The sequence below is a fragment of the Dasypus novemcinctus genome, chromosome 20, assembly GCF_030445035.2.
Source record: "Dasypus novemcinctus isolate mDasNov1 chromosome 20, mDasNov1.1.hap2, whole genome shotgun sequence".
Classification (NCBI taxonomy): Eukaryota; Metazoa; Chordata; class Mammalia; order Cingulata; family Dasypodidae; genus Dasypus; species Dasypus novemcinctus.
In genome coordinates, this window is record NC_080692.1 from 31,141,057 (window position 1) to 31,213,145 (window position 72,089).

The 72,089-nt window shown below is 34.9% G+C and overlaps 2 protein-coding genes across 2 annotated transcripts; one reads left to right on the forward strand and one right to left on the reverse strand.

Annotated features, from left to right (window-relative positions):
- The first annotated feature begins 14,846 nt into the window (after positions 1-14,846).
- Positions 14,847-25,037, forward strand: LOC101410961 (killer cell lectin-like receptor subfamily F member 1). The gene is made up of 6 exons (XM_004451188.4): positions 14,847-15,136; positions 18,673-18,771; positions 19,701-19,799; positions 23,057-23,196; positions 23,944-24,056; positions 24,402-25,037. The coding sequence occupies exons 1-6, from the start codon at positions 15,052-15,054 to the stop codon at positions 24,508-24,510; spliced, it is 645 nt and encodes a 214-aa protein (XP_004451245.2). The 5' UTR covers positions 14,847-15,051; the 3' UTR covers positions 24,511-25,037.
- Positions 25,038-27,589: 2,552 nt separating this feature from the next.
- Positions 27,590-51,559, reverse strand: CLEC2B (C-type lectin domain family 2 member B). The gene is made up of 5 exons (XM_004451186.3): positions 51,367-51,559; positions 42,121-42,201; positions 39,460-39,638; positions 31,987-32,090; positions 27,590-30,988 (listed from the first exon to the last, which is right to left on the reverse strand). The coding sequence occupies exons 1-5, from the start codon at positions 51,452-51,454 to the stop codon at positions 30,871-30,873; spliced, it is 570 nt and encodes a 189-aa protein (XP_004451243.1). The 5' UTR covers positions 51,455-51,559; the 3' UTR covers positions 27,590-30,870.
- Between the last annotated feature and the right edge of the window lie 20,530 nt (positions 51,560-72,089).

Genomic DNA, 72,089 nt, shown 5'->3' on the forward strand with positions numbered 1-72,089 from the left:
TAATAAATTTTTCTTCTTTTTTTTCAAATGTTTCCACCACACTTTGGAGGTGGCAGACACACATGCTTTTGTTTACAATTGGACAACTGTTTTAAAAGGGAGGGAACAGTTTATCAGTCTTTTGACTATCTTTGGTTGAACAAAAATGATTGGCTGCAATGAGCACTGATGATAATTCCATTATTTTGAGTTATGTTAAAAGGCCATTTCCTTCTCTATTTTCTTAATAGAATACTAAACAGGAAGCAAGGATCATTTTGGACAATTTCTCAGGAAAAAAATGAAAGCACCACATGTCTTATTTTTACAATTCTTTGGAATGTGACTTTTTTGCAACGGTTCATACAGATCTTAGTCTGATTTACTTCAATTTAATACATATCAAACATAATTAATTTCATTGTTTACTAGATAAAGAAATTCATTCATTTTACACAATTTCAGAGCCTTCAGATGACTCAAATGGGATTTGACATCATCTTCTAGAATAGACTTAGACATTGAGAACATTTCATCTGAAATCTCTATAAACAATAATTTATGTTTATAAAGCAATATGATTGTTTTATTTGTGGCATATACCATTTTCATATAGTAAAGCTGAAAAGAATATGCTTTAATTTCATTACTGGCTTGAGGGTAATTGACTTTAGCAAGACAAAATTACTAATCAGTTTATTATTTTCAGCCACAAACTAGAAATGTATATTCCGTTATCTTGTGTGGTAATCAATAATACAGAAAAATCCAAAATCTGAACTACTTTAATACATTTTATTTTAATAATTAACATTTTTGGTGGAAAAGGTAATCATAAAAACTAAGCTATACAACAGACCTTGTGGATGCAGACCAATGTTAAAAATCACTCGGTGGGAGTTTTAAGCAAATGACCAGATGGTTGCAGAAGGCCAGTAAATATTAAGCAAAAACTACTAGATTGATTCTATGCAAGCCTGAAGAAAATAATTAGGTAAATTAATGAAACCCACGGGATCAGTGAGTTAAAACATACCACATGATGATTTTTTACTCCAAATTACTAACTAGGAGTAAATGACCTTGTCAGGCTGATTTCTGACACAATTGCGTCTTTCAGCCTACTTTCCTGTATTCTAGGAAGGACTCTCACTTGCAGGTCTCCAGGTTTGCTAGTAAATTGGTGCCCTCTAGTGGTTGTACGGGGCTGGAGAAGAGCTGTCTCCTCCGAGATTGTGGGGTAGATTAATGTATGAAGAGGCTAGAAGGCAGGGCTCTCTGGCTGCTCTCGGAGTAACCGCCTCCCTCCCCCAACTGAATGCCTTCACCAAATCCTGTCTTCCCAATCATTAGCAAAACACCTACGTGGGACAAAATAGTGGGCTGGAGACTGAAAGACGTTGGGAATACAAAACTAAAATTTATAGACCCTTTTCTATTTAATGTGGCTCACAAATTATGGTATGCATAAAACATAGAGATAAGTGAGGGATAAACTCTTTCATCAATTTTTGGTACTTTCTTTCTTAATTATAAGCTTTATTCTTGAGTATTCATTGTACTTTCAGGTCTGGCACATCGTAGGTATTAAATTACTATTGAGTGAATGAATGAATGAATGCATATATGGCAGAAGCCATTTTAGGGAAAACATTCTCCAATGCTCCTGTCACTGAGTGCTTAGCTGTCTCCTCTTGACTTAGAAATAGGAGCAGAAACAGACTAAGAACACAAGACTTGGTGATTCATTTTCTAAACTTAGGAGTTTCATGCTTTATGTGAGTTTTCAATCCTATGGTTTTAATACATTTTCATTTTAGTGTTCTTGTATTATGTGAAGTCTTCCAATAATTTTATCATTTACTGCATTTAATTAAATGATTTCTATTGGTTCTTAACTCTAACAAAATCTAGAGTGTTCTTCCCTTTGGAGGCTATTGTTTGCATAGACAGAAAAAAAAAACTTAAATTAACCAGGTATTTAACGGATTCGTAGAGTACTGTGTTTGTGGTTGTCAGAATACGGTAAGTGGTTTAAGAGAGAGTGGCATCAAATGTACTACCTTGTTAGTGTAGGGAAAGCTTGTGGGTAGAAAAAGATCCATGAAGTCAGATTTGAGGGCCCTCCAAATTTCCACCCTCCCTGGGTGTCCTTGGGCAAGTGACGTAATCTGTCTTGAATTCCCGCCTTCCATTTGCTAAGTGGAATAACATTGCACAATCTAAGCTGGCACAAAAGTGTGGTCAGAAGTTCTAATGATAGCATGCATGTGAAGTACAGTCGGAGACATACCTCCAGGGGCAATGCTCAATCAGGTAAGCTGCAGTAATTCCCACCTGGGTTCTGCCCTCTGATGTCCCCTATAGCTGTCTTCTTTTCTGTGTTCTTGAACTTATCATCTATTAGAAGTATGAAATCTTTTGAGACACCTCCAGATTTTATTTATCTCTTTATTCCCAGTACCTAGAGGTATCTAGCATCCTACCTGACAAAGAATATGTGTTTACTATTTTTCAAATAATTGGAGCGTAAATAAATAAATAAATACACAGTATATATTCATTGAGGGTTTATCGGCAAAAATAGATTTAAGGAAAAGGCTCCCGTAATTATTTTTAAAATTTATTATAACATATTTTATATTTTTATGACTCCAGAATATATTTTTGCTGTTAATATATTTTTATAGATGCCACGATGAAAGTAAACCTGGTGCTAAAATAGGTATGTAGAGTGGTCTAGGAAGACCTGCTTGGGTAAATGGTGCTTAAAATGATACTTTGAGGCCTATTGTTTATATTACAATATAAGTCAAATAGGTACATTCTTCTGTCTGTTAATTTACTACAAGTTTAATGAACATATTTGAGTTTAATAGCAACAAAATCCTTCACTTGTTTCCTGTATTACAAAGGGATGGTAGAAAAAATTTTTGACATGAATATGATTATTTGCATGAGTAAGTTCTGCTATTATACATCAAATTTCAAAAAAGAAGAGGCACAAAAATAGTTTCTTACTTGTATATTTTGGTCGCAAACTTCAGTTTTGAATTTTTAAGCATTTAATAAATCAAAATCTTATTTTCTTGTACATTGTTTTGAGCTCAATGATAAAATATTAATAAAATAATGCCTTCATAATTTTATGTATTTTTATAGATTCTTATTCATTTGAAGTCCTGAAAAATATACTGACAATATAATAGGACTGCCAAAGAGTTGTGATTGGAACTGTGGCTAAGTAATTTTATGCTACTTATTTTTAAACAACTTTATTGAGATATAGTTTACATACCATAAAATGTACCCATGTAACGTCCACAATTCAATGTTTTTTAGTAAGTTCACATTGTCATGCAACCACACAATCTAATATTAGAACACTCCAAAAAGAAAATCTGTACCCATGAGTGGTCTCTTCCCTTACATCCAATTCTCCTTTGTCCAAGATGACATAAAATCAAAAATAAAATTAAGGCATCAGTAATTGCAGAGGGTAAATGGTGGAATAATATCAGAACTATTTGTAAAAACTTCTGACCTTCTTGATCCTTTTTTGAACACATCTTTTATAACTAGTGTGGCAAAGCTGCAAAGAACATGAATTGCAAACTCAGGTAATTCAAAATCCCCACTAAATTAGACATTGATCTTTGTCTCATAGAGATAAATTTGTCATGTTCATCTATTACAATATGAAGAGTATTGAGATTAACATACAGTTACATAGACCTTATTATAGTTAAACTAAAACAATTTGACAACTTAGATGAAATGGACAATTCCTAAAATTATACAAAAAACCTACACTGACTTTAGAAGAAACAGAAGATAACAACAGTCCAGTCATAAGCAGAGAGATTGAGTCAGTCATAAAAAAAAAACTCCCAGTGAAAAACAGCCCAGGACCAGATGGCTTCACAGGTAAATTCTATCAAATATTCCAAGAAGAACTAATACTGGTTCTAATCAAATTTCTCCAAAAATTGAAAGAGAAGGGAACACTACCTAAGTCATACTATAAGGACAACATCACCATAATACTAAAGCCAGATAAAGGTACTGCAAGAAAAGAAAATTACAGACTAATATACCTTATTAACATAGATGTAAAAGTCCTCAACAAAATACTAGCAAACCAAATCCAGTACCACATTTAAAGAATTATATACCATAAAAAAGTGGGATTAATTCCAGATATGTAAGGATGGATCAACATCAGAAAATCAGTTAATGTAATATTCCATCTTAATTGAAGGAAAAATAACACATGATTATCTCAGTTGACACAAATATGATATTTGACAAGATACAGAATTCCTTCTTAATAAAAAACTTAGAAGACTAGGAATAGAAGGTAAATTTCTCAACGTGATACTGGTTATTTATGAAAAACCCACTGCTAACATCATATTCAATGGTGAAAGACTGAAGACTTTCTTCTAAGAATGGGAACAAGACAAGGATGCCCACTGTCACCACTATTATTCAACATTGTAATGGAAGTTCTAGCCAAAGCAATTAGGCAAGAAAAAGAAATAAAAGGCATTCAAACTGGGAAGAAAAGTAACATTTTCCCTATTTGCTGACAGCATATTTATATATAGACAGTTCCAAAAAATCGACAACAAACATATGAAAACTAATAAATGAATTCAGTAAAGTGTCAGGGTATAAGATTAACATGTAAAATCAGTAGTGTTTCTGTACATTAATAGTGAAGCATCTAAAGATGAAATTAAGAAGAAAATTCACAAGAGTAAAAAAGAAAGAATCATATATCTAGTAATAAATTTAACCCAAAAATATAAAGGACTTATACACAGAACACTACAAAACATTGGTAAAAGAATTTAAAAAGACATAAATAAATGGAAGGACATTCCATGCTCATGGACTTGAAGACTAAATATTGTCAAGATGTCAGTTCTACCCAGAGTGATTTATAGATTCAAAGCAATTCCACTAAAAATTCCAACAACTTTCTTTGCAGAAGTGGGAAGGTCAATCATCAAATTTATTTGGAAAGGTAAGAGGTCACAATGCCAAAACTATCTTTAAAAAGAAGAATGTATTTGGAGGTCTCACACTTTCCCATTTTAAATCTTATTTTAAAGCTATAGTGGTCAAAGTAGAATGGTACTGACATAAGGACAGATATATAGAACAATGGAATCAAATTGAGAGTTAAAAAATAAACCCTCATATCTACTGTCAGCTAAATTTTTTTACAAGCATGTCAAGTCCACTAAATAGTTAAAAAATCATCTCTTCATTGAATGGTGTTGGGAAAACTGGATATTCAGGTACAAAGGAATTAAGGTGACCTCTATCTCACACCACATACAAAGGTAAACATACAAAAAAATAGGTGAATGGGACCACATCAACATTAAAAACTTATGTCTATCAGTGGACTTCATCACAATAGTAAAAGAAACCTACAAAATGGAAGAAAATATTTGAAAACCACATATCTGATAAGAGTTAAGTATCCAGAATTTATTTAAAAATCCTACAAATTACCAACAAAAAAGACAAACAACCCAATTTTTAAAATGGGCAAAAGACTTGAACAGGCATTTCTCCAAAGAAGATATACAAGGGGCAAGAAGTATATGGGAAGATGCTCACATCATTAGTCATTAGGGAAATCAAAACCACAATGAGATACCATTTCACACCCACCAGAATGACTATTATTAAAACAGCAAGAAGTATTGGAGAGGATTGTTGACAGGGCTGTAAAATGGTGACAGTGCTAAGGAAAAAAAATTAGTGGTTCCTTAGAAAGTTAAGTATAAAATGACCAAATGGCCCAGTAATATCAGTTCTAGGTATATAGTCTAAAGAATTGAAAGCAGGAACTCAAACAGATATTTACACACCAATGTTCATAGTGGCATTATTCAAATTACCAGAGATGGAAGCAACCAAATTGCTCATCAATCAATGAATGGATAAACAAAATGCGGTATATATATGCCCAGGAATATTATGCAGCTGTGAAAAGGAGCAAAGTTCTGATGCATGCAACAACATGGATGAAACGTGACAATATCATGTTGAGTGAAAAAAATTCAGACACAAAAGGAAAAGAAATTGTTTGATCTCACTGGTATAAAATAATTATAATAAACAAATTCATTGAGGCAGAAACTAGAGTACTGGTTACAAGGGAATGTGGAGGGATAGAGGTAAAGAATATTTTGTGTTAAAGCTTATTTGGTACAGAATATCCATTTGTGGTAATGGAAAAGTTTTGGTAATGGAGGATGGTGGTTCTTGAACAACATTATGAATGTAATTAATTGCAATAAATGATATATCTGAATGTGGTTAAAGAAGGAAATTTTAGATTGTTTAATAAGTTACTAAAATTTTTTAAAAAACTAAATATTTTCCTTCCATTTTTTCTACTCCCATCCCACCTTTCAGCATTTTATCTCATTTTATTTTCATGGAGTAGTTCAAATTATTAAATATAATCAAAGGTCATGATGCAGACATAAATAACAGTAATTCTTTTCTGAGGAACATCATATTTCCCGTTTTTTTCCTGAAGCAAAATAGTCTTCCAGTGTCTTTGAGATTACAAGATGGAAGAAGAAATGGTTGTAGTTTATCTCCTTTTTGTAAAAATAAAAAACTCTATAGTGTGGGTTTTTCTTCCCAAGAGAAATTACTAAATAGAGATGCTTTACTTGGTTTGCTGAATTTGAAAATTTGTTTTTGCTTAGGAAGATAATAAGAAAAAAAGATGGACACACTCTTCTTCCCTTGATTTTCATGGCTTAAAAACTTGATATTTCACACTCTTATCCTAACAGCTCTTTCTCTAACTTTCACACAAGAAACACTTTATGATAGTGTTATTGAGATTTTTGTGCTAAAAAATCTTCTATACATTCCACATCCTTTAATGACTGATTCCTTGAATGTCCTTAAACATTCATTAAAATGAAATAATATATGTTTTCTTATTTCTAACAGTGTTTTTCTATATCCTGAGGTAACTTAAAAATCATCTATTTGTTCAAGGTATTTCATTAACAGATAGGGCATACTTCTTGTCAAAATTTCCTTTCTTAAAGTACATTTGTGTGTAAAAATGTATGGCATATCCGTATAGCTATTATTATTATCACTACTCTTTCATTTTTTATTTTGCATAACTTTTGAACTTGATGAAAGCTGCTAAAATAAAATATTGCTGCAATTCAGAATTCAAACTCTGGGAGAAATTTAGAGCTTAGTGATTAAGAAAATAACTGAAGCAGTAGTCATGTGAGACAATAAGAATGGGCAGGAAGGCTCCAAGCATAAGAAAGAAACCAGGGGTGGGAACTGTCTGGGTGGGGGAGGATCTAAGCAGCAAGCAGAAGGAGCAAAAAGCTGACTCTGTCACACTCAGGATTGTGGTTTTACAATGTAGTGTTGAAAGGTAACTGGAATTTCTTTTTTTTTTTTTTAAAGATGTATTTATTTCTTTTTCCCCCTTCCCTTCCTCCTGCCCTGCTGTTTTTTGTGTCTATGTTGTCTTCTTATATTCTCTCCTCTAGGATTCACCAGGATTCCATCCTGGAGACCTCCAACGTGGAGAGAGGTTTTCTGTCAATTGCACCACCTCAGTTCCTGTGTTTCTGCTGCACTTCACCTCGACTCTCCCCTTGTCTCTCATTTGATGTGTCACCATCTTGCTGCATGACTCACTTTCATGGGCACTGCCTCACCACATGGGCACTTGCTTGGTCCCTGGCTCACCACCTGGGCACTTGTGCTCACTATGTGGGCACTCCCTCACCATGCGGGCACTGGTGCGGGCATGCTGTCTCTTATTTTTCACCAGGAGGTCCCAGGGATCAAATGCAGGTCCTCCTATATGGTAGGCAGAAGCTCTATCACTTGAGCCACATCTGCTTCCCTGGAATTTCTTGAAGTGCATCTAAAGCTGAATCATGCATCTGTAGCTAGAGGTTCCTGTTTCCACCAAGGTGATACTCTGATGTCAGGGATAATCTGGGATAGAATTCCGCAAACAAGTTTGATCGAGAGGAAAACATTAAGTTATGATGACAAGCTTAGAAGAAATCTTAAAAATCAAATGTAGTTGACAGTCATCTATTGTTGAAGTGTTCTCTACAGGAGGTCAGAGCAAATATAACATAATTTTGAAGTTGAGAGGTTTAGGCAACAATAGACAGAGTGTATTACTGAAAATATAGTTGAAGACTGTAAATAAAGTGTCATGTGCATAGTGGGAATAGACAAGTCACACCATAATGGTATTGAATGGATTATTACTTTGTTGATTCAGGAATACACTGAAAATTTAGTTTGTGTGGTTTCTGTTGAGATGTATGATAAAGTCTGTCATTCTACACTGCATGAAATAAAGCTGTATGGGCTAATGAGGTTCATGTGTCTTGCATAGATGCAAGAATATTATATTATTACTACTAACCACAGTCCATAGGTCACTTCAGCTGCATTTTTCCCCATGCTTCTCCACATTCCCAACATCCTGCAGTAGTGATATTCACTTGTTTTAGCTAACAAAGGACACTCTGGCATCTGTACAATCAACCACAATTCTCACCCATCTCTTGGTTTACTGTGCTATCCAGTTCCTAGATTATTCTCAAGCATTCAGTCAATTGGCATTTACATAACTAGACTACCATTTTCAGTCACATCCCCATTTATAAACTAGCTGTTACTCACTGTGTGTTACCACCCACTCTATACATTTCCACACTTTTACAGTAAAGCTAATTAAAACTTCTACACACATTAAACATCAGTAGTCCACTCAGTCCTTCTCTTATCTCCTTTAAGAATCCACCACCTACCACCAGGTCTTGAAGATATTTTCCAATCATTTCTTCTAGAAGTTTTATGGTTCTTGCTTTTATTTTTAGTTTTTTTTTTTTTAATCCATTTTGAGTTAGTTTTTAGATACAGTATGAAATAGGGGTCCTCTTTTCTTCTTTCAGCTATGGATGTCCAATTCTTTCAGCACGATTTGTTGAATGGATTGTTCTGCCTGAGCTGTGTGAGTTTGACAGGCTAGTCAAAAATCACTTGACCATACCTGTTAGGGTCTGTTTCTGAACCATAAATTTTGTTCCGTTGGTCTATTGTGTCTGTCTTTAGGCGAGTACCATGTTGTTTTACCACTATAGGTAGGTATTATGATTTAAAGTCTGGAGATGAGGGTTCACTTTTCCTTTTTATGATGTTTCTGGCTAATTGGTACTCCTTACCCTTCGAAATAAATTTAATGATCGTGCTTTCAATTTTTTCTTTAATGCTGGTGGAATTTTTATCAGGATTGCATTAAATCTGTATATCAATTTGAGTAGAACTGACAACTTAATGATATTTAGTCTTCCAATCCATGAGCATGGAATGTTCTTCCAGTTATTTAGGCCTTCTTTGATTTGTTTTAACACTGAGTCGCAGTTTTCTGAATATGTGCTTTACATCATTGGTTAAGTTCATTACTGACTATTTGAGCTTTATCTGTCATATTTTACTTTCACCACTCTTTTGACACTTTTAGTTACTTTTACTGATATAATCTTTATTTCTAGACTCTTTTCCAGGCCTCTCTCTCTTGTCTTTTCTTTTCAGTCTCTAGCATACCCTTTAGAATTTCCTGAAAATCTGGTCTCTTGCTTAGAAATTCTCAGTTTCTGTTTATCTGTGGATATTCTAATCTCGCCCTCATTTTTGAAAGACAGTCTTGCTGGATAAAAAATTCTTGGCTGGAAGCTTTTCTCTCATAGTATCTTAAATATATCAGACCACTGTCTTCTTGCCTCCATGGTTTCTGGTGAGATATCAGCACTTAACCTTATTGGGGATCCCTTATATGTTATGCATTGCTTTTCTCTTGCTGTTCTCAGAATTCTCTCTTTATCTTTGGCATTTGATATTTTTCAGATGGGAATACGTTGTGCTTCTTGGACATGGATATATATCTATGTCCTTCAATAGGGTTGGAATAAATTTTCTAACATTACTTCTTTAAATATTTTTCTTCCCCTTTTCCCTTCTCTTCTCTTTCTGGGACACCCATGACATGTATGTTTGCACATCTCTGACTATTGTTTAGTTCCCTGACATCTTGTTCAATTTTTTCCATTCTTTTCTTCATTTGTTCTTTTGTATGTTCACTTCAGAGGCCATTGTTTTCAAGCTCACCAATCCTTTCTTCTGCCTCCTCAAATCTGCTATTATATGATTCCAGTGTTTTTTAATTGCATTTATTGTGCCTTTCATTCCCATAAGATCTGCTATTTTTCTATGCATGCTTTCAAATTCTTCTTTTTGCTCATCCAGTGTCTTCTTAATATCCTTAATCTCTTTAGCCATCTTATTGAATTTATTAAGGAGATTCGTTTGAACATCTATGATTAGTTGTCTCAACTCCTTTATGTCATCCAGAGGCTTATCTTGTTCCTTTAACTGGACCATAGCTTCCTGTTTCTTGTTGTGGATTGTAATTTTTGGCTGGTGTCTTGGTATCTGTATTACTAGAGTACTTATTCTGAGTGCAGGTTTTCTCTTTAGTTTAGGGCTTCCTGCCCTTTCTCCCTTGCTGGTTGTGTAGTAGGAGCCAAGGATGTAATTGGTGCTATAAACTGTGGAAGCTCAGTCTGCTCTCATTCCCCCGGGGACAGAAGAAGCTTCTCCCAATTTTCTCCTTTCCCAGAGGAAGGAAGGAACAGAGTCACAGTTGTGTGGAATAATCCAAGTCATGCAGGCCTAGACTGTAGTTGTCCAGAGAGACTGATGAAGTTTCACACCCTTTTCTCCCTTGCCTGGGGTATGGATGGAACTGCAGTTGTGGGCAGCTATCTATGCAGCGCAGGTCCAAGATGACTGTAGCTGCCCCAGTAGACTTTTAATTATTCTGTTTGTGTCAGCCAAAAATACCCTCAGGTACCTGGGTAGACTGGTGCTGAGCTAGCCAGTGCCCTCCCTGCCAGAGGTGGGACTGAAGCCTAGGTTAGGGCTGCAGGCTGATCCAGGTGAAAGAAACCAGTTCCTACCATCACTGTGATATCTGATTCAGGCCGGCTTCCCCCCAGGCTGGGGATGGAGTCTAAATGGAGGCCACCTGCCTTTTTCTGACTTGGACAAATTCACACCCCAGCTGTTCCTAGGATTATTCCTTAGCCATGAGTCTACCAATCAGTAGTTGAAATCAGGAGCCAACCGTCTCTCCTCCCCTGTTTTTGGGAAATGGAGCTTTCAATTCTGGTCACAGAACAGCTCCTGGGGTGGCCTACACCACAAGAGTAGGACAATCACTGGCTTCCACAGCTTGGCTGGCAATTTCCCAGAGAGGTTGGTGCAGGTCCCTGCAGCTTCCTCCCTGTTGGAGATGGCACTGAGTCTTAGGCTAAACCTGCAGTCTGACCTGGATGGAAAGAAGCCAGCCTCCACCAGCACTGGGATTTTCAGTCCATGCTGCTTCCCTTCATGCCAGGCATGGAGTTAAGAAGGCAGCTCCTGGGCTCTTTCTGCCTTGGACAGGCTCAAACTTTAGCTGTTCTCAGGATTATACTTTAGCTCACTGAATTTTACTCATCAGTAGCTGAAGTTGGTGCCCAACTGTCTCTTTCTCCCCCATTTTTGGAGTGGAGCTTTCAAATCCAGCCATGGAGCAGCTCCCAAGGCAGCTTGTGCCTCCGGTGAAGGATGGGTACCGGCCTCCAGGGCGTGGAGAGGTCTACTTATGTGTCTTCTCTGCAGATGGGCAGCCTTCTTCTTCCATTCTTTCAAGGGTGTTGCAGGATTCCCTTCTGGCTTCCTGGAGCCCCCAAACAGGTGCTTCAGCTAGCTCCAGATAGCTCTGGGTGTTTACTAACTGCCCTGTAGCAGGAGCTGACTCTAGGAGTTCCTTACTCTGCCACCATCTTACTGTCTCTCTCTCCCTCTTACGGTTTTTAATGTAACATTTTGTATGATCTATTTAAAAAAAAAAAAAGACAATAAAAAAATTGGCTAAAAAGAACCACATTAGGGCTTTGATTCAACCACATCAGTAGGGTGTAACTCAGATCAGGTTCCTGCCCTCTTGGTGGGTATATAAACAGACACTCAAGAAGATACATAGAAGAGGTGAGAACTTGGTCATTTCAGTCCTGCCTTGTGACAGAAAGGAGAAGTTTCAAGCAGCTAAAGCCCTGGGGAAAGCTGAACCATTTGTCTGGTAGTTTACAGATGAAAAGACCAGAGCCTAGAGCAGTTGAGAAGGCCAGAAAGAAATAAGAACTCAAGCCTACAGCTGAGATTGGAAACAGCTGGGCCCACAGAGCTTTAAGAGGAAGAGGAAGGCTGAACCCTTGTAGAGATCGGCAACCATCTTGCTTCAACATGTGGCAACAGACTTTGGTGAGAAAATACCTCTTACAGTGCCTTGAGTTGGGCTCTTTAGGGTCTGGTAAGAGTAAGCTTTTACCCTAAATAAATACCCTTTATAAAAGCCAACAGATTTCTGATACTTTGCATCAGTACCTCTTTGGCTGTCTAATACAGGTGGGCTTCTCTGATCTTTGCCAAGTCAAATATTTGTCAAATAAACTACACAAGGTCTTTGGTTCATGCGATAATCCAGATTATGATTACTGTGGGAGCCGAACTCTTGGGGAATGTGATATCAGAGGCTATTCCTGTCAATCTCCTGAGTTCCAGGCTCAGTTCTCCTTACCACATAGCACAGCAGTAAGCCAATTTCACCCTGTACCATGATTCTCTTCTCTGCCAGTTGATTCAGTGATCAAGGTGGCAAAAATGTCATAGGGAAGTGTCAGCTGTAAATGTACCAGGAACACAGCAATACTCCTTATTAGAACAGCCTTCCTTGGGCACTAGGACCTCTAAACCCAAGAAAACCAAGTGTGGAGTACAGAGATCAATTTTCTTCAAGTGGATTATTAGGTGTAAGAGTGGGGGTCACTATTAAATTTGAATCCTAACTCCATGGTTTGGTTCACAAGGCAGTTCATTCTGGTTATGGCAGAGACGGCAACATACATAGGTAAGGCAAATAGAACCTCTTGTAGCATCCTGTCCCAATTTGCAAAGTGTTTTATCCCAGGTGGTACCATGTAAACCATCAGAAAGTCATTTCAACATCCTACTATGGGTAAGAAAATGAACTTCAATAGGTGTGAACTGATCGCCAAACTTTCTTTTATGCATAAAGCTATCAACAATGTTGTTTGGGAAACCATGATTATAAATAAGACATTCTGTACGCCTATGCATGGCAGTGCTGGCAGAAGCACTGCAGGCAGAGGAAGCAAATATGTTCCTAAAGCATTAATATGCGACTATCCCTGTGAAGACAAAGCACATTCCAGTCCATGATGCAAGAGGCTGAAGTAATCAAACCACCCTCAGGCTGTGGTGGGCTGGTGTCTCTGGGAAAGTGTGTTCTGCTTTGGTCTCTGATCTTGACAGGTGGGGCGTTCAGCAGAAGAGAGAGCAAGATCAGCCTTCATGAGGAAAGACCAAAGAATTGAGTCCCTGCATAGCTTCCATCCTTGTCATCCTGGACATTTTTTACAGCGGCCCATTTAACAAGCTCCAGGGTGGCTGAGAAAGAGGCTGACTGACATCTTCAGGGTAAGTCATTTTGTCCACCTGATTATTGATAAATATACCAAAAGTTGAAGATAAATGGTGGTAAAATAAATAACAGGGAAGCAGAAACCCAAATAATGGCACTCTGACTGTGATAATGTAGAAGAGATCTTTAAGTCACTATAAAAGTAAAGGGGATGAGTGTGAAGGTATCATTAGTTTCTCTCTTCAATTATGCTGACCTCCTTCTAGATACTTTTTGCCTTGGGACAAGAACTGGTACAGACAACTTTCCCTCTGGCTTCCACACACCTTTGGCCAGTTGGTGCTTGGCAGGTGATCAGAGGAGTGAAGAGAAGGGATCAGGGCCCCTGGCCCCTCTCTGAGACCAGCACTGCCTGAGCTCCTCTCAGGGCTGCCTGCTCTACCCAGCTCTCTCTCTTTCAAGATTATGCCAGACCAGTGAAGTCTTTGGGACAATGGTTAAAGACTTTGAGCTCGCTTTCTAGATTTGCTACAATTGACAGAGATTTGGAATTTGGTTGCCCAAATTTTAAACTCTTTTCTTTCAATTTATCCAATCAATGTTTCCAGAATTGCATTTCTTTTTTCTGTTTGGGCTTGAGGGAAATTTTGGGGATAATAGAAAAGTTCTAAAACTGGATTGTGATATTTGCACATATAAATTTGTTAAAAATCATAGAATTGTACACCTGCATTGATTTTTATATTATGCAAATTATACTGCAATAAAGCTGAGAAAAAAAATCTCCAATTTTTGCCCTGCCTCTTGAATATCAAGCATTGTTCTCAAATATCAGAAAAGGTACTTGGAAAATACAGTTTCTTTCCTCAAAATTAAACCTTAAATTTTGAATTTTTCATATTTGGGATGAGTCTTCAGAATGCCAAAAATTGCCAGTATTTTTTCCCTCAAATTATATTATTAAAGTTTTAGCATGATTTATAGTCAAATTTGTTTCAGGATCAGGTAATTGCAGGTAATTACTGTTAGGTAATTGCAAATTAGTATATTAAGTCAAATAGGAGTTTATTAGGGACTATAATTCAACATTCACATAAATATCTAGGCTAAGACATCCTTTACCTCATTTACACATCATTTACCTTAACCCTTAAGGTGTTCAATTTTCATTCCTGTGACTTTAGGGCTATATCAGGAGGAATTTTAAAAGCATCAAATATAATATTAAATTCAATATGTGATGGATAATTGAGAACTTTTGTGTTATCTAGGCCACGGGAAATGAATTTAAAAAAAAAGAAAACACATTTCCTCTGAGGTTTTCACCAAAAATCAAACTGTGAACATTTTTTGTGTACCCCAAGAGGGCAATTTGAAGACAATCTCTGTTACAGAACAGTTTTTCAAGACATTTCTGTGTACATATCATACTTATAAGACCAAAATGTATCATATATAAACACACACTTACATATGTGAAGATGCAAGATGAAGAAAGATACATGACATTGAACGTACAATCACAGAAAAGGAATTCCATCCAAACGCCCCAACTGAAATCTAAAGGTATGGAGTTCAATTTTGTTTTGCTTTGTTTTTACTGACTTGTGTGGATTAATGTTGCCAATATAATGTTCTATTCTGTTCTTGGACTCTAATTTTCTTGGAGCTCCTCTCTCATTTTCTCTCTCTTTCTTGTATATAAACGTGAGACAAACATTTATTTTCCTTTAAAATAATATTTTGTCTAATATAAATTTTTTTCTCTCCCCGTCCTTGCAGCTTTTTGCTTGCTGTCTTCTCTCTGTGTCCATTCGCTGCGTACTTGTCTGCATTTTTGCTTGTTTCCTATTTTGTTGTATCACCTTGCCTAGTCAGCTCTGCGCGGCACTTGCAGGCCAGGTGGCACTCCAAAGCATGCGGGCAAACCTGGGATGTGAACCCTGGGCCTCCCATATGGTAGACAGGAGCCCAACTGATTGAGCCACAGCCGCTCCCCCCCACCCCCGTCTAATATACATTTTAAGGATTTTCTCAGAAAAATATACTTTCAATTAAAATTATTAATTAAAAATTAATATTTCACAATAGTCATCAACTGCCCTATCACTCATAAAAATAAGGCAAATTTAGGGCTACTTTTCTAACTTAACTTTAAAATATATTCTTCACTAGAAGGTTGCCTCAAAATGAAGTTTGCACACCTCCAACCTATGTTTTAATCTAATGCCTCAAGCACACCCTCCATACATGATATTAATCCACCCAACTTTTATGTGAGCTGACAAAAAGGAGTAAAAGATACAAATAAAGAATCACAATCGAGATGGTATGTTCTGTGCTACAGTGAGGCTGTTCTTTTCTAAATATTTCTTTTCATCTTGCCTCAGAATTTTCACTGATATAGTACTCGGCAGAATACATTTTCCTACTTCTCCACCTGTGAAAATCCTACTTAAATTTTGAGTCCTTCTTCAAGTATCATCTGTCATTAAAAATCCATTAATATCCCCAGAGAAATATTTGTTCTTACCATTGTCATCCCTTCCCTTAGCCTTCTGTTGTAGAACTCATTACACTTTGATTCTATTAGAGTTATGTGTAGGCCTGTTAATAAGGTATTTATTGCTGCTTTCATGGAGATTTTTTACAGATTCTCACAGTTTCTAGTTTTTTCAACAGTTCTTACATACAATTTGCATTTTGTTTTGGGAAATAGAGGTATTAAAGCCGAGAGACCACAAAACCTAGATGCGCCTCTTTGTAAGATTTGTTCACACTCAGCTCATAGGGGACATCCTGAAACCAAAAGGTGTTTTGATACAGAAAAAGGAGCTCAGATAGCTGTAAAAAAATAGATTCACAGTTCCCAAATATTTAACTAATGTATGCTATTATTTTTATCTGCTAACTTTGCTAATAATTAGTAAATCCTAGGGTGGGTAAGATTTATACTTCATGTGAAATTGATTGAAAATTTAGTCTCTGTGATGATGTATGGGATTTACCTAACTTTATGACTTTATATTTGTATTTCTTTCTCATAAGATGAAAACCTTGTTTGCAAATAAATGATAATAAGAAATTACATTTTTGCTTTGTCCTAATATATATGTATAATAGTTTCAGAATCACTATAGAAATATTATTACTAATTATATAACAACTTAAAACAGATTAAAATTTTTGTCAGTTCTTTTGTCCTCAGTAGATACCATGCTGGACTTACAGGTTAAATTTTTATGTGGTAAAATCACTTGAAATAATTCTTCTCATTACAGTTAAGCCACTAACTGAATACCCAGTAAGTTTCTTTGCTTTGCTTTACATTCTAGTTTAGGGATCTTTTTTATTTTTTCTCTCTCTCTCTTTTTTAAATTTTTGGGTTAGTTTACTTCATATATATGTAAAACATTTGCATGTGTTCAAAGCTGTACCCATATAACAAGGTACTTCCAGTAAAAATCCAACTCCCGTAAATTCAGCTGCTACACTGTTTCTTCCGTCTTGTTCCCCCACCTCTCCTTTAGCAAATCATTTCTTTTAGTTTAGGGCTTGTTCTTTCCCAGATATGTACTTAAAAATAAATTTAAATGTACAGTTATATATGAATGCTCATCTATGTAGATACGTATATATACTTTTTCCTCTTTGATTTGAAAAAAATTAGGATAGCAAATGATATTTTGCATCTTTTATTGCTTATCAGTATAGCCTGGATATTATTCTATAGCACCAAAGTGTTATCTTTTTTTATAGCTAAATATGTCCTCACCATGTAGATGTACTGTATTTTATTTAGGTAGTGCTCTTCTTGATGGATATTTAAAATATTTCTATTATTACACTATGATAAATAGTATTGCAATGAAAAGCCTTGTCATGTCTTCTCATATTTTCCAAAGTGTCAGCAGTCTGAGTGACAGTGTAAATGCAGATATAATTTTGCTAGGTCTTTCCAAATTGGACTGCACAGGATTATACCATTTTGTGTTTAAATCTTTTCCAGTGTTTGTTTGGTTATTCTCATTTGTTTGTTCTTCCAAATAACTTCATAATAAAATTTTCAGGCTCATCAGCCACAAGGAAACAGACAAAAAAAAATTATGTTGGTTTTACTGTATCCTAAATTACTCCCTTCTTCATTAATTAATTTACAGAGATTTCTATCTTTTTGGCACTTAGCCTTCTTATCTAAGAACACAGCTGATGTCCAATAATTCAGGTTCACATTGTGTTTTTCAAGATTTTTCTTTTTGTTTTCCTAATGTAGGTCTTTTTATTTTTTGATTACTTCAGTGGTCTTACTATTTCCTTTTTAAAAATTTAATCCGAGAAAATACCTAGTTTTATTTTAACTTAAAAAAATTTTGTTAGGTATCCATAATCAGTGTTTTTCCTTCATTTCTATTTTCTAAATGATTATGGAATATATGAAGACAATTGACTTTAGTATTTTAATTTTATGACGATATCTACTAAATAATTTTATTATTTAAAAGTTATGGTAATATTTCCCTTTTTAGTTTTTTCCAAATACATACTCATATCATCTACAAATAATTGTAATTCTTATTTTATAATACTTTCACTTTTAATTTGATTATCATATCTGATTGCATTGCATAATACCTCCCACATTATATTAAATGGTAATGGAGATTTGGGACATATTTGGTTCTGATTTGTATTAAGTCCTTAGTAAATGAAACATGTTTGAATGACTTGTGACTATTACATCAAAACTAATGATTAATTGGAAAGTGTAAAGTTCTGTAATTATGCATGTGTGTATCTGTGTATAGGTGTAAATTTTAATTCACATTAAAATTCTTATTTCCATAAGTCAAAAATATCAAACATTAACAATTTTTAAAAAATTCAGTATAGCATGTATCATTGCTTCTGACTACTTGAAGTTCTAGCATCATGAATGAAAGACAACAATTGTATATATTTTTCTATTTAATTAGACTTTTTGCTTTTGATTGTCTAATACCTCCTTTGGAATAGAAAATAATCTCGTATAATCCTATTATTAAAATCATTATCACTCTTGGAAATATGCTTTTCTAAGTTAATTAATGTGTTTAATCTTTCAGATTATTCAGTGATTTTGACATGGTATAAAATCGTGTTGGGATTATCTGGAACAGCAAATTGTATTCTGGCCTTGACGTTGCTCATCCTGATATTGCTGGGTAAGTAAGATCTTAATAAAATAAAAATACAAAGTTATTTATTTTTTTCTTGTGACTCTTTTTTTCTTGTTCATTCATTCGTCATTATACATTAACAAAAATTTAATAAAGAGCTGTTTCATATAACATTCTGTATTATACACCACAATTATGCATTTAGCACTGCATTTAGCCAAATAAGTTTGGTTTCTTGTCTTCAAGTGGCTTATAAAATACTGGCAGTAAAGTATTGCATATGTGTGAAAAAATACATTTAATGCTAGAAAACAGATGCATGTATAGATTAAAGAAATTTTGTGTTACTGTATTTTGAAAATGTTGAAGACAATGATGATGATGATGTGTGTGTGTGTGTGGTGTGTATTTGGCAACCACATTTCTGGATTGCTTATGAATAGATAAGATTCCATTTTCTTAAATATTTTTATACGTTGTATCTAAGGTTATGTTTAGTTTACTCTTTTTTTATCAAACAAATATTTAGCAACTACTATATGCCAAACATTATTGCAAATTCCCCAAATTAAATAAAAGAAGGAATAGCTACATTGAGTACTCATATTCTATTGAGAGAAACAGGTCTTAACAAAAAATCATGATAAAATGTGCTAAATTTGATATCAGGGATTTCAGCAAAAGAAAGGGCATTTATACTTCTTAGAACAGGAATTTTACAGCTGTATCACTAGTTCTTAGGACAACATCTGGCACAGAGTAAATCATCAGCTAATATATATTCAGTAAATGAACTAATCATGTAATATTTGAAATTATTTTTTCTTAAGTAGACATGCAAACGTAAAAGAAACTTCCTAGCAATCCCCCCCGTTATTTCTTGCTCCAGTCATCAGAATCATCTCCCCAAATTTGTCACTGAGACATTGTACAGAGAAGATATTTACTTAACCTAAAATAATCCTATTTTCAAGTTTCTCAGGGAGTGTTGCTAAAATGCCAAAAAGGAAATGTCATCCAGCATGATGAGTTTGGAGAACAGAAAGTCAAGAGTGAAGCAGGAGGAAATACAGGTAAAGGGGATGCACACCAAATGTGTTTTAAGAACTACATATCACACAGGAACCTCTCTGGTCTTTGGTCTGTTTGGAGTCTCTTAAATTTTAAAACAGATAGATCAAACTAATCATTAAATATATGATATACATCTACTTTGCAACCAAAACCTGATTGATTTCTTTTCCCTCTCTCCTTCTCTCTCTCACTCCCTTTCTTTTCTTCCCTTCCTTCCTTCCTTCCTTCCTTCCTTCCTTCCTTCCTTCCTTCCTTCCTTCCTTCCTTCCTTCCTTCCTTCCTTCCTTCCTTCCTTCCTTCCTTCCTTCCTTTTCTGTCTTCTTTCTTTCTTTCTATGCAGAAGTAAGGGGAGATATAAAATCTACCCTCAGGGAATTTAAATTCAAGTTGAGACATACACATTTGGAAAGTTGTAAGCATTATAAGGCAACATGTAAATACATCTTTTCTAGTTTCCATCAATTTGTCCTTTTCTGAAAGAAAGAATGCTAAAGAGTAGTTATAGCAAACAATTTATTCACTATGATTTTGTGATCAGATTTTAAGCTTAGAAATTGGTATCAAACAGAATTTTTAAAAACATTCACTTTTACTTTCAATTTTTTATACTTTAGCATTTGGACACAATTCTTTGAGACCTTTGACATATTTTATGTATGAGAGAAAGATACAAATTAATATATTGTATAATTATTTGTCAAATGATTATTCTCTAGTCCACTAGATTATGTTGCCTCCTTTAATCACATAAAATAATTTTATATCCTTTATTGTTTATTTATTGACATGCTCTTGTTTTGGATTACCTGTCTGTTTTCACATGTCCAAGTCTCCACCAATTGAACTATTTTAGCTTTAACACATATTTTACTGCCTGACAAACTAAAGGTCTAATTCACCTTTAACTTGTCAGACCTCTTCAAAGGTAAGGCAGCTTTGGTGGGTAAAATGTGGAATCATATAGACACCATTAAACATTCTTTAAAATAGTTCTAATTACTGCATATCAAATGATAAGCTATTTAATTCCTTTTACTTTTTAAAAAATTGAGGTGAAAATTATATAAAATAAAATTAACCATTTTAAAGAGTGCAATCCAGTGGCATTTAGTAAATTCACAATGTTGTACAACCACTGCTTTCGTCTAGTTTCAATATATTTTCAGCACTCCAAAAGTAAATACCGTACCCACTAAGTAAGCAGTTACTTCCCATTTCTACCTCCTGCCCTGAAAACCACTAATCTGCTTTTTGTCTCTTTGAATTTATCTATTCTTCATTTCATATAAATGGGGTCTTACAATATGTGATCTTTTGTCTGGCTTTTTCACTTAGCTTAATGTTCATCCAGCTTGAAGCATGTATCAGTTTATTTGTTCATTTCTATGGCTAATAATATTCCATTGTATTACTATGCAATATTTTGTTTATTCTTTTATCAGTTGATGGACAGTTGGGTTGTTTATACTTTGGGACTATTACGAATAGTATTGTTAATAAATATTTGTGGGAAAATTTGTACAAGGACATATGATTTTATTTCTCTTGGGTATATTCCTAGGAGTGGAAATACTGGGTCACATTGTATTTCTATGTTTAAGGATTTTAGGGACTGCCAAACTGTTTTTCACAGGTAAATTATAAAACTCTTCAAACTTAAACACATTTTTATGCATCAAAGGACACCACCAAGAATGAAAAGACAAGTCAAATGGGTGAAAATATTTACATCTAATAAGAATCTAGGATCCAGAATATATTTAAAAAACTGTTACCACTCAACAACAAAAAAACAATTTAAAAATGAGCAAAAACCTTGATATTTATCTAGAGAACATGTATGAGTAGCCAATAAATAAATGAAAAGATGCTCATCATATTAGTTGGGGAAATGGCAATGAAAACCTCAATGTGATACCACTTCATGCTTTTTAGGATGGCAATAATCTAACCAAAAATAATTGTTGTAGAGGATGTGGACAAATCAACATCCAAAAACTTAGCTGGTGGTAATGTAAAATAGTGCAGAGCTGTGAAAAACAATTCAAGCTGTCTTGCAAAAGTTAAATATAGAAATACCAGGTGACCCAGAAATTCCACTCCTACATTTGTACCTAAGAGAATAGAAAACCTATGTCCACACAAAAATTTTTACACAACTGTTCATAGCAACATTATACATAATAACCCCAAAGCAGAAACAACTCAAATATCAGCTGATGAATGGATGAACAAAGTGTGACATAGCCATACAGTGGAATATCATTCATATTCAGATGTAGAAACTAATGAATAATGGATACATATTAGCAGCTGAATGAATGTTGAAAACATAATAGTAAGTGAAAAAGCAAGATACAAAACCACATATTATAAGATTCCATTTATATACGATGTAAAGCATAGGTGTATATCCATAGAGACAAAAAGCAGGTTAGAGGTGTCAGGGCTGGGGAGCAGGGAAAATGGTGAATAACTTTTATGGGTATATTTCTTTTGGGGATGATGAAAATATTCTGTAATTAGATAATGGTGATGGTTGCACAACATTGTGGATGTACTAGAAGTCATTTAAATTGTACATTTTAAAATGGTTAAGATGATGAATTTTTCGTTATGTGAATTTTACCTTGATAGAAAAGAAGATGTTGGAATGGCTGAAAAGTGGAATAGAGATTAGAATATTTATATTGGCTTGTACATGTATTTGTTATGCTAAAGTCTCAGATATTTTCAATTTGAGAAGACCTAAATTTAGTTATAATTTAACAAATTCATTGAACTTGGTGCTGTTGCAATTACAAAGACTCTAAGAAAACCAGTTACTAATCTCAATACTTTTTAATATTAAGAGCAAGAAGGGATATACCCCACAAAACAAAAGAATAATCACAGAGATTCTTAAACCTTATTTGTATAACTTCTAAGTTAAGTGGTTTAGATATCTAATCTCTCAAATAACATGAACATAATCTTCAGCCTAATTGGTTCATGTTATTTTAGTTAATATACCAATTCACGGTGTGAAAAAAAATCCCTGATATCTGGGTATTGCTTTACCTTACTAATTTAATTTTCTTACTTTCCATGGATTGTCATTTGTATTTTGAGCACCTTATGAATCAGAGCACTTTCTTAATGATTTTTATCATTGCTCCATCCTTATTTATAAAGTACATAAGAATTATTCTCACTGTTGATTTTTAGAGATGCAAATGTAATTTAATTTTTCTTTGTTTTTCTCCTCTCTATATAGGACTGTGTCAGTCAAATTGGCTCAAATATCAAGAAAAGTGTTATTGGTTCTCTAGTGAATTGAAAAGTTGGAAGGATAGTTATGAATATTGTTTGGAAAGACAATCTCATCTACTAATAATTCAGAACCAACTTGAAATGGTAGGTGGTTTAATTTCATGGTGAGGGCATTAGCCTCTTTTTTTTTTTTTAAGATTTATTTATTTATTTATTTATCCCCCTCCCCCCACCCCGTTGTCTCTTCTCTGTGTCTATTTGCTGCATCGTCTTCTTTGTCCGCTTCTGTTGCTGTCAGCTGCATGGGAATCTGTGTTTCTTTTTGTTGCATCATCTTGTTGTGCCAGCTCTTCATGTGTGCAGTGCCATTCCTGGGCAGGCTGCACTTTCTTTTGCGCTGGGTGGCTCTCCTTACGGGGTGCACTTCTTGCGTGTGGGGCTCCCCTGAACGGGCCAGCTGCACACGGGTCAAGGAGATCCCGGGTTTGAACCACCGTCCTCCCATGTGGTAGACGGACGCCCTAACCACTGGGCTAAGTCCGCCACCTGGCATTAGCCTCTTGGCAGTTAAAAATTTCTTTCCTTTCATCCAACCCTTCCATTAAATTGCTATCTGTTTTGATTACTGAGTTTTTAGCAACTTCTTAAATTTTGTGCTGGTTAAGAGTGCTTCTCTTGACACATGCTAGTCTTGGCCCTAAATAGCTTATACTCAACTTACAAGTATTGTATACATATTTTTTGTTTTGTTTTTAAATAAGTTTATTAGTTGATTAGTATAAGAATCCCCAGGCAGAGTGATAGCTTTCTAATAAAATTCTAAAGTCTTACTTGACATACTTGAATTAAAGTATTCTGTTCATTTATTTACTTGTTACCCATTTTTTTAAGGATTTTATACAGAAAAGCCTAAGACAATCAAATTATGTATGGATTGGACTTAACTTTACCTCTTCGAAGAGAACATGGACCTGGGTGAACGGTTCTCCACTAGATCCAAAGCTGTGAGTTTTTCCTTAAGTAGCAATCTGATTTGATTATTTGTGTATTGTAGGATTTGTCTTATAAAGCATCTCCAAGTTCACCATATTTAACTGTGGATTGGTGCTTGGTACCATCACATTCAAATGAATGAAAAATAACTTAATGTTCACTGGATACAGGATGAGTGCTTGGCTTTATTTTTAATTGAGTTGTAGGATTTCTTCTTTATATTAAACCCATATCAGATAAATGGTTTCCATATGTTTTCTATCATTTTGCCAGTTGTCTCTATTTTTTAAGAGAGGATAGTAGCTAACAACACAAATGGACATCTTCAGCAGTGATGATTATCCTTTCCTCTGCAGATTCCTCTTAAAGGGACCAGGCAAAGAAAACAACTGTGCTGCCACCTACAAAAACAAAATTTACTCTGAATCTTGCAGCAGCATTTTCAAATGGATTTGCCAATATTAAGATTTTTTTTGTTTGTTTTTAATCGATAGCAGAATAATCAACAAAGTTTTTGGCCCATCCAGTTCTAATATTAATCTTGCCAGAGCAACATTTTAAGAATTCATTTAAACACCAAAATCCCTACTCTTTCCATCATTTATGTTGGCCCTAACCTCAGAGTAACCCATTTTAACAAACTAATCTAAAGCCTTTCAATTTTTGTATGTGAAAATATACTCCAATATGAACTCATTTATTTATATCCAAAATTTGTTTTCATTGTTTATTTTACAACATTATGAGCAATTTATGTCTGTTTTTCTGTATCTTGCTTTTTTACTCAGCAATATCTTATATAAAGTCTCATAGTTCTAAGAGTTGCATTACAGTGTGGATTTATAAAGTTTTCACCCTTTTCTTGATGAACACGTACTTTGTTCGCATGTTTTTACTACTGTAAATTGCACTGCAGTGAACAGGTGAAATATATTTTATTAGGTAGCAGTGCTTTTATTTCTATGATAAAAACAATAAAAAATGGATACTGAGAAAAAGTGTTAAATGTATTGTGTATTTGTTTATATGTTGCTTTATTCCATTTAGAAACGACCACAAATTGATAAGATACTTTCAGGTACAGAACAGTGAACTTTTTCCTTTTAGAGAATTCGTTGCCAACTTGATGAACCATCACCCCTTGATGCTTTAATATGTATTTCCTATAAAGATCATCTCCTACATAACCACAATACAACAATCAAAATCAGGAAATTAGTGTCAACGCAGGACTTCCACCTAAGTTCAGACTCCCTTCAAGTTTTACCAGTTGTAGTATTAATGTTCTTTAAAATACAGGTATCATGTTCAGAATCTATTTCTGCATTTATTTATCTGCCTCTTTAGTCTAATTCAGTCTGAAAGAGTTCCTCATTCTTCCATGACATTCATAACCTTGACACTTTGGAATACAGGCCAGTTATTTTGAAAATGTGTCTCAGTTTGAATTTAATTTTTTTCTCATTATTACATTAAAACTACTCCTCTTTGGCAGCAATAGCATAGAAGTGATCCAGTGATGCTTTTTTCGTCTCATGCATCCTTTCAGGTGGCATAAGGTTTTATTCATTCCATTATTGATGAACTTGATATTGATATTCAGTTTGGTCTATCACTTGATTAATGGAGTGCATGCTAGACTTCTCCAATGCATGCTTACTCTTTTTTTTTTTTGTAATTAACTAGCATTTTGTGGGGAGGTACTTTCAAATTCTGTAAGTATCCTAAGCAACATCAAAATTTCATTTTTTTTCATTTTTTGAATTTACATCTTAATTGATATTGCCTTCTTCCTCATATACCATTTTCAATCATTCAAGTAATGTTTATATTTCTATAATCAATTTGCTTCTTTTTATCTCTGGGGTTTCCATACTAGTCCATCACATCTTGCCTAGAGTTACTGAAATAGCCACCTGAATGGATTCCAAGTATCCACGTTGCTGTATTTCACTCAGTGGGTTATGATCTATTTTAATACTCAAATTGTTCCAAATTTGGTCATGAGAGCCACTTCAAGGGGACATCTGTGTCCTGATTTCCTATAAATACATTGCTGATTTGTAGTTTTAAAAATTGGTAATTATCTCAACAGAATATAAGTAACCATTCTTGACAATGTTTGAACTAGGCTTTATGTTCCAGCCTGATTCATAAAAAAAGTTAATTAATCAGCAAATATAAAATATAACTTTATTTCTTTTTAAAATAATGCTCTTTTCTTTTTATCATATTAATTTGCATTTTTGTCTCCCCTCTAGGCTTTAAATTCAGTGAGCATAGGGATTTTTATGTATTTGGATCACTGTGGTATTCCAATTACCTAAACTAATCCTTGGCACATAATAGGTGCTTATTAAATGTTGGTCAAATATACTGTGATAGAAGCTATGAAGGAAAGTTGTATGGTGTTTGTGGGGATATAAGGTAGGGGGATCTGACTTTATCACGGAATTCAGGTAACACTTCCTTAGAAGCGATGAATGAATTGATATCTGAAGTGAGTAGCATTAGATAGGGAAAGGCAAAAATACCCCCCGGGAGGACCCAAATACAAAATACGATGAAAAAAATAAACTTTCTGTGTCCAGGGAGAGTGTTATTCTAAGAAAAACACAAAGAAGGCTACTATTGCCAGAGGTCATTAAAGGGGAGAGTGGGCATGAAATATGATTGGAAAACATGTCATATAAGTATTTTAGTTTTCATTACAACAACAATTAAGAGCCCATGAGAGACTTACATTAGCATAGTAACCTAATCGGTTTTGAGTTTTGGAAACATTACCCTAGCTAAATTGTGAGAAAATCTGGAGTAGATATTTGGATATTCGGGTATGCCAGTTTGGATACCTGGAGTCCATTCAGGTGACTATTTCAGTAAGGCTAAGCAAGATGGGAAGGTATGGATGTCTCAGAGATAAATATAAGTGAATTGATTAGAGAAATATAAACATTAGTCGATTGATTAAAAATTGTAGATGAGGAAGAATGGAATATCAAGGATAACACCAGTCTTCTTTTTCTTTAAAAATCAGGCTTCTACTTTTATTTACCTGGCTGGTTGGGTGGTTTACTGATGAGGATCACATTTTGGGGGAAGTTATAAACCATATTCAAAAGAAGATCTCTTTGAGACATTAGACAAAGGCAGATAGATATAGAATCTGGAACTCAGAGAAAGCTTCATGGTTAAATATGTAAAGTTGGGAACTATTGGAATAGGTAATCTCCCATGTAATTTCCTTATACCCCAAATGTATAAAGGAGATTACATAGGGAGGATTATAAAGGCGAAAGAAAAGAGGGCCTAAAATTATAGGAAGGCTAACATACATGGCAGAGAGAAAGGATGTTTTCAAATAAGTGTAAGTAGTCAGTGAGTAAGGAGGAATATCAGGGAAATGTGCTGTCACAGAATTCGTGGAAGACAGTAATTTCTAGAAGAGGGAAATAGGAAAAATTGCTAAATACTACTTGAGAAGTCTTGAGCAATGGGAACTGGAGCAAGTCCACTAGACATAGAAACACAAGGTGGGGTGATTTAGTGATTTATTTACTTTGGTGGAGCAATAAATGAAGCCAAAAGGATTGGACAACAGAGATGATTGGAGAATATCTTTTCTTTATTTTGCAGAAGGATGTTGAAATGAGAAAGGGACATTCTAGCTCCAGCTTGTATATGAGAAAGATGGGACACAGAAATGAAAATAAGCAGGTCTTGATAAGACAAGAAGAATCAAAATTATACATTTTTAAAAAATCTATACATATCTAGACAGTTACAGAATATTACTACTAGCATGGGAATAGAATTAATAGTTTTCCATATTAAAACATGCACAAAATAACTATTTAATAAACTCTGTTATTCTCTACTGCAAAGAACCCATGTGATTATTGGTAGACATTTGATCCTGTGCAAACCTGTCACTAGGTTTGAGAGGTCCTAGGCAAATATTTTCCATGGTACCTCTGGGTTCATAAACAATTTGATTAAGATGCATTACAGAACCAATGTGCCCATGAGAGGAATCATAATTTATGAATAAAGATTCAAAATAATCAATAGAGAAGAATGATTATACATTTGTTTATTGTCCAGTCAATGTGCATGATCATTCTTCATAGTGTCCAGACATCATTTCTTCCTCTTCAGATAAAGGAACCATTTTGCCCACAAATGTCTTTTGTAGCTAATTTCATTTATCACACCTTTGAGAAGAAGTTAGCAATTTTGTTATTACTCACAACACCATGGTTCTTAGGAGCGTCTTTGCCTGAAAACAACATAGATTTTCTTGTTTCTACAGTTTCCCGGTACCATTTACTTTAAGCTGATTACATCAGTATCATTATAATTTTCCCCCAAAGCATACTGGCTTCCAGGGAGTCTCTCAGAGGTCATCACTATGCCACAATGATGATGACACAAATGCCAATCTAGCCTAAAGTATGCAGAAAACGGGAATAATTCCTTTTCTGGTCATGTTAAACTTGCCATTCAAACTTTTGAATTATAAAAGTAAAACAACACAATTTCCAACCATGTCTTCTCTTGGATTCTTTCAGGTATAAACCTTGCCCTCTTGGAGAAAATTTTAGGGCAATCACATTCAAGAATTTAGATGTAGGAATACAAAAATTTTTATTAAAATGACATTACCAAGCTGAATTTTATTTAAGAAAACAAAGTTATTTAACATCAGAAAATGTATAAATGCCAGTAACCACATTAAAAGATCAAGGAAGAGAACATTAAAAAACATCTAAATAGATGTAGTAATCAAAAGTATTGAGTAAAATTCAAAATCTCTTCCTATAAAAAGTCCCTTAGTAAAATAGGAGTAGAAAGGAAATAACCTAAGTTAAAAAGAATATATAGGGAAGTGGATTTGGTTCAGTGGATCGAGCATTTGCCTGCCACTTGGGAGGTCCAGAGTTCAAACCCAGAGCCTCCTGACCCGTGTGGTGAGCTGGCCCACACACAGTGCAGATGCACGCAAGGAGTGCCCTGTTACTCAGGGGTATGCCCTATGTAAGAGAATTCCACGCGCAAGGAGTGCACCCCATAAAGAGAGCCGCCCGGTGCAATAAAAGTGCAGCCTCCCCAGGAGTTGCACCATATACATGGAGAGCTGAAGCATCAAGATGACACAACAAAAAGAGACACAGATCCCCGAGCCGCTGACAAGAATGAAAGCAGACACACAAGAACACACAGCGAATGGACAGAGAGCAGACAACTAGGGGGGGTGAAGGGGGAGGGGAAGGGAAGGGGAGAGAAATACATTTGAAAAAATTAAATTAAATTAGAAAGAGTATATACAAGAAAAAAATAGATGAAACACAATTAATGTCAAAATGTTAGCAGCATTTTCAATAGAATAAAAACTTAATGATCTCCTCTATTAATAGTGCTCTGGTAATGCTGCCGATTTTAATTAGATAAGAAAGAAGTGAACGTTGTAATTCAGGAGTTAATAAAAGTGTTATTCTTAGACATTATAGTCTACAACATTAAAAAAACACACACACAATCTATCAAAGACTTTTCAGGATGAGAGTTGAACAGGAGGAGAATATATAAAACAGTTACATTTCTACACAGAAGCACCTATTTTAAAAGGCAATAAGATGACAATTTCAATAGCAAAAACAGATAGAAGGGGATTAATATAATAAATAAAATACAATAGCCATGGACGTTGTTTTATTTAATAAATAAAAAATATATATAATATGCATAAATAAAATTGTGTTGTGAATGATTGAATTATGCATCCTTATTTAGATGTGCTCTTGGACCTGATTTCTTTTCCTGTCAGTGTGAATCCCTTGCAAATAGGATCTCTTGTAGCTGTTATTTTAGTTAAAGTGTGGTTCAGTTGAATTGTTGCAGCAAAGCCAGGAGTTCTGAATGGCAGAGAAATCCAAATGGCACTTGGAGAGGCGGGGAAAAAGATTTATTACATGTGGGCCCAGAGGAGAGTCAATTTCCAAATTCTGAGCTCTGTTTTTCAGTTTTCATAGGTTTATGTAGGATTTTATGTGGGATCAGCATGACCTTTGCTCATTGGATAATGTGTTGCTAGGCGAAATTTTGCAAGCGGGGTTACAGAAGTAGAAGGCAGGTGCAAGGTTGTGCTTTTGTGGGCTGATTTGAAGTGGGGGGCAGGAGTCATTCATTTGATATTCTCCAGCAAGGCCATGTTCTCACAGGCTGATTTACAGAAGTGGGGGCAGGAGTGGCTCATTAGATAGTTTTTTCTGCAAGGTTATGCTTTTTATTTCTCAACAGAATGAGAGTGTGTTTTAATTGGGATTATTGGAGGCTTTATACAAAGAAGGACTGCAGACACAGACAGAAAGCCACAGGGAGGAGTCAACAGGAACCTGGAAGAGAAAGGAGGGGACATGGCCAAGCAATGGAAAGGCTGAGGAACCAATCAAGAAGGGTGGCCAGCCAGAATGCTCTGTCCCCTTGGAGGAAGCAAGCCTCCCAGAAATCGAGACCATGAGCCAATAAATCCCCCTTGTTTACACTAACTCAGTGTATGGTATTTGTAATAACTGCCTGGAAACTCAGACTATTTTTAAAGGTAACTCCCAAAATCTACCTATAGATGAAAAGAAGTAACAAGATTTTTCTAAAATTCATATAGAAGAGCCAAGACTCAAGGTTTACCCCACCATGTGAAAAGTATAAGTTGAGGGACATTGCTTATCAATTAAAAGATTGTTTTTACATTATAATATTAAAACAGTACAATTTTGTAAGTTAAGTTACACAGAGGGGACAAAAGAAGGTTGAGGTATTGGCTCATCATTCTAAGTGGTGCGCATTTTTCCTGCAAATCCATTTTCTTTCTGCATAACACCTAGCTGAAGCCACACCACCATCGCTGAGGTAAGCACATTCTTCATTCCCACTCACATTAAACCTACAATAGAGAAATTAGACATTATGTACGAGGAGTCCTATAATTTCTCCCTGATCCAATGACACCTTCAAAAAAATCTTATTTTTCCAGAGTTTTGAGAGGGTGTACTGTGACGCAGTCCTCTCTTGCTAGGGTTAAGATACCAAGGTGCACCCAGAGTCTCTCTTCCAAGGATGTGTAATTGTTACACTGACATTAATGGCAGGTAGATGTGATCAGTGGAGCCACCTCACCAGCTTAGGTAAACCAATGATTCTCAACTGGGGTGATGTTGCCCTGCTCCCTCCGCCCAGGGGACACTTGATAATGTAATATCTGGAGGTATTTTTGATTGTCACGACTCAGGGTAGGAGGTGCTACCGCCATCTAATGGGTAGAGCCCAGGGATGCTGCTAACACCCTACAACCCACAGGAAAGCCCCCTTCCCAAAACAAAGAAGTATTCAGTCCAAAATGTCAGACGTCGCTGTGGAGAAATTCTAATAAAAACTAAGGGGCTGAGGGGATCACCATGGAGGTAGTTTTGCTGAGGGCTGTGGACGTGGAACTCAGGTCTTTAGAGCCATGCTTTGCATTGCAGAACCAAAGATATGAATGGATCCCAGGACAAATCGCACTATGAATGCAAATAAAATCAGGTTAAAAAGAACACTGAGCTGGGCTTGAACATGAGAAAACAGCATGAAGCTTGAAGAACAGATATTAAATTGAGTAAGATAGGTTAAAATTGGGCAAAAATGTAGTATTTTTGCCAGTGTATAAGAACTTCAGGTTTTTATTTTCAAGATCACCAATAAGATCTGCCTCCTTATATCTGGGATTTCCAAATTCTCCGGTTGCTTCTTGGAATTAATCTCAATAAATGATACAACCTTCCCCACTCCATTTTTTCAATATGTACACAGGTCTTGGGTTGTAGAAAAATTTATCTAATTCATAGATCCTAGAGAAGTTTGCACTGTCAGAATTTAAATAATCCCAGAAAGAAAGAGACTTACCATTTGCTAAATGTGGCTCCATTTACCCATTTTCCTATTTGAATTCCTGTCAACTTTAGTCCAATCCAGTGATCAGAACTTCCTTTATGGCGCATAAGAAAATCCTTCAGAGACAAAATAAATTTCATTATTTTACTTGCCAGTTTGTGCTACCACCTGTTGTGCCCCTCTTACTTTGCAGGTTGAGAGAAACATGATGACAAATGTTCAACTACTAATTCCATTATAATTAACTATGTGATCTAGAAAATAGTACCTTGATCACTTTGACCCTTAGTTTTCTGATTTGTAAAGCAATGATAGGGATAAATTTTCTTTAAAATATCTTCACTGAAAAATAAATGAGGGAAGCAGCTGTGGCTCAATTAGTTTGGGCTCCCATCTACCATATGGGAGGCTCTGGGTTCTTGTCCCAGGGCCTACTTGTGAAGGCAGGCTCATCCTCATGCTGCAGAGAGCCGCCAGCCTACAAGTGCTGCAGAGAGCCAACTCAGCAAGGTGTCGCGACAAAAAGGGAGATAAGTAAAAACACAGAAGAGCGCGCAAGGAATGGACACAGAGAGCAGACAAAAAGCATGCTGCAAGGGTGGGGGGGGAATAGATAAAAATAAATAAATACAGACACACAGAAGAACGCAGAGCAAATGGACACAGAGAGCAGACAGCAAGCAAGCCTTGGGGGGGGGGATAAAAAATAAATAAATAAAATAAATTGATACATATTTATTTTGAAAATCTATTTGTCTAAGAATTTCAGACTGTAAACTCCTAGAAGACAAAGGTTTGTGCTTGAGCATTCCTAATTAACATATTTATTTGTGTCTTTTACTTCCCAATAAACACTAGAATATTTCATTTATTGCTATTTATTTCAAATTCTCTACTTTCCCAGGCTATTGGTGTTTGCAAGTATGTGTTCTTTAGCATCTAATCATCAAATTTTATTTTTCTAACAAACATTTAGATTTCTAAAGGCATCATTTAACAATTAATATAATGCTATTGTTTCCTATTTCTCCTTTTATCCTTCTTTCTTCAATGTTGAAAATTTCTTGCTATCTTTTTATCATAGAATATATAAAGAAAATCATCGGGTTTACTCTGCTACTAAGTGGCTAGAAAGCAAAGAGCTTGACTTTATATTACTCTATCTTCCAATTCTGATAACTAAAAGGGAGTCATAGCACATCATAAAATTGTGGTGAAATTCTACATGATAACAGTAACACTCATAATAACCTTTGTCATTTTACCATCCCAGCTCTGGACTAAGTTTTAGATAGACTACAAAGGGACTGATTAACAAAACATTATCACTGGACTTAAAGGACTTCATTTTGTAGAAAGGAAAATTACATAAACGTAGAGTTAGAAAATATGCTACTAGATAAAGAGAAAATAGGAGTGTAATAAATAGTAGGTAAAATCAGAGTTTAAAGGAAGAAAAGCTTGCATTTATCAGGGAGACTTCTTCATGTGCTGTGAAGGGTGAATCTGAAAGGGAAGAAAAATGATTCTATAGAAAATACAGAGGGCTAGGGTGAAGAGGGAAATCCATGTTCTAAGCTTAAGAAAGAGCTTGATTATAGGAAAATATAAATCATGATAACCTGAATTGGAAACCAATAGGATATATATTATTGGGTAACTGGGAAATTTGGATGAAAACTCAGTGATTGTGGTCTTGGAGACTGAAAATTAGGAGCTGTGTTTTCAAAATCAGTCCTATGAAACTTGTCAATCATTATTGCCTCAATAAAGTGGTTCTTGCATAGACCCTTGCTAAAGTCCAAGAAACTCTTAAATAGGTGGAAGCAAGTTTCATCTCATAATAGCTAAGGAAAATTTTTTTTGTATTAAAGAAATATTTTAATATTTAAATTAAACTATTTTAAATAAAAAACCCATTTAAGTTTATTCTATATTACTTTTACCACTATTTCACAGTTTTACTTCATTCTGTCACTTAATTTTTTGCCAGTTTATGAAGCACATAGTAAACTTTTATGATCTTCAAAATATATCAGGAAATTGTACAACCAGTCTTTTTCTTTTCTCTAAATAATATAACTATTGTTACCTAATTGTTTAATGATTTCTCTTCAGTTCAAAACTAATTATTTTAGGGTACTTCTGTCTCTTTTGTGCCATGATTTGGGCTCTTTTTGTCAGTGTTTGCTGGCAAGATTCCTATAGAAGGAATATTTTAAAATATTGAGTCTTAACAACCAGCAAGATGGCAGCAGAGTAAAGAGCTCCTAGAGTCAGCTCCTGCTACAGGGCAGTTAAAAAACACCCAGAGCTATCTGCAGCTAGCTGAAGAACTTCTTTGGGGGTTCCAGGAGACCAGAAGAGCATCCTGCAATGTCCTTGGAGGAATGGAAGGAGGAGACTGCCCATTTGCAGAGAAGACTCCTGAGTAGAGCACTCCATGTCCGGGAGGCTGGTTCCTATCCTTCACTAGAGGCACAAGCTGCCTTAAGGGCTGTTCTGTGGGTGGAATTGAAAGCTTCACTTCCCAAAAATAAAAAATAGGAGAGGAAGAGGGGGTTGGGTGCCAACTTCAGCTACTGATGAGAAAATTCAGCGGACTAAATTATAATCCAGAGAACAGCTAGAGTTTGAGTCTGTCCACGTCAGAAAGAGGCCAGGAGTCGCCATCTTAACACCGTGCCTGGCACTAGGGGAAGTGAGTGGCCTGAAAATCACAGTGCTGGTGGGGACCAGCTTCTTTCCATCCAGGTCAGATTGCAGTTCTTGCCTAGGCCCCAAAGCCACCTCCAGCAGGAAGGAAGCTGTGGTAACCTGCACCAGCCTATCTGGGAAATTACCAGCCAAGCAGTTTAGGCCAGTGATTATCCTACTCTGGTGGCAAGACCCACCCCAGGAGCTATTCTGTGGCTGGAATTGGAGCTCCATTTCTCAAAAACAGGGGAGGAGGAGAAGGTTGGCTGCCAATTTTGGCTACTGATTGGTATACTCAGCTGGCTAAGGTATAACCCTGGGAACAGCTGGGATGTGAATCTGCCCAAGTTGGAAAGAGGCCAGTTTTCACCATTTTGATTCTGTCCCTAGCCTGAGGGGAAGCCAGGCTGACCTAAGATCACAGTGATGGCACGAACCAGTTTCTTTCACCCAGATCAGCCTGCAGCCCTAACATAGGCTTCAGCCCTGCCTCTGGCATGGAGGAGGCTGGTGGGCCCTGCACCAGCCTATCCAGGTAACTTCAGGTACTATTGGCTGGCACAGACTGAAAATTGGAAGTGTGCTGGGGCAACTGCAGTCATCTTGGACCCACACTGCATAGATTGCTGCCCACACCTGCAGCTCCATAGCCACCCCAGGCAGGGGAGAAAGGGGCGTGAAGCTTCATCAGTCTCTCTGGGCAACTACAGTTTAGGCCTGCATGACTTGGATTATTCCACACAGCTGTGACTCTGTCCCTACCCCTGGCAAAGAAGAGAGTTAGGAGATGTTTTATTGGTCCCTGGCACAATGAGGGCAGCTTGAACCTCCACAACTCATGCACAAATTACAACCTTGGCTCCTACTGCACAACCAGCAAGGGAGAAAGGGCAGGAAACCCTTAACTAAAGAGAAATCTGTACCCAGAATAAACATTCTAGTAATCCAGATGCTAAGACATCAACAAAATTTACAATCCACACCAAGAAACAGGAAGCTATGGCCCAGTTAAAAGAATAAGATAAGCCTCCAAATGACATAAAGGAGTTGAGACAACTAATCATCAAAGTTCAAATGAATCTCCTTAATAAATTCAGTGAGATGCCTAAAGAGATTAAGGATGTTAAGAAGACACTGGATGAGCACAAAGAAGAATTTGAAATCATACATAGAAAAATACCAGATCTTATGGGAATGAAAGGTGCAATAAATGAAACTGAAAAAAGCATTGGAATCATATAATAGCAGATTTAAGGAGGCGGAAGAAAGGATTGGTGAGCGTGAAGAAATGGCCTCTGAAAGGGAACATAACAAAAGAACAGATGAAGAAAAGAATGGAAAAAAGTGAAAAAGGTCTCAGAGAACTAAATGACAGCAAAAGGCATGCAAATATACATGCCATGGATGTCTGAGAAGGATAAGAACAGGGAAAAGGGCAGAAAAATATTTGAAGAAATTTTGATAGAAAATTTCCCAACCCTATTGAAGGACATAGATATCACTGTCCAAGAAGCACAACATAACTTCCATCTGAAAAAATCCAAATAGATACAAGAAACATACTCATCAGAATGTCAAATGCCAAAGACAGAGAATTCTGAGAACAGCAAAAGAAAAGCAATGCATAACCAACCTATAAGGGATACCCAATAAGATTAAATGCTGATTACTCACCAGAAACCATGGAGGTGAGAGGACAGTGGTCTGATAAATCTAAGATACTACAAGAGAAAGACTTCCAGCAAGAATCTTACATCCAGCAAGACTGTCTTTCAAAAATGAGGGTGAGATTAGAATATTCACAGATAAACAGAAACTGAGAGAAATTTTAAGCAAGAGACCAGATTTTCAGGAAATTCTAAAGGGTGTGCTAGAGCCTGAAAAGAAAAGACAGGAGAGAGAAGCCTGGAAGGGAGTATAGAAATGATGACTATATTAATAGAAGTAATTAAAAGTGTCAAAAGAGTGGTGAAAATAAAATATGACAGATAAAACTCAAATAGTCAGGAATAAACTTAACCAATGATGTAAAGCACTTGTATTCAGAAAACTGCAACTCATTGTTAAAAGAAATTAAAAAAGTCCTAAATAACTGGAAGCACATTCCATACTCATAGATTGGAAGACTAAATATCATTAAGATGTCAATTCTACTCAAATTGATATATAGATTCAATGCAATCCTGATAAATATTCCACCAGCATTAAAAAAAAATTTGAAAACACCATCATCAAATTTATTTGGAAAGGTAAGGGTTCCTGAATAGCCAGAAACCTCATAAAAAGGAAAAGCAAACCCTCATCTCCAGACTTTAAATCATATTACCTAGCTACAGCATGGTACTGGCATAAAGACAGACACATAGACCAATGGAACCAATTTTATGGTTCAGAAACAGACCCTCACATGTAAGTTAAAGTGATTTTTGACTAGCCTTTCAAACTCACACAGCTTGGGCAGAACAGTCCATTCAACAAATGGTGATGAAAGAATTGGATATCCATAGTTGAAAGAAGGAAAGAGGACCCTATTTCACATCGTATCCAAAAATTAACTCAAAATAGATCAAAAACCTAAAATAGAAGCAAGAATCAAAGAACTTCTAGAAGAAATTGTAGGAATATCTTCAAGACCTGGTGGTAGGCGGTAGATTCTTAAAGGAGATAAGAGAAGGACTAAGATGGACTAATGTTTAATGTATGTAGAAGTTTTAATTAGCCTGCTGTAAAAGTGTGGAAATGTATAGAGTAGATGGTAACACATAGTGAGTAACAGCTAGTTTATAAATGGGGATGTGGTTGAAAATGGTAGTCTACGTATGCAAATGCCAATTGACCGAATGTGAGAGAATAATCTAAGAACTGAATAGCACAGTAAACCAAGAGGTGAATGAGAATTGTGGTTGATGGTACAGATGCAAGAGTGTCCTTTGTGAGCTAGAGCAAATGTATATCACTACTGCAGGGTGTTGGGAATGTGGAGAAGCATAAGAAAAATACAGCTTGAGTGACTATGGACTGTGGTGAGCAGCAATAATATAATGTTTTTGCATGTATGCAAAAGATGTACTGTGCTGATAATGAGGCAGTATGGAAAATATGTGCCAAATATACACAATGGACATGGTAACAATCAGATGATTTCTTATTTGTAGCAAATGTTCCACCACAGTGTGGTGAGTTTATTGAGGAGTGTTTGGGAATTCTGCACATGTGCATGATTATTTTATAAGTTTACAACTTCTGTCATAAAAAATATATTTAAAAAATAACAATAGGGTTGTTGAGGAAAATACTTTGGTTAGTAATAAATTTTGACAATGCTCTTTAATCATTAGTTAAAAAGGTTTAACAACAATGTAAGTTACTGATGGTAGGATGAGTTATGAGAGTCCTGTATGATGTTATATATGTTTGTTTTTTAAGTTCACAGCTATTATTATACACTTATTGTTTATGTATGTTTATGTATGAGTGATATTCTTCAATAAACTAATTTTTTAAAAATTGAGTCTTGTTATTTTCTTTAACCCTCAAATGTTTTATTAACACTCATTTTCCCATTTTGCTGCTAATTTAACCTTTTTATATATTAAAAAAGAACTGTGAAGAATAGCCAAAGAATTTTTCAGAACATTGGTTTTCAAAATTCTTACAGAATTCAGCACTAAAACTATTGAACTCAAGAAGCCAAACTTACTAAATTGCATCTGCAGCTTATTTCTTGATTTGCTGTATCTACTCTTAACATATAGTTTTCCATGTTTTCATCAACTTTCCATACCTTTTATTGGTCGCAAAATAGTTTAGTCTAGTTTCTTTGCACTGATCAATACATTGGTCCATCCTGTTTCACAGTTATTTAAATTTGACCCAATCTCTTTATTGCATAAATATAACTTGTAGACCACAGAAGCAGCACACAATGCTCTTTTAAGAATATTTACTGCTCTTTTGTGCTTTGAGTTTGAAACATTTCTCAAGTGTACATTGTTCTAAAAAATTTATTTTAAATCAGGTTACATTATCTCATACTTTCATTCTTGAAAAAACCTAAACAAAAATAAACACTGATGTTTATCAAACAGGTGACTGGGAGAATAGAGAATGAATAGACTCCATAAATCCAGCGGTGAAGAGATTCACAAGCCCTTGTTAAAATTTCTAGGGATTCTCTTTCGTTATGGGAATTTTATCATGTAAATCAATGTGTATTCAACAAGACTCAATTAAGCTTTTAATTTGTACCTGGCTGGAAGGATACAATTTCAAAGAATACGTGATCTCTACTCATGAGAAGCTCCTACTCTGGTCTGGGAGAACATTATCAACACACCAACGCTTTTAGTTCATGTTCTCATAGAAGCTGCCTTGGGACCTGAGGGACAGGTGGCAAAGCAGGAGGGAGAAGTCAGAGGAAAATTCCTCAAAGAGAATCCCATTCTTCCTGAGGCAATTGTCCTTTCTTCAGTGGCTACTAGCTTTTAAAAGCTTTCCAAGTATCATCAAGCACATCTATTCATACTACTTGAGGCAAGAAGACACCACTTTACAAGTTTGTACAAGTCTTACATCCTTCCTATAAAATGTCCCCAGGTTTTTCATCTCTCAAAGGACATGTTCCAAACATTCTCAATATTCTGGATACATATATCCAGAATACCCACACATCTCTACATAGGACTATGTGAAATGTGTTACAGAATTGTGTGGCATTTTAGTATTTCCAGTGCTATTGGGATATCCCAAAGCAATAAATTCCTAAGCAAATGTATAAAAATCACTTACTCTTTCTTTCATGGTGTCCATAATAGTTAGGTCAGCATGTTCACTGATACAGCTGTCTCTACTTGAATTCCAATCTCTTTCTTCTTCAGAGAAATAATAGCAATTATTGTAGAATCCAATCCAATCATCTGGGCAAAACCTCTGAGAACACTTGCATGGAAGACTTGTTTTAACACAACCTGAAATAAATAAATGGGTATTTTAAGGACCAAACGAAAAAAATGTGCCTTTCTCTTTTGAGCTCTTTGGGGAAACAATGTGATATAAAAGATTATGGTCATAACCAGAATTGGATATCCAGCACATAACTGGTTGAGAAAAACTCCATGCTGGGTCAAAAGACAATAGTTCAGTATTTAACAAGATACTCCTATTCCTACCCATTTCAACCTTCATTATCTATAGGTCTTCTCAAAGCAACTAGTGCCCTTTTCTGGATAAATGAAGTATGAAGAGATATTAGCATTATCTAGAAGTAATAAAAATGCTAATTTATGACAGTAATAAGTCTAGTGTTTTAATCTCTAAGAAAACAATGAAAATAATAGAACAGAATTTATAACTAACATACTATATTGGATTGCCTATTGCCAACTAGGTACACCATCAAGACTTCTCCCTTGAATATGTAAGAATTCCTCAGGGAGGTAGCCCAAGTCCTTAGGAACGGATGGAGGACAGAGGCTCATGGGAACTTGAAAAAGTAAAGGAGAAATTCTCTTTAATTCAAAAAGACCTGAGAGACAGCATAGTGTCTCTGACATTAAGGGAGATGAGATTTGCTCCAAAAGCTGACTCAAAAATTGTGATATTTTGAGCACAGTGGATGCTTTGGGGTGACTTTTATTAATCCCAAACTAATGAAAGTGTTGTTAATGGGGGAAAGTGTGGGAGGTGGAGGGGATGAGATACATGGGAATCCCCTATATTTTTAATGTCACATTTATGTATTCTAATGCTTTTTTAAAAATAAAAAAAACCTAGGAATTTCAAAAAAAACAAAAGAAAAATCTTCTTTGTGGTCATTTAAAATGAGCAGTTTCATCTTAGAAAACTGAGTAGCAGCCAAGAATAGTGTAGAAATTTACTTTGCTCATAATTTTTGAGCGGTTGCAATATCTAGTTATTTATTTGGTTGCTACAGGGAAAGTCTTACTTGTAATCGAAGGTTGTGGCTGTAATAGTATATTGCCTGTATTTCTACCTCTAGCAAAGGGCTTTGTGCTCTAGATTTTAATAACCTTGAGCCTGGGCAAGTACACAAGTCTTTTTAAAAAGAAACGTTGTTTACTTGCACAAAACTGATCCAATTTGAGAGACCATTAACATCTTGAAGTGGTTGTGGTGACTGTGAAACAAGTGGTAAGAATTTGAATCAGTCCCTCTTGTTACAGTACTGAAACTGTCCACTTAACTCAACAAGTCATGTTCATTCACTGATTTTATATACTCGTGTGTATCAATAAAACATTGTGATACTTGAAAAGAAGGAAAAAGAATACAGGGAAAAGAGAAATAACTCAATAAAAATATGGGCAAACTATTTAAACATGCCTGCCACAAAAATAGTATGGCCAAATGACCAGTATATGTGAAAAGGTGCTTAAAAGAATTGATCATCAGGAAAATGTCAATTAAAGCCACAATAAGGGCCCAATACACATTCATTAGAATGGCAAAAATAGGTAAAACATACAGCAAAGGATTGCCAGGATGTGGAGCAAATGGTGTACTTAAAAACAAAAATGATACTTTGGAAAACTTTATTGCATTATCTACTACAGCTGACCTATGCATACTCCATGGATTCTATCCACAATTACATTTCAAATGATATCCATAGACAGTCACTGAAAGACATGTATAAAGATGATCCAAAGCAGCAGCACTGTTTGCAGTGATTTAAATTCACATTTCCATCAAAAGCAGAATGATTAATAAAAAATACCCTACAGCAGAGGTTCACAAACGAGTACAGCCTGAAGTCAAATACAATCCACTTTCTGTTTTTGGGACAGCCCAGCAGATAAGAATGATTTTACATTTTTTAAATAGTAGGAATAAATAAAAGGAGGAATAATATTGCATGGACATGTGAAAATTATATAAAATTCAAATTCAGTGTTCAGTTTATTGACACATGTATTTTCTATGGCTGTTATTATGTTACAAACACAGAGCTGACAAATTGCAACAGAGATTATCTGGTTAGCAGATAATCTATAAAAAGTTTTCCAACATTCTTCTACAACCAGGAGAGTCAATGAACACTAGATACATATTTTGAAATGGAAAAATCACACAAGCATAATATGGAACATAAGGAAAAAGACAAAAAGAGTACATGTAATTTGTCATGATTTTATTTATATACAGATTTTTAACTGGGCAAAGCCAATCTATGGCAATAGAAATCCCAAGAATGGGATGTGAGATTATGAGGATGAAGGGCTTTTTCTTAATCATTTTTGCTTCTCCAAAAGCCTTACATATGTCATGGTAATCATAGATTAAATAAATCATGAGAATTGGAAAAGAATGGGTATAATGAAAAAATAATGGAAAAAAGGCATAATTGAGACAGAAAGAAAAGTGTCATAATGCCTCAAGAAAACATATCATAAAGTATCAAAGTCCTGCAAAAAGTTATAGTTTACTCACTTTGTACAACGAAATAAATAATAATAGCAACAACTATAAAAACAGCCATTATACTGCACTTCTTTAATTTGTCCCGAAAACCTGAAAAAGAAAACAAATATATTTAGCTAAGGACTCAAGGGGGAAAAAAAAGACTAAATTAGCATTTATAACCAGTGCCTAAAAAATCTTTAGGTATTATATTCTGCTTTCTCCAAGGAGATTACAAAAAATATACTTTTTTTCTTTATCATATAGTTAAAATAGGTAGGCTGAAATTTCACAAGACAATCCTAGGAAATGTTAGAACATCATCATGGATCACTCTTAGGGCCAAGTTCAAGGAGCCCATCAGCAAGTATGGCTCATCAGGGTAGCAGTACTTAGAGCCACCCCAGGCATGTCACCTTTTTCATCTTTCTTCCATGACTATATATCAGTGTGTCATAACAGTCTCAGAATGTTTCTAAAATAATCTCTTTTTTAACTAATGGAAAAGTTTATTTTATAGAAGAGACAGTGTAGCAAAGTTCAAAGTTCACAGAACAATTAATCAAAAGATTTGGATTTAGGATTTCTACCACACACAAGCAAAGGGAAATTGGACAGGTTAGTTTTTTGCTCTGGTCCTGCCTGTCCCTATCTGCAAAATTAATAGAATAAAGTTTTGAGGAATTATTATTAAATTATGGGATGCATTTGTAAGTGAAATATTTATTTTACATGGTTATAAAATAGTTACATGTATTATAAATTTTATGAAATCTCAAATATTGCAGAATGTATTTTAAGATAGACTATAAAATTATCAAGAGCATATCTATCTCTTTTACCTTGTGAAGAACTAGTTATCATTTTGATGAATAAGCTTTTTCCTTAGTGGATATATGAGCAAAATAAAACTTGAACCATACATAAATGTATACTACTCAGAGATAATTAGCATTATCATTTAGGTTAACATCCTTTCATCCATAAATTACAATAATCTTATTTTCAAACATATAACTTCCCTCTCCATTACAAAAAATTTTAAATGAATGCAATCATAATGCTATTTTTTAACCTAATGTTTTCAATGAATAATATTTGTTTTCCCTATGTGTTTCCTATGGTTAAAAATAGCTCCAATGACTACCTCACTGTGTCCACTCTTCCCTTGTTACGTGACCTTGCTTTTCCTCTGATCAAGAAGTATACTGCTGCTGGGGCCAAGCTGGGGCAGCCAGCAGCCTTCTGGTCCAACATTCTTGGGGACCAAATATATTTAATGGTTCAGGGACTTGTCCCAAGTCTGCCAGCCAGACCGTCAGAGGGCCAGTGGCCCTCCCACGTGACCTTACACTACTCTAGGCTGGCGCCCACGGCTAGTGTATCTGCACGCTGACTCAGCATGGTCTCAAGACCCGTCATCTGCACAGATATATTTTGAAAGTTAAAAAAAAAAAGAAGTATACTCATTTGCCCACTCTTGAAGATGACTTAGACTAGTTCCTTGCTTTGACCAATACATTGTGGAAGAAATGACACTCTGGAACTTTTGAGCCCAGGCCAGAAGAAGTATTGTAGTTTCTAATTTCACTCAGTACTACCTTCATCAAAAAGAAGTCCAGAGAAGAAAGGCTTCCTGATAGAGAGAAGCCTCCAGAGGTTGATCTGAGAGAAAGAAGAGCTACAGAGCAGCCCAAAGCTGAAGACAACATGGCTGGAGGAGGAAGGAACAGATTGCCATTGTGCCCTCCCTGATCACCCACAGCTGGAGGTTGGTGAGGAAGAATCTTTGATGATGTCTCGATCTGTAAACTTTCACCGCCACAAAACTGTAAGCTATTAACTTAATAAATTCCCATTGCAAAAGCCAATCCATTTCTGATAAATTTAGGTTTTAGTAACTCTAACAGCACTTTTATTAAATTTCAAATAATGTCACTATATCAGTCACCTTGTTTGTTCCTTCTTTTAATAATAAAGCTCTACTTTTCATCATGGAGTAAACTAAATTTAATTTATATACTGAGTCATTAGTGAAATATTAGGTGACTTAATGGCCCAAAAAATGAGTATTATTTTAAAAGAAGGCAAGAAGTTTAACCTTAACAGATGACCTTCAGATGTTTTTCAATAATTTTCATTTATTTTACATTTAAAGTAGAAAAATTTCTTAATATCTTCTTTTTTGGCATCCAAAACTTTAATTGGATATTGTGAATTATTTTTTCAATTACCATTTTAAGAAGGATTTGTGGGGTATTTGCCAGTTAATTTTAGAGGAGAAGAATGCAGGCAAATGCTTTCCAAAAATGGGGAGATACAATACCAATGAAGAAATGAGGATCATTTAATAGTCAAGAAATTACTATAAGAAGTTTTTAGTGATGCAAGATAAATCTGAAAAGATAGACAAGATTACTGCTTAAGCTATTTTGATAGTTTTAAAGTTTAAACTTGCAATCCAGTCCTTATTTTTGGTGTCATCTTTCATTTAATTTTTATAACCCATCTCTTAGCTATAACTTTTAATTTACTGCTAGTTTTTAATAGACCAAAAGTTAAAGGCACTTGTTAAACAGAAAAATAATTTAAACCTATGATTTAAATGGGCTAAAAGAGACTCCTCAAAGCAAAATGATGTTATACATAATTATGTAAACTAAATTAAATGACATGTAGTCAGTGCATTTTAGCAGACACAAATCACTACAAAATGAAACTACAAATTTCAATTTATGGTATCTCTCAAAATCTCCTACATGAAGTTTACAAGCTAAATAAGTAGCTAATGTGATTAAATATGGCAGAATGTTCTGTAATGAGGCCAGAGTTCAAGAATAATCATAACAATTATGATCAGGAAAGAACATTGATAGTTATGATGATATTAATTAAAACTAAATGAATTGTGGTTCCAGGAATGAAGAAAAATAAGAAAAATAAAACCATAGTTTGTCTCTCTCCAATCCTGATTCTTTAAGTTCTGTTATCATAAGGTAGCATCTTTGTCTTCTTAAAGCTTGAATCATCCTTTTAAAAAATATTTTTTTTCACCTTCAGTCTAGAACAAGAGTAGGATATTAGAAATAAGCACTGAATAAATTGTCAGTGTCAAAATGCAGTTTAAATATATCTTTAGAAGACAAAATCTGCTGATTTCTTTTTCTTAATATTTTTCTAAGAAAGGAAATGCCCCTTTCTTAGAAAAGCCTGAGATATCTGCAGCTTGTGGTGCCTTCAAGTGAAGTCGTACGCCACATATGCAATTTTCATGCCCAGGATCCCAGAAAAATGTCCTGCTCATGTGAAATTATTTGCAGAGAAGAAAGGGAGAGTACTAATTCTACAGCTCACAATGAAGAGGTCTGATAATCTATGAATATATATTCATACCTCTGGATATAGACGAGGTGAAACCTGGATGCTCAATTTATACCAGACCAGATGAAATGCCTTTTAGGGAAATCACAGACACCCGTTAAGCAGCATTCACTCAGATCTCACCTAGCCAGGCTACCTTCTCTAGGGAAGTCACAAACACAGACTAAGTGGCCATCCTCCAACCTCAGCTAACCCACCTCATTTTCTCTGTGTGCCATTCTACCACATGGGGGTATGAAAGGGTCAAGTTAGACCTCAAATCTAAACCAGGGATAAGGGGCCCTAGATGTTTACCAGAAGAGGAATTCTCAGTGGCAGGGCCCCGCCTTCTTTAACTGAAAAATCAAAGTAAAAATTCAAAATAACTTATGAAATTTTATTATTTTTGTTTGGAAAACACTGTGGTGATGTAGAAATATAGGAAACTGAACATATGAGATGGCTGGGATATAGGGTGGTAAACCAAGTTGAGGGGAATATATCAGCAAAAGAGTAGAAAGCAGTAGTGAGCCCTAAACTTTTATGGAACATGTCCTGAAAGATCAGAGAGCAAAGAAAGGTCTATTGAAAAACTGGAATAGAAATCACTGGGGGAAGCAGATTTGGCTCAACTGATAGAGCGTCTGTCTACCACATGGGAGGTCCAGGGTTCAAACCCAGGGCCTCCGACCCATGTGGTGAGCTGGCCCACGTGCAGTGCTGATACATGCAAGGAGTGCCATGCCACGCACGGGTATCCCCCGTGTAGGGGAGCCGCAAGTGCAAGGAGTGCTCCCCATAAGGAGGGCTGTCCTGCGTGAAAAAATGCGCAGCCTGCCAGGAGTGGTGCCATACACATGGAGAGCTGATGCAGCAAGATGACACAACAAAAAAGAGACATGGGTTCGCAGTGCTGGAGGACTGGGATACAGGCGGACACAGAAGAACAAAAAGCAAAAGGACACAGAGAGCAGACAACTGACTGGAGCAGGGAAGAAGGGGAGAGAAATAAATAAAAAATAAATCTAAAAAAAAAAAAGAAATCATTGGATTTCCATTAACAAAAACTTAAAATTGGACCTATATCTTACTGCATACATAAAAATTAACTCCAGATATTTTAGGACTTCAAATGTCAAGGGCATTTTTTTTTTAATTTAGAGGAAAATATAGGTAAATAGCTTTGTTTTTCAAGGAAGAGATGATTGCTTAGATAAGACCCCAAAGGCCAACAATAAGTAAGAAGATTAATACACATAATCATATTAAAATTTAAATCTTCATTTCATAAAATGACACCATAAAGAAAGGAAAATTACAAGATAAAAACTGTGAGAAGATACTTGCAACACACATAACCAACAAATAATTACTATTCATAATTCCTGTAAACCAATTAGAAAAGAATACATATCCCATAGGAAAATGAGCAGAAGACATGAACAGGAGTTTCACAGATAAATTTATGACTAAGAGGTTTATGGAGATAAAGATTCAACCTCACTATAATAAGGGAATAAGGAAAATACAAATCAAAACTATAGTACAATACCATTTTATTTTTACTCAGTTTGCAAAACATTTCTGAGTACAACATATGTCAGAAAGAATGTGCATAAATGGTATCTTATACATTCCTGGTAGGAATCCAAATGAGCAAAACCACATTGGAATGTAAAAAAATGGCATGCATAATAAATATGTGCAAACTTTCTGACCTAGCAATCTACTAGGTAGATACCAGAGAAAAAATCTAATATATAAATAACAGGAGACATGAACAAATAAAAGCTACTATGGGGAAGTGGATGTGACTCAACAGGTAGTGTGTCTGCCCACCGTGTAGTAAGTCTAGGGTTCAAACTCAAGGTCTCCTGGCCCATATGGTGAGCTGGTCCATGCGCAGTGCTGCCTCACACAAGGAGTGCCATGCCACACAGGGGTGTCCCCAGCATAGGGGAGCTCCACAAACAAGGACTGTGCCCCACAAGGAGAACCGCCCCATGCAAAAAAAGCGCAGCCCTCCCAGGAGTGGTGTGCACACACAGAGAGCTGACACAGCAAAATGATGCGACAAAAAGAGACACAGATTTCCGGTGCCTCTGAGAATGCAAGTAGACACAAAAGAGCACACAGCAAATGAACACAAGAGAGCAGACAATGGGGGGGGGGGGCGGGGGGGAGGAAGGGGAGAGAAATAAATAAATCTTTTAAAAAAAGAAAGAAAATGCTACTATGATAACACTGTTATTAATGGTGAAAAATTTCAAAACAAACCAAATGCTTTATAGAAAAATGTATATTTCCATAATGTACAAAGCAATAAAAATTGAATAAACTACAAAGACAAAACATTTTGGCTGAATATTATTAATAGTAACATTACATTGAATAAAAATAAATAAATTCTAGAACACTACATGTGGTATGATACTGTTCTTTTAAAATTTCAAAAATAACCAAAACTAAACCGTATATTATTAAGACTTTATAAATGTGTGCTTGAATTTAAAATAAGGAAAGAACAAATAAATGAAAAATGAAAAAGATAAGAGAGTTTTACCTCTGAAATCAGGAGGATATAGAATAGGGAGGAACACATATGAAGTTTTATGTTAATGATAAAATACTAATCATTTTGGTCATATATTCATGAATACTCTTCATCTCATTAAAATAAATGATTATATAAATAATCAAATGGCCAGTTACTCTAAATGGTTGTTTATGGAGCTATAATAACTGGATTCTGCAATGAACAAAGATTACAAATGCATAATAAAATTCTGGGCATATGAAATATACCATTGCATAGAAAAGAAAAGCAAATATTAAAAAGTTTTCAATAGTGCAGTATTTTATAAACTTAAGTGATGGTAAGAATTCTCTGTGATGCTCAGTAAATATGGGCATTATGGGCCTCATGGAAGACATACTGAATCATAGTCTCCATGGAAAGATCGTGGAAATGTTCATGCTTCACCAAAATCTCGGATAATGATAAGTTTTTTATTATCAACAGAATTTTTGAAAACTACAGAAAAAGTACTAAAATCAGTAATGTGATTATATTTGGGGAAGGAAAGAAGAGACACAGTAGAATTATATAAATAAATAAACTATGTATAAATAAACAGTTAATATAAACATTATCAACAGACCAACAGATAATGTCTAAAACTTACAAACATTTCAACATAAACACACTATTTAGAAATGTGGACAAAACACTAAAAATAGAGCTAAAGAGTTGAATATGAGCTCCTCTGTGAATTAGGACTAATATTTGATGAATTTAACTATGCATAAATGTAATATTAAAAGATTTCAATTAATCCCAAGTGGATGGAAATATCTCTTTTAATTAAAAAAAAATGCATGTGTCTTAGATGGCAATGGATCAGAAAAGTAAGAAAGAAGAGTCAGAAATAGTGAATAATGATTGATTCATTAGGATGTAATAAAGAATGGCTACATCTAAGCAAAGTGGTAGAGAAAATAATTTTAACTTAAATACCTCCACATATCTTTGTTTAAAAGTCTTTCATGTGCCCACTTGTGGTTTTCCATAGAGCATGGGCAGCACATATGTTCACAATTATTCCTTCAGTTCAGGGGAAATCTGTTTTGATGTGTTATTGTTTAGTTTTGTTAGAAATTGGTTAAAATAAACTTCCTTTAGGGTAATCTAGCGATGGCAGGATTGGTCATTTCATTTTGTTTCTTCAACTTTGCAGTGCGACTGAAAAGAAAGATATAAATAAGGGATCACATCAAGACCCCCGTACTATTCCTCTTCTTTTCATTGAGCCACTCACGACTCGAACAGGCAAAGCCCTGAAGGGTGGTAAAATAAAAAAAATTGGGCTGCCTATGATTCCCCCTGCCCCCCATGAGGCTTTTTGCTTGCTCTCTGTTTTCTGTATCCACTGGCTGTGCGTTCTTCTGTGTCTGTATTTATTTATTTTTATTTTTTCCCCTTCCTCCCTTGCAGCTTGCTGGTCATCTGCTCTCTGTGTCCATTCGCTGCGTGCTCTTCTGTGTTTTTGCTTTATCTCCCTTTTTGTTGCGTCACCTTGTTGAGTCAGCTCTCTGCAGCGCTTGCGGGCCAGTCAGCTTTCTGCAGTGCTTGTGGGCTGGGCAGTACCTGTCTAATTTTGTATATTTCCCCAAATTCTTGAAAAGTGTTGCTGCCATTAGCTGTGCATTTCTTTTGACCAACAAGAGTTTCAAAGCTACACAAGAAGCATGAAGTGATATATCTGCAATGTTCATCCTTTGAACGAGAACTGTTTAATTTTTCATCCTTTAATAAATGTTTAATCACCTACTATGTGCTAGTTTCCAGATGTATCACAGTAAATAAGACAGAATTTATTCCCTCCAAAAGTTTACATTTGGTAGGAAAGACTGATAATAAACTGAAAAAAAAAAAGAATTTGAAGAATTAAAGATTATGACACATTCTAGAAGGGAAATAATTCATTTTTTATTTAATCAGTTCAGTTCCTGAGCCCTAAAATCTAGTTTCCTTTCCTCTGCATAAATCATTGTCATTTTATGTATTTCATTCCTTATATTCCTTTACTCAATCCTCAATGCCTATACACCACAAAACTTAGCCAAAACTAAAAAGAAAAAAAAGAAAAAAAGAAAAAAGAAAAAATAATGTGATTTCCCATTATGAACTAACACTGAAATATAGATTTGAAGGAAGTCTCTTGGCCTTCTTAATTAGTAAACTCAAAGAAGCAATGTAAGAAAAGGCAACTTAACTTCCCAGGCCAGTTCATTAACAACCTATTTAATTAACAGTGAAACAAAATGTTCTATATTCACTGCTATCATAATCTAAACATTTAGGGACTCCTATTATTTTTCCCATAGAAAGACTTCACTTATTTAACTGAACATTTTTTTCTTAGTTCATGACCTTGATCGTCTCCAAGAAAAGATGGAAGGAAAGATCTCTCAGGGTGGCCAATAAATTTAAAATTACCAAAAATGAAACCACACACATACACAAAGACTTTAACATTTAAAAGCTTAAAATCAAACAAAATACTTTTTCCCCAGTTCACAACTATAGAAAAATCACAAAATATTGATAAGCAAAAAGAATGAAACAAAAAATAACAAAAATTATATTGCACAATAAATTCATACTGTTGATTGATATGTATGAAGGGTAGAAATAAACAATGATTTTAAGAGTGGCTAGAAAAATATTCTTAAAAGTGTTTGTTTAATTGATATTTTTGTGCTCTAACCTAATATTTAATTCCCTTTTCCCCACCCAACCTTCCTATCTAATTTTAGGCAGAATTTTGAGATTGGCAAAGAATAAAAATAGAATAGAATATATGGAATCTAGTATTCATGGCAACAAGTTTTTGACTGTTGCAAACACTGGTAAATGGAAATGAAATTAAGTGGCCAGTGTGTAAACCTCACCATAGTCCCCAAATCATAGATTGTTGTGTTTAATGCACCTTAGTTTCTTCCCCTCCTTCTTCACTATATTTAGAAACACGTTGAAATAACCTTGAAAGATTTTCCTGCTAGATTTTTGGTTTGGATTTTACATATTCTGAACTCGCTTTTTAATATACCCAATGCTACCAAGTTTTTAAAGAAAAGATTTTTGGTACATTTTCTTCCCTTTCCAAGTGATGTAACTAAACTAAGTTAGTCTGAATTGATAAGGTCAAAACAGTCATTTCCAAATCAGAATTCTATTGTTACCGTTTTCTTTTAAGGAATTGTAACTTTAAAAAAAAACAACAATTTTTCTGTTTTCAGGTTTGTCGGAAAAAGACACAAAACCCTATTTTTATCTTCAAAGGCTTTGTTTCACATTATGATTAATCATTTCAGTAAGTACCGTTCATTCTGAAGAATTAAAAATGTGGTTACCTTTTTTCTTTGCATCACTTCCCTGGTTTCTGTCATCAGTTGCTGGAGCCTCTTTAGTACATGCTGGTTTCTGGATGTTTTGTGTCATAGCTTCCAAATCCTTTCTTCAAAGTTTTAATTTTATTTAAGTTTAACTTAAAAATGTTATTGTTGTTTTAATGATTAAACTCAAAGCTAGAGTTATGCTTCTCTAAAGAGCACATGAGTTTTTAAAAAAGTATTTCTCAAGCTATGATAATCACGTGACTATGTATGAGTCATACTCCTCTACCACAGCTTTTCTGTCTAAAAAACAACTAAGTTGTTGCAAGGAAGTACAGAATATGTGAAGAAATAATGGTGCAGAGAACCAAACTTATATTTCCTTATATTCGCAGCCAAGGACCCTTATCTGAATCACAGGACACAAAATTATGGAAGTGAGTATTTTTACACTTGTTTTGAGAGACATTAAAAAATAGCATGATTTTAAAAATGATGGTATCACAGAAAAGAAAGCTAAACTTAAAACTTGGCTCTTGAATGACAATAGAAAACATATTCTCTCTCTCTCTCTCTCCCTCCCCTTCTCACTCTCTCTTTCCCTCTCCCTTCCCCCAAACACAAACCCACGCATGTGTGTGCACAACACACTGGCTCAGGGAGGGAAAAAGAAAGAAAAATTAAAAACTACGCCAAATGTTAACATGCATAGTCAAGGTAAATGCTATTACCCTAGTGCTAGCTGACCAGGCCTGTTTCCTTTTCAAATCTGCATTCACAAAATTTTCAAATTATTCCATAATCTCCCTCACTAAATATATGAAGAGAAGCAGGTGGTGCCTCACAAGCTACTTCAGGACTAACACCACATTTGTTCTGACAGAGATATTGTGAAGAGAAAATGACATGTGAATATGGAGGAAAGCAGTGTACAAAGGAATAAAAATAAAGAAAATGCAAGGGAATAAGAAGTACTGGAATAAATTCTTTGAGGAAGGCTGAAATATATAACTCTTGTCACTTCTGTCATCTCCCATCAGAAAAAGACTCAAGGTGATTTGCAGAAGGGAAAGAGAGATAACAAAATGTCCATTTGGGGACAGAGAGAAAACAGAAATTTTGGAGGAAGTGAATATATTCCGCCTTAGTAGTTGCCAAAATATTCTATTCAAAGGATTATTTGAGATGCATAACTAGAAGAGAGGGATTTCAATATCATGGTTGCTGTTCCTAAGGGAGAAACAGCCAAGATATAATAATTCACTCAAGATAGAAACCCTTTCCATCACCTCCGAATGTTCCCGGAAGTCTCTTTGTATCCATCCTCTAACCCAGGCATCAGCCAGTCACTGATCTCCTGACACTAGAGTCGAGTTTTGCTGGTTTTACTAAATATTTATTATAAATTGAATCATACAGTATTCTCTCTTGTAAGTCTGGCGCTTGTCACACAGCCTAATGTTTTTGCGTTTCATCCATATTGGTTGTGCATACCAAGAGTTCCATCATTTTTATTGCTGAGTAGGAAATATCCCATTTTTCCATTACCCTATTGGGGTGCTTCCAATTTTTGTCTATTATAAAGCTGAAATGAACATGGGGTCAAAATTCTTTTCGTGGGCATAAATTTTCAAATCTGTGGAGAAAATACATAGGAGTAGAATTGCTGATTCATGTGGAAAACATATATTCAGTTCAGTTCAATTCAATTCAATTCAATTCAATTCAATTCAATTCAATTCAATTCAATTCAATTCAATTCAATTCAGGAGTATCCCAAAAAGGTAGTACCACCAGCAGTGTAACACAATTCCAATTATACCACATCAATGACCAAATTTGATATTGTCAGTCTTTTTAATTTTAATCATTCTAGTGGCTGTGTGATGGTATGTAAATTTGGTTTTAATTTGCACATTTCTGATGATGATGCTGAGTATTTTTTTCTCATACACTCATTTGTAATTTATATATCTTTTTGTGAACTCTCAATTAAATATAGTATCCATTTTCATGGGGTTATTTGGCTTCTTATGAATGAGTTATGGGAGTTATTTTCAAATTAAGGAAACATGATTTTTGTAAGATATGTGTTAAAAAATACTTTTTGCCACTTGTGAAATGCTTTTTCATTTTCTTAATGGTATCTTTTGAAGAGAATTGTTCAGTTTGATGTAGTTCAATTTCTCATTTTTTCATTCATAATTTGTGCATGTTGTGTCTTATCTAAATTTTTTTTGCCTACCAAAGACGTAAACATTTTCTCCTGCATTTCTTTATAGAAGTTTAATAGTTTTAGTGTCTATAGTTGTGACACTGATCTATTTTGAGTTGATTTCTGCATATGGTTTAAGGTAAGATCTAAGTTCATTTATTTTTCCACGTAGCTATCCAGTTTGGCCAGGCACGTTTGTTGAAAACACTACATTTTTTGCTATTCAATTATCCTGAGCCAACTGCCGCAATCAAACTGCCAGTGTGTGGGTGGGGTCTATTCCTGGAGTCTCTATTCTTTCCATTAATCTATCTTTCTACTCATGAAACCCTTTCTTGATTACTGTAGCTTCATCCTACATCTTGAAATCAGGTAATAGGTCATCCAGTTTGGTTTTCTTTCCCCAAATTTGTTTTAAAAATTCAAGGGATTTTTCATTTCCATATATTTTATAATCACCGTGTGGATTTCTTTAAAAATGTAAACAAGTTTGCTGAGATTTAGGTTGTTGAGATTAGGGTTGCATTTAATATGGAAATCAGTTTGGAGGGAATTGACACCTTAACAATAACGAGTCTCCAATCCACAAACATGGTATGTCTCTCCAGGTTTAAAATTTCTCTCAGCATGTTTTATAGTCTTCAGTGTACCAGTTGTGTAGAATTCATCTATAGAATTCTATGTTTTAACATGATTTCCAAGATAATTGATATTTTCACTTTGTAATTTTCTAATTGCTCATTGCTAGTATACAGAAATAGATTATTATTATTACATCTGGTGAGAGGTGATGGTGGTGACCATTAATCACCAATTTAATATCTTTAATAGATTTAATAGGTATGGGTCTGTTCAGATTCCCTATTTCTTTTCATGTTAATTTCAGAAACTTTTGTTTTAAGGGAATTGGTTCTTGTTAAGTACATTGTGAAACTTATTGGTGTTTAATTGTTTACAATATTCTTAATATATTTTAACATCTAAAGTAGCTATTATGATATTTCCTTTTTCATTTATAATACAAAATTTATTTTCCCCTTTGGTCACAATCATACTAGTGAGAGTTTTTAAATCAATTTTATTAATCTCTTCAATGAACCAGCTTTTGGAGTTACTGAGTTTTTGTATTTTCTGATTTAAAATATTTTCTTCATTATTTTCTTGCTTATTTTCACTTGGGTAAATTTGTCTTATTTTTCTAGTTCTTTAATATGGCATCTTAAGTCAATAATTTTAGATCCTTCTTTTTTTAATTTTTTAAATTAGAGAAGTTGTGAGCTTACAAAACAATCATGCATAATGCATAGAATCCCCATACATCACCACTCCACCAACAACTTACATTGTTGTGGAACATTTGATACAGCTGATGAAAGAACATGATCAGACTATTACCACTAACTGTGGTTCATAGCATACACTTGGTATATTTTTTCCATACATCCCCTATTATTAACACTATGTGTTAGTATTATCTATTTGTTGTAGTTCATGAGAGAACCCTCTCATATTTGTACTGTTAACCACAGTCCATTTTCCACCATAAGGTTCACTGAGTTATAGCCCATCCTTTGTATTAATCATTGTATCCAAAGTGCATGCTCAGTGGCTCTCACTTTCATCAGAGTTCTGCAATCATCACCCCAGGAAACCTTTGAGTAATTTCCTTAGTCCAAAAGAAAAAAACCCATATCCCCTTATTATTGACCCTTAGCATTGATATAGTATCCTCCTTGACATTGATGCAAGAATATTTCAATATTTCTATCAACTGTAGTCCATAAGTTACATTAATTGTATCTTTCCCATGCATCACTATATTCTTACCACCTTTTACTACTGACATATACTTATTCTAGTTCATATAAGAACATTTTTGTGTTTGTACTATTAACCACAATGCTCATTCACTTTTGAGTTCACTATGTTATTCAGTCCCTAGATTATTCTCTAGCTTCCTTTCAACTGACATTTACATACCTAGACTACCCCTTTCAGCCACAATCCCATTTATGAATCAGCTGTATTCGTTATACTCCCTATGTTACTATCAATTGTATCCATTTCTTTTACTTACTTTTATAGTGAAGCCAATTGAAAAATATACATATATTAAGCATCAGTATCCCTTCTCAGTCCTCATCCTATCTCCTAGGAACCTATAGTCTATGTTTTAACTCCACGAGTTTATTCTTGGTATTTAGTTCATATTAGTGAGACCATACAATATTTGATCTTTTGTTTCTGGCTGATTTCACTTGGCATAATGCCTTCAAGTTTCATCCATGTTATCATATGTGTTCTAATTTCATTTCTTCTTACAGCAGCATAGTTTTCCATCATATATATATATATATACACATATATATACATATATACACACACACACACCACATTTTGCTTATCCATTCATTGGTTGATGGACACAGGTTGTTTTTTGTGGCAATTGTGAATGATGCCACTATAAACATCCATGTGCAATTGTACATTTGTGTCACTGTTTTCAGTTCTTCTGGATTGCTGGATCATAAGGCAGTCCTATATTTAGCTTCTTGAAGAACTGCCACACTATCTTCCAAAGAGGCTGCACAATTCTACATTCCTACCAACAGCGAAGAAGTGTTTCTGTTTTCCAAATTCTCTCTCTCCAGCACTTGTGGGCATGGGCATTTTAAAATTTGTTTTTTTTTTATAGTGGCCATTCTATGAGGTGTGAGATGATATCTCATTGTAGTTTTGGTTTGCATTTTCCTAGAAGCTAGTGAGAGGAACATTTTTTCACGTGTTGTTTTTTTTTTGTTTGTTTGGGTTTTTTTTTTTTGCCATTTTTATTTCCTTTTGGGAGAAATGTCTATTTAAGTCTTTTGCCCAGTTTTTAATTGGGTTGTTTGCTCTTTTATTGTTGAGTTTATATAGCATGGAAATCAAACCCTTATTGGATAACTGGTTTCCAAATATTTTTTACCATTGAGTAAACTGCCTTCTCACCTTCTTGGCAAAGTCCTTTAAAACATAAAAGTGTTTAGGTTCAAAGAGGTCCCATTTACCCATTTTTTCTTTCATTGCTTATGTTTTGGGTGTATGGTTTAAGAAACCCCCATCTGCTACCAGGTCTTGAAGATGTTTCTCTACATTTTCTTCTAGGAGTTTTATTGTTCTTGCTTTTATACTTAGGTTTTGATCCCTTTTGAGTTAATTTTTGTGTAAGAAGTAAGAGAGGGGTCCTTTTTCTTTCTTTTGGCTATGGATATCTAGTTTTCCCAGTACCATTTGTTGAATAGACTGTTTTGCTCCAGCTTGGGGGGTGGGCGGGATTTTACAGACCATAGATGTGAGGGTCTGTTTCCGAATCATAGATTTGGTTCCATTTGTATATGTCTATGTTTATGCCAGTGAGATGCTATTTTTACCACTGGAGCTAGGCAATATGATTTAAAGTCTGGATGTGAGAGTCCTTCAACTTTGTTCTTCCTTTCTAAAATGTTTCTGCCTATTCAAGGCCCCTTACCCTTCCAAATAAATTTGATAATTGGATTTTTCCATTTCTTTCTAAAAGGCTGTTGAAATTTTTATTGGAACTGCATTGAGTTAGTATAACAATTGGGGCAGAATTGACATCTTAATGATATTTAGTCTTCCCATTCATGAACATGAAATATTCTTCCATTTATTTAGTTTTTCTTTGATTTCTTTTAGTAATGCATTGTAGTTTTCTGAATACAAGTGCTTTACATCCTTGGTTATGTATATGAGAGAGAAGAAAGAAGCAGAAATAATTTCTGTTCCTTTCGATTGAGCTAGTATGGTGCTGTTACTAAGATAGGCGTGTTGGGGACGGAGAGGGAGAGTTTAGAGGGAAAGCAAATTGAAAGTACCCAAGTACAATCATTTGTAACAAAAGAAGAACCTGTACTAAAACCTCTACAAAAGTTTGACTACTAAATAAGCTCCTTTAAAACTTGTCTGGAGGCAGTTTTAAAAAGAAGCCACCTTTATGGTATGATAAATATTCAAAAGCTGTCCTTTATCTTCTGAGTTATCTTTGATTGGACTGACTTATAACAAGAGCTGTGCCATCATAATAGGGCATCAGATATATTTTGAGGACTGTAACTCCAAATTCAATGGCATTCGCCAGAGAGATGCTGTCTTCTTCACACACAGTAGAACCAGTGGTGTGTAAATTTTCAAAATGTAGGAACAATTTACAGTTTAACACATATACAGATTTAAGGGATTGGTTATTTTAGGTAAAGATTCTAATAGGAAGTTTCTGATGAATGACAATAAAAAAAGTTCCTTCTACTAAATTGACTGTAAGTCAACTTCTTTACAGAACTGTTGCTGCATACTCGAATTTTTTTCATTCCCACAGCACTGATTAAAAAATTAAATGAAAAAAAATAGTAATTATTTTGATATTTACTTGGTAGTTTGGGTTTTGGGGGTTTTATTTTGCATTTTAAAATCTCAGAATAAAAAGAAGAAAATATACATTGTATAGAATTTCAATTAGAAACTAAGAGAATGGGAGTTATCAATATACTAATGCTTAAACATCAATTTTTATTAAAGGGAGTAAATTTTAGAATCACATTAAAAACAAGGGATATAATACTTCAAATAGCCATATAATGCTTACAACATTCTACTTTATTACCTGTTGAAAATTTCATTTTGATAAAATTTGAAAACTATTATTTTTAAGGGAAAGACCCACAAAAAATTTCGTAACTATATCTATGCACCAGATCTATTACTTCACCTACTTTTCAGAAGGAGTTAGAAACCAAGAAATAGAACACACACAGACTGGAAATAAGGAAGGATTAGAAGATGACTAAATTTTAATTATTTTTTTCTAAACACTGGAAGAATAGAGAATTATGTTTCTTTGTTTAAAATAATTATATCATACATTTTCATTTAGAAGTATTCTATGTGGAATATTAGAAAATTTCATATTTGAATAAAAATGAAAAAAATAGGTATTCTACTAAAAAGGATAGGCACTGTTAACATACATATATACTTTTTTTGTGTAAATGTCCAGGCTTTTTTGTTTTGTTTTGTTTTGAATATGTGGCCACCTGATTTTGTAATAGCTTTTATGCTATACTATATAAATAAAAGGTTCAGAATTGTCCCATGCTTCAAATATCACATGTATACATAAATCTCCTCTTTCCATCCCATCCACAACATAGCACACATAGAAGAAAAGCGTTTCTTTAAAGAACACATCAGATACAGCATCAAAGTGTGCACATTTCTGTGAGATAAGTAAACAATCTGCTTCATTTATGAGGAAATTAGAGTTTCATCACAAGTAACTGAGAAGGAAGTCCCTGTTAAAGGGATGGGGGAGAGAACTGTTTGTCTTCATTTACACTGTAACTAGATACCCTTTTTTCCTCCAGCTTTTTCACCTCACTTGGTCTCTGCCTATTCACTTACACCCACATTCCCTCCTATACTCATAGATCATAGTTAACATAGAGAGGTAATTAAGGTAACAAAAAGAGTTTTGTTAAAAATTTTTAAATGTCCTCCAGCATATCAATTTTATGAAAACCTCAGGAATGTCTCATAAATTCATGCTAGTCTCTTGTTCTTCTTTGGGAGAATGGCTATTTTAGTCAATGCTCTATTGTTTGGTAAATTTTTATGTTTATTATTCCAATTCATATTCTACCATCTAATCTATGTGGTTTTGTGTACAATTCCGATTATTAGTGATTATTATTTGTAGAGTTGTATTCTTTTCTGGATTGTTTCCACTCATTTTTAGGAGATGGTTGAAGTTATTGTCCACTCACAGGTGATTTTCCTATAACATTTCTTTAAGGTAAAGCCATTACTATGTTTAGTTTATTTTCACATTTAAACATACAAAGCACAAATATGTCTCCAAACGTTAAGCTGAAAGTCTTGGCCAGCTTGTCAATAAATGTTAAATTCAGTCATCATAACTGTCATTGCAGTAACAGTTCATCTACTCACTGAATGTTAGGTTCCTTGCTCTGATTTCCTATTTAGTAGAGTGAAAGCTTCCTGATTTATGTTAACATTGGGCAGGTATGTGTCTTGAATTGATGAGATTCTATGTGTAATCTGTCACTCATTCAGTAAATTTCAGTTTCTTTGCTTATTACTTTAAAGGCTATGTATTACATAACATAACAAGAGAGAAACAACTTTTGCCTAATGAATCCTTTCATTTATCTTTGAAGTATGATAGTCATTTTTCAGTTTTACCTGCCCTATAAATATTTAGGTTTGCTGCATATCCAATTGCTATCAGCGAATCTCCTGGAACTATAAATATCATCAGCATTCAGAAAAGCAAAAGATCCATTCCCTCTAATTTGAAGCCTGAAAAGGAACATTGGAAATCAGTTTGGGAACCACCTACACCTGTACTTAATAAGAAAATCAAGGATAGAGTGATTTGAAATACATTGCACAACATGCTGAACTCTAGCAAATATTGTCATCCAACCACATATGTGGCCTAAAAAGATATCTGATACATTAAAAGAAATAAGACTAAATTCAGGTATTTGTTAGAATTATAATCTGCAACTCTATATACAACAATGTGTAGATAGATAGACAGATGATAGGTAGGTAGGTAGATGGATGGATGAATGATAGGTATATAAGCAGATGTAGTTATAGACATAGATAAATTTATATTTATCTACCTATATCTTTTTGCATCTATCATCTACCTATTTTTATCTATCTCAAGAGTTTGCTAAATTCAAAGATATCTCAATTTTTAAAAGGAGTTTCCTGGCATATATTTAGTCAATGTACTTTTTAAAAAGTAAGCAATAAAATTTATATTAATTTTGCACTTTTGATATATACTGAGAAAGATGCCAAAGACACTGGTTATAATGTTTTTATTATTTTTTCTGTTGTAACTGAAATTTTTCTTTTTCATTATAAGTATAATTAGCCCTGTTTACTTATTTCGATATGTTTAAATAAAATCCTTTTTTAATCTAGCACTTACTGAAATAAAGAACCAGAAATACATTGATAAAAAAGATAGAACTTATAGCCCTGTTTTGAGGCAAAATAGCATATACTTCAGAAGCCTTGCTTTCACTCAGAAAACAACTATATAAATATATAATATTGCTTCTGATAAAACTTAGGAAATTAGAGATAACTATAAGGTCTCTGTTCAAGAAGAAAGAAGTTGTGTATAAATTCTAGTAGTTGGAAAAACCTGCAAGAAGAATATGAGTTTTGACTTAGAATCTGCAGAATAATTAAATTTGAGTTAACAAAATGAGGGTTATTAGCAAGAGCTTGACAATAACTAAATTTAAAAGTATGGACATTTTTCACTGAGCATCACTTAACAAGATGGAATAAAGATTTTGTTTGCTCTAGAGTATGTTTCAATGTGAATGGGCACATGTCATAAAGTGGAAACTGAGAAATGTAATTTCATAAATAGAAAGATTTCTTTATAATAATACAACTCAGAATGATCCCAAATTATATTTTAATACCACATAAGAATACAAACTTTCTTAGTTTTTAAACTTACCAACCACTGAAAATTGTGCCATTTATCCATTTCCATGGTTTTCCTGGTTTCCTGCCTAACCCAATCCAGTGCATAAAAGTTCCTGTATGGGTCTTCAAAAATTCCTTTCACAGGGCTCAGGACATTACCCATAATTTAATATTTTAGAGCACATTGCTGAACGTGCTTATCACCCCAACTACACTGTACTTTACAGTTTGCATGTCCTAATGCTTCTGTAGCAACAAATAGCACAAATATTGATATTTGGGTTAGTTCTATTGGAAAGATTTCCATTTTTGCCCTTTTTTACTTCTTAAATCTAAGTAGTTGAGTGACTTTAATCAAACCATTTAGACTCTGAGCAAAACTGTCTCTAATTGTCTATAAAAGTAACTTCCATCTCTTAACGGAGAAATTCTTCATATTCAACTTGTTCTAGTTGCAGAATGTATGACAAAGACTATAAACTGATGTCACATTCTATCTGCCTGGATGACAAAATCAGGAGCTGAGGTATTTCTATAGGAAGTGATATGGCATGTTCTTCTATAAAGATAGAGAACTATCATGTATATTTTATTTTGGGCATAGATTCTCTCTCAAAATTGTTAGAGATGAGATTGCCAGGGAAAAGGGTATAATGATAAGCATAAGTACTGTTAAAATTGGAAAACTCAGTCATGAACTAATTTGAGTGGATACCACAGTAAGGAGGCCACTACAGCCCCTTGATTTCTCGTATTATCAGAGATCAAAATAACTTCTGAATGAATATGATTCATTCCAGTAAGAGATAAGGAGTGATGCTTATTCTCAAGTCCATTGGCCCATTGCTATTGAACCACAAGCATATTAGTCAGCATTTCTATTCTAAAGGCAAACAAACACACCTCTTCCCTCACCCTGTGCTCTGTGAAGTTCAAACCCCTCTTTCTTCCTACTCTTTCATTCTCAATGGCATATTAATATGTCATTAATATGGACATTGACTTATATTTATACCTTGTGAATATAAATATATATTTTTTAATTTAACATAATGAGTACTTTGAAGTATTGAGTACTCAAAAGGAAGAATTTGTCTGTAAAGAAGTAATATAGGACTGGTGAGTTTCTCAGGGGACTGCTCTATATACTTAACCACAAGCATCTCTACTGCTAAGTAAGGTTAGTGTAATTCATACAGGGTGCACTCTCTTTGCATCATCAGGCACACATTAACTGAATTTTTTAACCAGTTAAGAAAAATTCATTTTGAGTAGTATAGACTGCACATGTATTTGTTATTTAAATGACTTTCTGTTTAAATTGTTAGCCATTTACTCACATTTCTCCCAAAAGGATAAGATCTATTTGGGGAGCAGGAACTCCACAAACTTATTGTACGCACTTTAACTATGTGAATGTAATGTCAGCTTACCATCTACAACATGAGTTCACTATTTTTATCATTTTATACTTGTGATATTTGTAAATAATTTAATCAGGACTTTATGAAGTTTGAGACTTTGTTTTCAAAATTGACTTATTTCATTAGAACCCTAAAAATAATCTAATGCTCCTTAAAAAAACCAACTATATTAAATATTTAACTTGTGTGACGTCTTTTGACATCTTTTTATTCTGCCTTGTGACCCCAGCTCTCTTTTTGTTTTTGTCTTCCTTTAGGTAGACAAGTGTTCTCAGTCTAGTCAGGCACCAAGCTGAAAGGCTGTGCTGGCTGCAACAGAGAGTTCAAGGATTGGTATCATCTAAAGACAGTGTGCTACTAGTGGCATGAAGATGCCTAACATGTCCTGCTGTGACTGTCATTTAGAAGTGGACTCCACCTTTACACTAAAGCTAATGTTATCCTTTGTCTCAGAGACTATCTGAGGCAGGAATTATCCTTGCACACCAGTGATGATTGGATTCATTTTAAAATATTTTTATAAGTCTTGTAAGTATTTTGTAAGTTTTTAAAGTTTTTGTTTTATTTCCTTACTGCAATTTATATTTCTGAAAGATGCTGACCTGTCAGCCTTCAAAACGTTAGCCGGTGTCTTTACTCAAATTACTGTTTGACAGTATACCTTACTGTCAAATGAACAAAACACAACATCTAAAGTGTCTCAATTTGGCTTGCCTGGTTGTTCATATTTAGGAAGAGGTTATTCCACTGCCTGTATTGAAACTACCAGTTAATGTGTTTTAGTTTCCTTGTTGCTAAAGCAAATACCATGCATTGAGTTGGCTTAAGCAGTGGGGAGATATTGGCTCATGGTTTTGAGGCTAGGAGAAGTCCAAATCATGGCACCATCAAGGTGATCCTTTCTTCCCAAAAACTGGCATCCTGAGCTGGCTGCTGGTGAAGTTTGGTCCTTGGTTTTCCTGACAAGTGGCAATGCACATGGGGCCTCTCCTTTCTCTTCCACTGTCATTGACACTCAGCTTTTGGCTGCTTGCTCTGTAAATTTCTCTCTATCTGAATTTCATTCTGTTTATAAAGGACTCCAAGATTAAGACCCATTCAGACTGAGTTGGGTCATACCTTAATTGAAGAAGCATTGTCAAAAGGTCCCATTTACATGGGGTCCACATCCATAAGAAGGGATTAAATTTATGAACATGTTTTTCTGGTGTACATAGCTCCAAACCAACACAGAGATGTATTTGTTAGAATTCAGCATACATTTTTTAGAACATAAGAGAAAGGGTAGGCTTAGCTTAGCATGAAGAAATAGGTCAGTTGCTTGGATGAACATTTTGGTTCTTTATTTTTAAAAAGCCAAACATGAGAAATACACATGGAATAGTTTAACTAATGCCTTAGTTGGCACTGAATTTAGTCTTCTAAAGTTTATTGACTCAGCTTTGTCACAGAAATTTGGTTTTAAATTCTTAACTGGTATTTCTTAGTATATATTTAGGTTGTTTTGCGAGACTTCCCCAAGTACGAACACATCTTCCCCCCATGACCTTCCAGGTGCCCGCTGCAAAGACATGCCTGAGCACTGACCAGCCTCAGACCTGCCAGGAGCTTTATAGAAAATAACAAAGTAAAGACCCCAGCATTAGGGGGAAATGACAGCCACTCCAAATACCTGTCTGAACAGTTCCAATACAAAGCAGATGCTCTCGGTTATGGATCCATGAGGCTGGCCATGAGGTAAAGCACCAGTGCGGTAAAGTCCTCTCATATTTCCCAGCACGTAGAGCTCAACACATGCATTTCTATTGAGGAAACGTTTTTTTTTTTTTGCTTTTCAGGAAACTTTGTGACTTCATTCGACTGCAAATTTCTTTAGTAATAAGACAAGATATATCAAATCAGGGAAATGATGTATTGCATCATTTGGGCTTTCATGTTTGGTATAATAAATCAGGTTTCTGGTCTAATATTAAGCAATTTATTTTGAATTTTCCCCCGTGATGCAAAATTGATCAAATAGCGGTAACTCCTAAACTATCTTGGTCATTTTTGGAGGTGTTTTTAGGGAATTTGGTGCTGTTTAGTATGTAATTCAGATATTTTCTGTCAGATTCAATCTTTCTACACAGAAATACATCATTTTATTGATGACAGTTATACATGGGTGAATCAGACTCTAGTCTGTCTCCAGGAATAGAATTAAGACTCGTCTTGATTGAGGCACCAAGCCAAAAGGTCTTACTTACAATGGGGTCACACTCACAGGAGTGGATTAAGTTTAATGTGCTTTTCTGGGATAAAAACTCCAATCTACCACCATCGGTTTTCCCTTCATCATAGGAGAGTGTTTTGGACATTTTAGAGCATCCTCTATTCACAGACCAGTACAAATTGGACGAATACTGTTTCTGTACAATTATTTGGGAAAATGCCCCTCACTCTGAAAACAAGTAGTTGGTTTACACTAGAGTTTCGGAGGGAAAAGAAATCTCCTGCTACAATTTATCTTAAATATTTAATACTCATTTAAAAATTCATTTATTTAATCACATATCTAGAATTTCTTCTAATGTGTAAATTTATCCACTAAATTCTTCTATCCTTAATTCTTAATGCATCCACTTTCAATGAATGAGTATTTAAGAACTTAATATAGTCAAATATTTTGTCTTCGTATATTGTTTTCCTTTATAGATTTGGGATGATTTCACTGAAAATATGCTCCCACACAAAATACTTAAAATACAAAAGTGCTTCACATTTTTTCCCTATATATTTACACTTAAAAAAAATCTTTTTATAAAAGAATGAACTGTTTTAGTCAGGATAGTTTTCATTTAAACATACCTGACAGCAGAAAAATATTCTTTCTACAAGTATACTTAAGGATTAAATAGATCTGGAAGAACTACATTTAAGAACTTCTAAAATTGCTTATTTGGCACTTTATAAATACACAGAACTCTGGGAAAGATCTTTATTTTTGGTTTTTCTTAGAATATATCAGTGTAAGCTAGCATGTCATTTATAAACTCCCAGTTAACCTCCATTAAATGATTCATCTTAAATTTTACTGCTGTTTGTATAAACATAATTTAAAATCTCATGTTAAAAATATGCTGAAAGTAGTAATTTTGTAAATGGTTTTGGTGACTATATACATTGTAAAAGCATATGTAATTCAGTGCTCTGTCTCAATTAAAAATTATATAGCTTAAGAAAAGAATTACACCAACCAAAATGGTGATTATATTTTCCTTCATACAGTAAGGCACTGAAATCTAATTTTAGGGTTTCTTTTGAAAACACTTTTCTAGTTCTTATGAGAATGTCTTCTATTATTCAAAATCATATATTGCAACCTCATCCTCTCTTCCAAAACAATTAATTAACCTATCCCACTTTTCTCAATAAATGTTAATATATATTAACTATAAGTGCAGGACAAAAATCTTGAAATGAGAAAAAAAACAGCAACATTCTATTCAGTTGGCTGGGTATTTATATAAAACAGCATTTACATTGGCTGTGTTCCTTTATAATGGCATTTTCTTTTCTTTTCTCTTTTCTTTTTTTTATTTCATAACCCCATAAAAGTTGGCTCATTTAATTAATTACTCATACCGGTACATGGAGTTTCCCCTGTTAAGAATTATGAAAGGGCATAGGTGTGAGCATGCACCTGTGTGTACAGATACTATGTATAACATTAGAATAAACATTATTTTCTGACATCATTTTTAAACCCCTTCACCTCAATGTTAACATTTGTAAAATTCAGACACTCGATGCAGTTAATTTCTTAGTATTGCAAACTGCAGCACTGATTTATTCTTAAACGGGTTTTCACCATCCCAAGAGGAAATACAGGTTGTATAAAACTACATGTACACCCTATGATTTTATCATCCATTTATCTTTTCCTCAGGTCCAATGGAGTTTGGTATTGTCTGTTCTACATCTGTTTCTACCATCATAAAATACTTTTTAAAAAAAGATTTATCCCCCTCTCCACCCCCTCCCCCCCATTGTTTGAGCTCACTCTGCTCTCTGTGTCTGCTCATCTTCTTTTTAGGAGACACAGGGAACCGAATCCAGGATCTCCCATGTGGGAGGGAGGTGCTCAATTGCCTGAGGCTCAACTCCTCCCTCTAGTTGTCTCTAATTGCATCTCCTCATTGCGTCATCTCATTGCATCATCTCTCTGCACCAGACTGCTGCATCAGCCCATTGCATCAGCTTGCATGGTCTTGCTGTTTTTTTTTTAGGAGGCACTGGGAACCAAACCAGGGACCTCCCATGTAGGAGGAGGGGGCCCAACTGCTTGAGCCACATCCTCTCCCCAATGTACTTGTTTTCATGATTAACCATCCATTTCCCTTTTCCAGGCATTTACAAAAAATTTTTGTTGAAGTGGAAGGTTACATTGCAAAACAAGAAACGTGGGACTTAGATTTTTCACTTCTTATATTAAAGCAATGTCTTTACCTATCCAAGCCTTTTTCCCTCTATTATATTAACAGATAATTTTTCTGTATAAAAACCTATACTTTTATTATATACATCAAGCATGTTTATTATACACATGAAATATTCATATCAGTCCTATACATTCATACATTCTATACATTCATCTGTCACTTTTGATTTCAGTCCCTCTATTATCAAAACTTTTTGAGAAATTTTTCTTCTCAACAATATTTTTGTACTTATGTGAAGCTTCTAAATCTTTTGCTGAATTCCTATGCTCCATAGAGTTAGTTTGTTATGACACAAAAATCTCTAGCAGGGGGCTTTATTAGTTTAAAATAAAATTACACTTGAGATAAGTAATCTTGGAAATGTCACATCTCTGATTTGAAATTGGAAAATTAATATTATGCTGCATGTATTAAGCTAAATTCAATTTAATATTTAAAATTCTCCAACGGGCTACAGGGAAAGTAAAAATTTCTTAGGAGCTCAAAGATTATTTGCAAGGAAGTGCTCCAAAACCATAGCTAAGTATTCAATTGAGTTTTTATTTTTGTTTTTTTTTTTTAAAGGAGACACTGGGAACTGAACCTGAGATTTCCCATGTAGGAAGTAGGTGTTCAATCACTTGAGCCACATCCACTTCTCATAGATAAGTAAAATGTTATTAGTAATATAGTAAAGAATCACTGAAATTAAAGCCACCCTTATTAATAAAGACAGAAATTAGTTTTAGTAAACACAAATATAAAATCTGACAAAGAATAATAGAGGACCATAAAACTTCATAAAATGGGAAGTGGATGTGGCTGAAGTAGTTGGGCGCCTGCCTACCACAAGGACGATCCAGGGTTCAGTTCCTGGTGCAGCCTAAAGAAGAACAAGAGAGCATGCTGACATGATGGGCTGTTGCAGCGAGCTGACACAATAAGATGATGCAATGAGATGATGCAACAAAGAGACTCAAGGAGGAAGCACAATAAGAGACACAACAACCAGGAGCAGAGATGGTTCAAGCCATTGGTCACATCCCTCCCACATGGGAGGTCCCAGGTTTGGTTCCCAGTAGCTCCTAAAAAAAGAAAATGAGCACACTACAAGCAGACACATGGAGCAGACAGTGAGCACAGACAATGACAGGAGGGGGTATAAATAAAAATAAATCTTAAAAAAAAACTTCACAAAATATGTAATGCTATCATTTAATACTAATGTAAAGAGCACAAAGAAAAATGAATTTCCATTTCATTTATGTTGTGGGATCTCAGCAGGCAACACTGAGAGCAAAAGGCAAACTTGAGAGATCACTAGTCTATTACTTTCAAATTTCTTTGAGAAAAATATCATGTTTTTATTTAAAACAATTCTAATAGAAATACAAATTTATTTAATATTTTTGAAATTATTTTATTCTTTTCCTTTTTTATACAGGTTTGAAATCTCTTAAGTAATGGTCTTTGATAAAATATTCCTCTTTAACCAAAAGAAAAGGGTCAAGGTTTTTACACTTTAAAATACTTTGGGGAACAGAAGTGGCTCAAGTGTTTGAGCATCTGCTTCCCACATGGAAGGTCCCAGGTTTGGTCCCCATTGCCTCCTAAAACAAAAACAAACAAAAATGGAAAAACGAACTCAGCGGAGCCCCTGTGGCTTAGTGGTTGAGCATCAGCTTCCCACATACAGGTTCAGTCCCCAGACCTGTTACCTAAAAATAAATGAATAGGGTAACAGATGTGGCTCAACCAATTGGGCTCCCGTCTACCATATAGGAAGTTCAGGGTTCGAAGCCCAGGGCTCCTGGTGAGGGCAAGCTGGACCACATGGCAAGCCGGCCCATGCAGAGTGCCGGCCCATGTGGGAAACCCACCCTGTGCAGGAGTGCCGGCCGACACAGAGAGCTGGTGCAGCAAGATGACGCAACAAAAGACTCAGAGGAGAGAAAATAAGAAGACACAGCAGAACAGGGAGCTGAGGTGGCGCAAGAGAGTAACCACCTCTCTCCCACTCCGGAAAGTCCCAGAGTCGCTTTCCAGAGCCGCCTAATGAAAATACAAGCAGACACAGAAAAATACACAGCGCATGGAAGGGAGGTTATAACTAATAAATAAAGAGTGGGCTCTGTAAAGATCCTTAGGGAAGTCAGTCACCCTGTTATAAAAGGTAGCTCTGAGCTCAAAGTTACATTTTGGAGGCAGCGTAGGCTAGAGAGAAGTAGCTAGGTTAAGTTTCATGCTGTTTATACTGTTTACAGATAATTGCAAACTATCAACTGAGGCACAATTGGCATCTCTTGCAAAACACTTAGCATCCCTAACTGGTATTTTCTTATTCAACAAATATTATTTTTTCTATATGCTCTAGGTACTATACAAGGCCCTGGATACAGTGCTGAACAAAATGCAAAAATGCCTCACCCCCTTTTCCTAGGGGTTAAAAAATGAAACAGTTTAAGAGGATTGCAGAATTTTTTTTGTGCACAGGTGTGTGTGCGATGGGGGGAATTTGAACTATTAAATATAGTAGACAGAGATGGCCTCTTTGAAATGGTGGCTTGAGTAAAGACATGGAGAGAGTAAAAGGTGCATCCATGCACTGCCGTGTAAGACAAAGATTTACCATCATTAGAAGTATTCTAGGGTAGGCTGCTAGAAATGTTATAGCTACAAGGCCATGTTAGGTAAGAGGCTTTATTAGGTAATTGCAGAGGTTTTTTCTATCTTTTAAGATGGACAGATTTATTTATTATTAAGACAATTATTGAAGAGCTGCCATTTGAAATCATACCAGTAAACTGTTACAGCGGTTTCAGTTGATATCTGAAACTCATGCCAGGATTCTACTTTTCATCCCTCAAGCACTGTTGAAATTTTGTCAGGCAAGCTATTCCAGTCATTTGGCATGCATTTCATTTTTTCTTCTGATATGAATCCTGTGAATTATTGTGAATCATGATTCTTTGTTCCTTGTTTTTGTCACTTGTTAGTTCTGTTTGCTCAGGCTTCAATTCATTAAAAACCAGCATCACTACTGGGTTCAGTTCATTCCTTAAAATTCTTCAAAAGCCGTTACAGTCTTGTAGATTGAACTGTGTCCCCCAAAAAGACATGTTCAAGTTCTAATCCCCGGTCCTGTGAATGTGAATTTATTTAGAAACAGGTTTTTTTTGGGAATGTTATTAGTAAAATGAGGCTAAACTAGATTAGGATGAATGTGAATTTACTTGGAAACAGGTTCTTTGGGAATGTTATTACTTAAAATGAGGCTAAACTGGATTTGGGTGAGCTGTAATCCATTATGACTGGTGTCCTTATAAGGAGAAAAAATTTACCTCGAGGCAGAGAAGTTGGGAGATGGTCATGTGATCCAGGCAGACTATTTTAGAAAGATAGCTGGCAAGTCATTGCCAGAGCCCTAACACTTCAGTGGAAACCTAACCCGGCCAACACCTTGATTTCAGACTTGTAGCCTCCATACATTTAAGACAATAAGTATCTTTTGTTTAAGCCCTACTCCCTCCGGTTTGTTACAGTATCCCTGCAAATTAAGACAAATCTCATTAAGTATCCTCAAGTCAGCTTCCTGACTTTTTCTACTTCTGTTCCTATTTCAGTAGAATCAAGCAGATGTTGAGGAAACAGGAAAAGACACTAGACACTTAATAGTTTTTAGAGTGAACCAGTCTTGAGGTCAAATATCTTTTAAAGACTCTGCTTTCACTTCGGCCAGATATTAACCAATTATACCAATCCTAGTGCTCTGTGGGTTTAGATGGGAAAGTAATTTCAGATAAGGGTGGGGAATTTGCTTTGCATTCTGGACAAAACTGTGGCAAGTAAATGATTTCTGTATTTCTAAAGTACTTAAAACATCTTTGTTGAGATATAATACACATACCATAAAATCCACCCTAATTATTTTCTTACACACATTATGCCTTTTCACGTAGATGTAAGTCTGTACATGCTCTCTTACACATCTTCCACAAATTTACAGAACTGCTTTCTTTCCCCACTGCACTTTCTTTAATAGTCTTTCATGTTAAGTAAAGAACTTTAGCATTTTTTGGCTGTCCTGTATTTTGACTTTTTCTTTTCTTCCCGTCCTTCTCAATCCAAAAACTCACTTCTCTGTTATATCCGGTTTCTGTGTCTGCATCACGTAACTCGTGGGGACTTATTGCAAATGGCAAATGTGATCATTGATTCAAATGGTTTAGGAGAAGGCTAGAAGGTTATTTGCATGCATCACCCACAGAAAGCACTGAACAAGCTTCTTTGTTGGACAGGAGTGATATTTAAACATTTGACAATTCACCAATCAAACCAGACTCTTACTCAATCCAAATCAAAACTGTATGATATGATATTTTAACAAATGTTGCACCATGGTGTGGTGAGTTGATAGAGGGGAGCTGTTTGTGAATTCTGCACATGTGCATGATTGTTGTAAACATGTTGTGCATGAAGTTGTAAACTTCTGTCATAAAAATATACTTAAAAAACAATAATAGGGTGGGTTGAGGGAAAAATACACCAAATGTATGATAAGGACTATAGTTATTAGTAAGATTTTGATGATATCCTTTCATAATTTGTAACAAATGACTCACAACAATGCAAGGTGTTGGTGATGGTTTGATGTATGGAAACCCTGTATAATGTTATGCATGTTTGCTTTGTAAGTTCACAACTTTTATTACACTTATCGTTTGTGTATGCTCATGTAAAAATGTTATAAAAATTATAATAATAGTAATAGGGTGAATTGGGGGGGGGGGGAATACTTTGATTAGTAGTAATATTTTGAGAATGCTCTTTCACCATTTGTTAAAAATATTCCACAACAATGCAAGGTATTGGTGGTAGGATGAGGTATGAGAGCCCTGTATGACATTATGCATGTTTGTTTTATAAGTTCACAGCTATTATTATGCTTTTATTGTTTATGTATGAGTGATATACTTCAATATATATATATTTTTAATGTGAAAAAAAATCTGTATGAGAGGGGAGCTGATGTGGCTTAAGCAATTGAGCACCCACCTCCCACATGGGAGGTCCCAGGTTCGATTTTTGATGCCTCCTAAGGAA

Bases quoted from the DNA above. Each gene is read 5' to 3' on its own strand.
- CLEC2B (XM_004451186.3), bottom strand. From the start codon at position 51,454: ATGACACAAAACATCCAGAAACCAGCATGTACTAAAGAGGCTCCAGCA. The intron at 39,639-42,120 runs GTGAGTAAACTA...TATTTATTTCAG, and splicing joins TATTTATTTCGTTGTACAAA to GTTGTGTTAAAACAAGTCTT. The intron at 32,091-39,459 runs GTAAGTGATTTT...TTGTCTCTGAAG, and splicing joins TGGACACCATGAAAGAAAGA to GATTTTCTTATGCGCCATAA.
- LOC101410961 (XM_004451188.4), top strand. From the start codon at position 15,052: ATGCAAGATGAAGAAAGATACATGACATTGAACGTACAATCACAGAAA. The intron at 15,137-18,672 runs GTATGGAGTTCA...TTAATCTTTCAG, and splicing joins GCCCCAACTGAAATCTAAAG to ATTATTCAGTGATTTTGACA. The intron at 19,800-23,056 runs GTAAAGGGGATG...CTCTCTATATAG, and splicing joins TGAAGCAGGAGGAAATACAG to GACTGTGTCAGTCAAATTGG.